We start from the raw sequence: 65,570 nt of genomic DNA on the forward strand, positions 1-65,570 counted from the left end.
CCGCTCCCAGGATGCCCTGGGAGGGACACTGATCTGCCCTCAGCCCTGTGCTCTGCATCGTCCGTGGATCTGCGTGAAGAAACTCTTTGTCAGGCACGCCGGCCCCCCGGGCACAGTGGGCTGGTGTGTGGCACTCCCCACGGCCCCTCAGTGCCCCCAGAGGCCCCTTCTGCCGGGAGCCGCTTGCCTCAGAACTGCGTCTACATCTGGGCTTTCTCTTTCCTCTCCCGTTTCCTTCTCTGTCCCGGGAAAGATGCAAAGGCTTTACACCCAGTCGGGAGCAACTCCAGCTCCTCCCGTGAATGTCCTACTCATTCCACGGAGCACCTGTGTTCATTGAGCACCTACTATGTAAGAACTGGGCTGCTCTGTGCACGGAGAAGGGAGCCTGATTCTGGGGGGCGGAGGGCTGGGTGTGGTGAGTGGTGTGAGCTGGGGTGGGGAGCAGCCAGGGTACGATGAGAAAACCTAGGGGTGTCGCTCCACACAACCCAGGGCCTCCCAGAGGAGACGGCTGCTGGCTGTGCCTGAGGACAAGCAGGAGAAGCAGCAGATGGGACAGGGTGGGGTGAGGCGGGTCCCGCCCACTGAGCAAAGACTATCTGAACAAGCAGGAAGCAATCCGGGCAACCGAGTGCAGACGCCGAGGGCAGAGCAGGTGGTGCTGGGAGGTGCAGCCGGGGGAGGGGAGGCCGAGGTGCGCTGGCAAGTGCTGAACAGCCGGCTCTGCGCAGAGGGAAGCATGTCGCTACATCCGGACGTCAGTGCACCCTCCAGGTTATTGCTACAAAGGGAAAAGAGCGTGCAGTTTACAAATAATAATAAAACAGACCGTTCTTTTTGTGGTGAATCCCATACATCCCTGTTGATTTGCGCAGAACGCTTTCTGTACGGTTTTTGCCGAACTCTTATTTGTAGCCAGCCGATCGTTGCAGTTTCGACTATGATTTGACCATTTTTTGTGCTGGTCGCCATATAATAGTTACAAGCATGACAGACTTTCCGGTTAATCTGCATTGTTATTTTCTCCATTACTTTAAGTGTAAATAATCGACAAAAATCAAAATAAGCCCCGATTTGTAGTGTTTGCTTGTTGCCATGGTGTAAATACTCTCATCGTGGCCAGTTTCAGGCTGCCGCCATGATGTCACTGAACCCAGATTTCGAAAGAGATGTGAGGTGTTGGAATCTCCACCATTCAGCCCTGGCTGGGGTGGCTCAGTGGGTTGAGCACCAGCCTCCTGACTAAAGGGTCACCGGTTTGATTCCCAGTCAGGGCACATGCCAGGGTTGTGGGCCAGGTCCCCAGTAGGGGGCACTCAAGAGGCAACCACACACGGATGTTTCTCTCCCTCTCTTTCTTCCTCTTTTCCCCCTCTCTAAAAATAAATAAATAAAATCTTAAAAAAAAAATCTCTGCCACTGAGATGTAATAGCGGAAAATAACTGCACGAGTGTAGGGGACGGTAACTGGTAGTAAAATAATTAGGAATGAATTGGGACATTTGTTACCTTTGGTTCACTACCATTCATTCATCTGTGTGTTTATGTCACTTTTTACTAACAGCTATTTAATTCTTGGCCCCCCAAAGCCTGGAGAAGCCAGCCCCAGCGCACCCCACAGGTAGAGGCTGGACCAGGGAGGGGCGCCCAGCCAGCAGTGCAGAGCGAGAGGGGGCCTTGGTGGGGGCACAGGTCTGGAGTCACCCCGGCTAAGACCCTGCCCAGGCCCTCATCCTGGAACCCGTGAACACATTCGCTTACAGGTCACAGGGATTAAGGTGGCAGATGGAGCTGCAGCGGTTTATCCGCTGGCCCGACACCGGGGAGATTAACCTGGTCCTCCAGGCAGACCCAGAGCCGTCGCCAGGATCCTTAGACGTGAGAGGTGGAGGCAGAGACCTCCGGTGCTGTGAAGGGAAGAGAGACCCGGCTAGCAGCCCTCTACCTGGGAAGGTGGTGGAGCGGCCCTGAGCCCGGAAACAAGGGTGCCTCTGGGAGCCAGAACCACCGGAAAGGAAGCCTTCCCAGAACCCCCAGGCAGAACCCGCCCTGCCCACTCCCCAATGTTAGCCCGGTGAAACACTCGGCAGACTGCTGACCTCCAGCAAGCAGTGTGGGTAATGCCATTGCATTGTGTTAAACTGCTAAGTCCACGCTACCGTTTACAGCAGCCGCTGGTCCATGCCTAGCCCTGGGAGGCAACAGCCAGGGCCTTGGGGGCCCAACCAGACAGTCCCTTAGCTTCACTGAAGAGGAGAAAGGCCCTCCATCTCCTCGGGCGGCCACGGGGACTTGATGAGACTATGGGTGCAGGCTGGCGCCCTGCGGGCCGTCTTTGCCGCTGCAGGACCGCGGTGGGCCCAGCGGCAGGAAGGGCCGAGAACTCAGGCAGCCCCTTCTCTGGGAAGACTGGGCTCTCTTTCTGCAGAAACGACGGCTCTGGGAAGCCAGCCCAGCCCTCAGGACAAGGGCTGCTGGGCATTGTCTCACAGCAGATGTGGCCGCGGCATCCAATTCCCGACCGTGGCGTGGCCCCAGGCCAGCGAGCGTGGGGCTGATTTGCCTTTGTCCTCCGGTGGTTTGGGAGAAAGCCATCTTTGGGCGCTCAGTCCTTCAGACGGATCAGCAAAGTCGAAAACGCCCCTTCTCTCCGCACGGCTGGGCTGGGGCTGCCAGCCTTCGAGCCCACATCCGGGTTTCCAGCTGAGCACTCATGCGGGGGTGCCCGCCTGCAGCCTCTCCACGTTCTCACCAGAGACGAGGTGCGGGGAGGCGGGCCAGGTGTTCAGTGCCACTGGGGACTGGGGCACGGACCGGAGGATCGTTTTCACCCACGCACCCGCTCCGAGAAGGAGGGGTAGAGATCACACAGCAAGACCGTTTCACGGTTTCGAGGTTCCCCCACACCCCACCTCGACAGACTTCACCCTTCACTGTCCGGTCCCTCCATGTCAGAGGTGGTCCTCTCTGCACAATGGCCGTGGGAGTCCCCACTCTGGCAAAGCCGTGTGGTTCTCTCTCCCAGGGCCACGGGAGTCTCCACTCAGCCAAAACTGCACAGTTCCCCCTCCTCAATGGCTGCCACTTCTCAGTTTAAATCCCCGCGCCAATCCTCCTCTGCAGCCCCACTTCCGACTCCTCCCACCATCAGCTACACCTGCCAGCACTCTCAAATCCTTCCAGCTTCACTGGGCTGCCATCCTGAGTCTGGGCAGGGGTGGCCCCATGTCCTGTAGCCAATCTTGTCCAAGCTCCCATGCAGGCACTGTAACTCGGGGGACCTGCCCCCCAGTTACATCTGGGTGGGGAAGTTACTCCCATCTCCCTGGCTCAGAGCAAGGCCACAGCTGTTTAACATATCTATGCAACCAGTTAAAGGTTATAGACATGTTAAATGACCATGCCAGAGATTAGCTGCAAGGCTGTTGCTATGCAAAACAGCTCTCAGTGGCCCTGCTCCATTTGTCTCTTCCCTCAACCCACGCCTGTGGTGGGGTGGGGGGGGAGGGGGGGCTGGTGAGGACATCCTAATATTTCCTGAACACCTTGAGTTCTGGACCCCATTACAAATCCCTATTTGGGGTCCCCCTCTTGCCTGCACCCTGTAACAACAGGAGACGAAGTCCCAGCAGAGGTGGCCTCTGACAGCCACCAAGAGACACCAAGGGTTGCTGCTGGGAGGGTTCCATCCCAGCCCCTGAGGGGTCAGGCCAGGTGCTGACCACCACCCCCTCCACCCTGGGGCGCAGGGCTGGGGAGAGGGCAGCAAGAGGCTCCATGGGGGTGGCCGAGTACCACGCTCACCCTGTGTCACATTGTTATTGTTCCCCACCGTCACCCCAAGTCATGGAAACTTCTGTTCCCAGAGATGGAAAGTACAGGTCAAGCCCGCTCCATGGCCAGGCCGGTGGTGGGGGCCAGGCCACCGCCCGGGGAAGTGGTGGGGAGGTCCCGTGACAGCCCCTCTGCATGCCCTGTTTAGCTGCCATTCTCGAGTTTGTTCAGACATAAACCCCCTTCTTGCTGCACGCCCATCAACTCCCGGGGGACTGGCGTTCTGCAGTCCACACTTTGGGGAACGGTGAGGAAGCCCCGGGCTCACAGGTCCAGCGCCTGCCCTTCCTGCATCATGGAAGGACGTTCCCAATGTCTCAGGGCCTCTGCGCCCTTCCTACAGCCGTGCCCCCCAAGACGGTGGCACCGAGAAGTGGGCGACGTGCGTCCAGCCCCCGGCCCTGGGGGCTCACGGTGAGCATTGTACAAGCACCTTTATCGCCCGGCTCAGAGGACGAGCCTCAGAGCCCCGACCGGAAAGGGTGGGTGACTTCCTCGGTTTGGCTGTCAAAATCGGATCTCAAAGGGGAACTCTTGGAGCCGGCCCAGACTCCCCCAGAGAGAGCCCCTCACACACACCCCGCAGCCACAGCCGGGGCCCCCCTCATCCCTGCAAACGGCTGCTGAGTGGCATCGAAGCACAACCAGTCCAGTGAGAAGAGACCTCACTCGCCCACCAAAAACGTTCTCCAGGGGTCATCTGACGAGGCCATATTATCCTCCCCAGCTCCCAGGGAAAATCCGGGGGGCATGGAGCCCACGGGGCCCGGAACCTGGCCCCTCCCCAGAGGGAGGCAGAGAGGGGGACATCGATGCAAACTCGTTCAGATTCGCCTCCAGTCCTGTCCTCTTTGCTCAGGCGCCAGCCCGGGCGGTGTGAGTCGGAAACGTGGAGCCTTATCTCTCCTGAGCGTGTTCATTTCCTGTGGCCTCCAAGCGGCTGGAACCAACGGGCATGGTACCTTCTCTCCCCCACCCCACCCCCACCCCAACCATGGACGAGGCTCCAGGCCAGGTTTCGGCCCGGATCCCAGCAATCAGCCAGCACGGGACACCCTCCTGGCCCCAGTGATGGGCTCAGATCTGGGGACGTGACCCAGGACGCTGCAGTCAGGAGACAATCTCATTCCTTTTGATCAGGAGTCGGGGGAGACATCATCTTTCTCCTTCTAGACATGAATGGAGCATTTAGTCCAGGTGAGTGCTCACAGGTATTTGGGGGCTGTGAGGGACCTTTTGGTTGAAGCTGAAACCATAGGAGAGCAAAAGACGGACACAACCAGGGCCCCCGAGAGCGGCAGGACTGAACCTCGCCGAAAGCCCACCCTGTTTGGGGCTTTTCGTTTACCAGAGGCCCAAACCTTTCTTCACAGTGCATCACAGCCTGCAGGAGCCAATGTTGCCATTACTTGCAGCCCAAGGTCCCCCAGTCCATGCAAGCACCAGTTCTACTTCGTGGGCAGGGAAACTGAGGCTCAGGGACATTGGTGTCCCACGTGCAAGAGCCGGTGCCTTTAATCTCCACACCACCCTGCCTCCCACAATCACATGCTACATTGTGGGGTACGAACTCCAAATAGTCTCTAGTTTAAGGAACCCCCAAGCGAAGTCCTTAATGTCCATCTCTTGCCATCACAATTCCTTTGGCATCCGGGGCCTCCCAAGTGAGATCCATAGTCCCTGGTGATGAGAATGGCCTCTCCCACTGAACCAAGTCCCCACGTCCTGAGTGGGGGGGGGGGGCACCCGGCAGGCGGTGGCTCCCCTCCACGCCCCGCAACCTCCCACCCTGCGCGACCCTGACTCCCAGCCCTCGCTCCCCCAGCCGTGTCGACGTTGAGGCCCAGCCTGAAGCACCTCCGCTCTGACACAGACACGGACCCCAGGTCCTGAGGACCCCCTGCAGGCAGCCATCGCTGTCCCCTCCCGGGGTCCTCGCTCAGGGGAGCTGCCACGCCCACTCAGTCTTAGGGGTTCCACTGCACTCAGACCCTGTTTCCTGGTGAGGCTGCCCTTTTCCTCCCAGGCACGGAGAGGGAGGGGAAGGAGGCAACTCCCTGCCCCCCTCCCCCCCTCCCCTGCCTCTGTGGGAAGTCGGGGTGGGAAAGCAGAGCCCACGCGGGTTTTGTGGGCGGCTGGTCGCACTGGCCAGAGCATCCAGTAATGCCTTGTTCTGAAGATGCCGGGTCTGTCTGTCTTGAACGACCAGCATCAATTTCTGAGCTGCTTCCAGGGTGTCCAGGGCCCCACCCTAGCAGAGAGGTGCCCCGGGCCCCCTCTGGAATGACTGTGGAATGACTTCAGATTCCCCTTCGTTTGCCGGCAAGAGGTCAAATTGAGCAAAAGAAAACAAAAACGAGAGAAACAGGTCTGTGGAGGGTATGGAAACAGAGGGACCTCCTGCCCTGGTCTGCCCCGCCATCTAGTGGTCAGAAGGGGGTGGTGCAGCCTGGGTTCCTGGGCAGAGAGGAACTTGGGACGGCGGTGGGGTGTCTGAATGTGACAACGACTCTGGAGGCCATCTGCCTGGGGGAGCCCCGGACTATCTCTCCAAGTCTCAGAGGTATCCTGAGCTCTAAGGTGCTCCAAGGCCCTCCCTCCCATTCCCTGGAGGAGCAAGAAGAGCCCAAACCAGGAGGGAGGAGTTCTGAATTTCCATTCTGAGCTGCTTGGACCAGAAATATCAACCTCTGGCCTCAGTTTGCTTGCCTGTAAAATGGGATCGGCAACTTCTCACTGCCAAGGTGGTTGTAACAATTAGATGTGTGAGAGGGGAACATCCTTGGCCACGTTCATTGTCCTGCCACGACCTGTGGCAGGTGGCCGAGCGGGACCACGGGCTTCGAGGCCAGACAGGCTCCTCCACGCACTAGCACTGGGAAAGCTGCATGGCTCCGTTCAACCGTGCAGTGAGAGCCAGCACCCATGAGGGCTTGTAATGAGGGGTGAGTAAGGTCGTAGCTGCAAAGTATGTGCATAGCTCCTACAAAACCCCCTCCCCTGCACGGGCAGGATGGCCCAGAGCCCCCTCGGCCTGTGAAGGGGTCTTCCAAGACCCCCAGCGCAGCCTTGCAGCGGTGCCCTGCACAGCGCTAGGGGGACAGCCGCGCTGAAGAGCAGGAGCGGTGCACAGCCTCTGCCCATGTCCGGGCCACCCTGGATGCCTCCCTTCCTTCCTCCTCCTCCTCCTCCTCTGTCAGTAGGCTTTGCACTTGGGTTCTCGAGCCAGCCGGACGAGTCTAGGGTCAGAGCACTGCACCTGCGGGCAATGTGCAGACTGAGCGTGTTCCCACACGGCAGCACCCCGGGGCCCTCCCGGAGGAGAAGCAGCACGAGCACGGGTGTGCGTGCGCCCTACGCCGTGTCTCTCCCGCCCCCAGCCTCCCAGGACAGCGGTACCCGTGCCTGTCCCGCTCAGCACTCATCATGGCTGTCGTCATCCACCCCTCTGAGTGTCTCTTCCCCCAACAGAACTGTGTGCTGAGGGCAGGACTCAGCCTGCTCCCTCAGATCTCACCAGCAGCTCTGAGTCTGAGGCCTGGAGCAGAGTGTGGTGTGTGCTCAGGGAATGGCTGTGAAAGAAGGGACTGCAGCCGGCGGGTGAGGGAAGGAGAGGGGAGACCAAATTTTCATTATTATGCAAACCACACGTAAATAAAGGTAGTGTACTTCTGGAGATGGCAGGAAAGCTGCAGATGAAGTGTTAAAGACGGAGTTTTAAAATGCACATCGGCTGTGGAATCTGAATCCACACAGCCATGGGCACATGCCTGGGTTCGTGCATGTTTATCGTCTCTTCGTCTTCGGGAAAGGGGAGTCATAGCTCCCGGGGGGAGTAGAGTCAGAACAAATGGACGCAGCTTGGGAAGAGCCGGAGACGCAGGCGGTCTCCCCAGACCGGACGGCCCCGCACCACACCGGGCCCTCGGCGGGAGCTTCCTGAGCCCCTGAACGCAACAGAGCCACCAGCACAGCCACGCCTCAGTGCCGCATGCAGTTTATTCTACTCGTTCGAAGTCAATTATCCGCAAGCTCACACATTCAAATTCTGTACTGACTGTTCTGAGAACATCCAGTAATCAAAAACTGCGCTTTTCCCAAACGTGTGTGTTCATGGTAGTCCAGGATATTCAACATAACTAACCTCACACATTAAAAACTAGAGATCATGCTATAATCCTAAGGCCATCGAGGGAAAACATTCTACATTCAGGTGTTAACTATCGAATGCAATCACATTTGTTTTCAATGCAGTGAAAAGCATCACCTGTCAGCCGGTCTCATGGACAAAACGCTGAACTAACATACTCAGGTTCTAGGCCCATTTCCTCAGTAGTTCATTTCGTGACCCCGAGGACACAGCTCCCCCACTCCTCCTTGTGTGTGGTTCCATGGCCCCTCCCCGTGTGGCGGGGGACGTTTAAGATGGCTGTGAAATGTCTGGAGAAAGATAGCATAATGATACATGTTACGTTGTATCTACGCATGAAGATTTTCATGTTAAGAGAGTACCTTCTGAGTCACCACCGTGGGAATAAAAATAACATCCCGGAGAAAAGCAGGGGAAAGTTACAGAGTGTATACATCGACCAAACAGGACATCAATACTATGCTTATTATTGACATAGTGTTAAAAGAACTTTAAGGGCACTGTGAAATATCTTTGAAAACGAAGAATATTATGTATTTGACAAAGCATGCTGAATGGTGGGCTGGCTGGACATGGACGATGGATGGATGGATGGATGGATGGATGGACGGACAGACGGACGGCAATGGTGAGCAAAGCCAGGAAGGGCCACTTGGACCAAACTCGGTGGTAAGGGGCCTGGGAGCTCTGGGGCCGTGGAGGGGACCTGGGTGACGGCAGAGCTGTGTCCACGCCTGGATTGAGGATCCCTGTGTCCGAGGCCCCAGGCGCCCCCCACACCCTGCCCACTTCTCCGGCAGCTCCTGCTTGTGCGGACCTCCAGAGTCGCCGGGCGCCTGGGGGCAGGTGGAGCCATGTTTTCGTCGTCCCTGGGGCTCCCCGAGGACCGGATGTGGGGCAGAGCAGGCTTCTGTCGACGCTTGATGAATGAGGAACTGAGCTCGAGTCAGGGCTACCTGCGCAGGAAAGGGGGTCACTGGGTCGGTTTGCACACAGGAAAGGAGAGGCGCATACAGGAAACCCCTGGAGTGCGGGCCGCGGAGGCTGTGGCCGGCCTGAGGACGCAACTTCTGTGCTGGCTGCATAGACAGAGGCAGCGCTCCAGTCACAGGGCGGTGACTCCCAGGCGGAGGCAGAGAAAGCAGAACTGCGGGGCCTGGGGTCTGGCCTCTGGGGAGCGATGCGCCCCGCCCCATGACCCATGCCCCCTGTCAGCTGGCAGGTGTGCCTGGCGCACACACCTGAGCCAGACACACACATCCTCGGGGACTCTGTGTCTGTATGTCATCTGTGGAGACCCCCCACCCCGCCCTGCGGACCCAGAGCTCCTGTGCCCAGCACCAACCTGGCGAGGGAGGGAGGGAGGGATGGTTGTTTGTTTAACGTGCTGCCAAGAGCAGAGTTTTTTGCAGGAACCTGAAAACTAGTTCCAGACGTTTCTGCTGGGGGAGACAGGAGCTCCAGAGAACAACGGAAGAAGGGGGGCCGATGGCCCTCCGGTGTTTCCATCCCAAGGACAGCAGCGTGGCCTTGAAGATGCGACACGCCAGATGGCCTTGGACAGCTGGGACAAGCATGGGCCCCGTTGCTGGGATTCCCGATTCAAATATTAGATAAAATCCACGGAAATTCCTGTCGGTCTCTGCGGGGAAGTGACTGGCCTGGGGCGCTGGCCCTGGCCTGGCCCTCCCGTCTGGACAGCGAGGGTTTCCGAGACCCCAGATGGGGGGTCCCTCGCTGCCAGGCGCCCTCCCAGCAAAGGGCCAGGACAAAGCAGAGGTGTGGTCTCTCCCGGGTCTGCAGCACCAGCTCCCTGAACAGCTCCTCTGCCTCCAGGTGAGAGGACGCGACCCGGGCAAGGGCGTGGTGTGCTGTGTGGCCCGCCCCTGCTGTGTGACCTTGGGGGAGGCACTGGAACCCTCCGGGACTGGTTTCCTCACGTGGAGGGTGCGACCAGTGTCTGTCGCACTTTGCTGAGCTGTCGTGAAGATCTGCTACCTCCAGAGAATAAGGAGCCAAACACACAGGCCAGGTGTCCTTGGCCGGGGAAGCTGCAGCCCCCCCTGAGGAAGTGGGGAGCAGTGGCCAGTCACTGTGGGGCCTGTGCGCACACAGCACCCCGACGGGGACAGGACAGAGCAGGGTCGGTAAGTAGAAGGGTGGTGGGCCCCCCGGCAGAGACTAACACCCCACAGAGAGGCAGGCCCGATGTTACGACTGGAGTGTCAAGGTGGACTGGACCGTGCCGCTCCCTACAGTCCCCTTCTTGGGGACACTCAGGGGAGGACAGAGGACCCCAACTAGCAGAAGGCTTCAGGGACCCCAGGAAAGCTCTTTCTTCCTGCCCCTGACGCCTGGTGCTCCACCTTGTGGACATCTTGGAGAACTGCTCCCGGAACCCGTCATGCTGGTTTTTTATGGAGGCTACAGCGCTTGTTTGAGTCAATCATCGGCCCTTGGTGATTGATTGGACTTCCAGGCCCTCCTCGCCCCTCTCCAGAGGTCAGCGGGTGGGACCGACCTGGCCAACCCTCCAATCGCATGGTCGGTTCTCCTAGCAACCAGCCCCATCCTTGGGTGCCTTCTAAAGGTTGCCTCGTAAGGTAACAGAAGACACCTTTCCAGTTCCCATCTCTCAGGAAACCCCAGCGATTCAGGAGCTCCGTGCAGGAACGGTGAACAAAGACCGAATATAGTGTACTATACTATACTATACTATACTAATTTATATTTCTTACTATAAATCACAGGCACCAAACGCTGGCAGCCACAAATCTACCTTTTGCCAAAGCCACCGAGACACACTAGGCGTCCCCATCAGAGGCAGAGGTAGGACGCGCACATTGGACGCACCTCGTGCCTTGCCCCTCACCCACCTGCCGGGCGGCCGGGGCCGCCTAGTCGTGGAACACCTGGTAGCTGAAGTTGTCTGGCCGGGTTTTGAAGGTGTACTTTCCGGTCGTTCTCTGGTAGCGCACGATGAGAAGGGCCACTGTCCCCGTCACCACGGCGAAGACGGCCACCACGATGAGGACGATGTAGCTGGGCCTCAGGCCTGGCTGCACACCTGGAGACTCGCCTGCAGGGGGCGGGGCAGGCATGGGTAAGAGGTCTGCCCGAGGCAGGAGCGCAGCACAGCAGTGGTTGCTGGCAGGACTGAGTCTGGGTAGAGCACGCTCCCCACAGGGGTCGGCTGTTATGTGGCACTCTCCTTGGGAAGTGTCTCATCGGAAGCACTGTGGCAGTGAGGTGTGAGTGTCCCTGTGAGTCCCCAGAGGTGACGAGGACGGTGTCCCAAGGCAGGGAGCGCACAGTAGCCAGGACAGGTCGGCCTGCCCAGCGCTCAGGATAAGCACTGGCCCAGGAGGGAGCCACAGGCCCTCTGGGTGGAGGCGGACAGCTGGGCAGGACCACCCACACGGAGACACATGGGGCGCACACACTCTACAGCACAGGGGCGCACAGGCCGCCACGGACCCAGGGAGGGGCCAAAAAGACACACAGGAGAGTGTGGCCCCCAGAGGCTGACAACAGGGACTCACAGAAACACTCATAAACCCGTGTCCATAGCAGCACTATTCACAGCAGCCAAAGGTGGGAAGAACCCAAGTGTCCATCAGAGGATGGATGGGTAAAAACGAAGTACATCGTAGCGCACCTGTGTGCTAAAAAAAACCCCAGCAGTGCCTGCTTTTCCCTTACGGAAATAATGACTCAGTGGGAGGGGGTGGGCGGGTGGATGAACAGATGGACAGGTGGATGAGTGGACGTAAGAAGAAGGATGGATAGATGGACGGACGGAAGGGTGAACGGATGAGTAGGTGAGGGGGTGAATGGAAGGACAGTGGATGGATGAGTGGATGGGTACAATTAAGAAGATTCGGGAAGTTGCCTAAGACCACGCAGCTCGTAAGTAGGAGAACCTATACGCAGGCCCAGGTGTCCCAACCCCGAGCCCAGTGCCTTCCCCACGCCGGTTTCCACGCCGTCTGCCACGTCTGTGAATGAGGAGAAGGGGTGCGTCTAGACGCAGACATCCGACCACCTCTGTTCTGTTTCCTGTCAGGACCTCGGTTCTCTTCGGCAGTTTAAGAGGGTGCACAGGGCGAGAAAAGCATGCTATCCAAGGGCGCAGGCCTACAGCTGCCCGAGGTCCAGTGCGCACTGGGCGGGGGCGTGGCCTGGGGCCCGTGAAGGGTCACGTTTCCCAAACGCTCTGGACGAGGACCAGCCGCCGAGGATCCCTGGCCGAGAAGCCCTCCCTGACCCGAGTCCCGATTAGCATTCCCATCCTGGCTCAGACCCGGCCTCCCAGACACAGGCGTTCTTGTGCCAGGAAACACGGGGAGGAAGCCGGGCCGTCCGAGCGAGGAAGGAACACGGCAGGAAAGGAAAAGCAAGGAGGATGAGGTGCCGCTGCAAAGGAAGAGGAAACCCCAGAATAGCAGCGACGAGGAAGATGGAAATCTCTTTCTTTCTCACATAAAAACTGGCTACGTCAGAACCCAGGCCAGCCTCGGCAGCTCCGCTCTGCGGTGTCCTGGGGGAACCCGGCTCCCCCAGCTCCTGCCCCTGTGGCCCTCCTGGCCCGGGGTGGCGGCTGGGGCAGTGGTCTCGGGGGTGTGTCAGGCAGCAGGATGGGGAGATGGGAACGGAGATGGGGGGGGGCGGAGCGTGGGCGCGGGTTGTTCCTACAGAGTCGGAAGTTGTCACTGACATTCCCGCCCGCTTTTCTTTGGCCAGAACTCACTCAGAGGGCCGCGCCTGGCTGCCAGGTTGGGTATATACGTAAAAAAAAATTGTAGTTCTTTATTCCCAGCTAAAAACTGGGGGTTCATTACTATGCCAGGAGAGGGGAACAGATACTGGGTTGGAGGGATGGCTGGCAGCTTTGGTCTTACTGACCCAAAGCACACAATTTCCCCAAACCACTTTTTAAAAATAGGATAGATCACAAGGAAAAGAAAATGTTTTCTGGGAAAAACTAAGGGCGAGTTTCTTTTTTTAAAAAAAGATTTTATTTATTTATTTTTAGAGAGGGAGGGGAGGGAGAAAGAGAGAGAGAGAGAGAAACATCAATGTGTAGTTGCTGGGGGCTGTGGCCTGCAAACCAGGCATGTGCCCTGACTGGGAATCGAACCTGCGATGCTTTGGTTCGCAGCCTGCGCTCAATCCACCGAGCTACGCCAGCCAGGGCTTAGGGTGAGTTTCAAAACTACGGGAAACGTCCTTGGCTGAGGGGAGGTGTCCACTGGGAGAGGACAGCAGTGCCACGTTTTCGCTTTGCCGCCTGTGACCTAGCCACGCCTGAAATGCAACAGAATCCCCATTCACAGGTGTGTGCACAGGATCCGACCTGCCTGGAGCCTGCACTCCTTCCTGACACAACCCACTGCACGCTCATCCAGGGCCAGGACACTGTACCGCCTCAGATACGCCTCATCTAAACCCATGGACTCCCAGGAGCCGAGGTCTCTTCACCTGCCCGGAGGAGATCCGACCTCATAGAAGTACATGCGGCACCTACAGAAGGTGACGCAGTGACTCAGCGCGGGGAAGCCGCTCGGGGCTCTCCGGGGGTGTGCGCTGCGCTGCCATTGTTACTGCGCTGGTGAGTCTTTTGGGAAACCCCCAGGAGCTCCACATTCCAAGGAATCGCTTCTCGGTTCACACGCTGGTGAAACGGCACTGGCCACACCTTTTCTCTAACTGTCTAAACCAAGTCACCGACTCACCGTTAGAGCGAATGAGGGGTCCCCAGGACATCTGGTGAGTTTCGGAGGGGTCACCACTCCTCAGCGACCGGAAGTCATTGCAGTTCTGTGTGTTGTTTTTTTTTAAGGAGAGAAGTTTCACATTAGTTGAGCCATGTTCATGAGGGATTTACCCACTCTCAGGGATGCTACTCTGAGTCGTGGATGTTTTTTCCTGCTGGAGACAGGAAAACATGCAATCACGGCAGACGAGCTCAGATGGGGAGAAGGGGGGCTGCGGAGGCCTGGACCCCTTACCTGGACTGTGGGCCCTCTGCCCACTGTGAGGCGGGGCTGGCTACAAAGGGACACGCAAGAGCGGCGAGAGGCGGCAGCGCCCTGAGCTGCCTCCAGCTCCCAGCAAGGGTCCCTTTGCTCCTCGGGTGGCAGGGGCAGCTTTTCTCAGAGTCGCCTCTGCATTCCCCACAGGCTGCTGCGGCCCCTTGCTCCTTGCAAGGCCTTCGCCTCACAGAAAGGTTCAGTGGCGGGATGGCATCTGCTTCCTGTACACCCGCTACCGGTTGCCTGTGTCCCCCAAACGACGTCGAAGCCCTAGCCCCCGAGGTGGTGCCCGGGGCCTCTCTGGGAGACAGGGCCTTTGCGTATGTTCCAGGTGAGAAGTGACTGTCAGGTGGGACACGCCAGGGTGGGCCCTGATCCAACACGACCGTGGTCTCGGACAAAGGGGACAGTTGAACACAGACACAGACACGCAGAGAGACGAGACTTGGGAAGACCCAGGGAGAAGAGGGGCATCTGTCGGCCCAGGAGACCGACCCGGAACAGACTCCCCCTCGCAGCCTCAGGAGGACCCACCACGGCCCACACACCCCGGTCTCGGACTCCCGGCCCCCAGACTGTGAGACCACAAGTGTCTACAGCAGAAGCCAGCTCCTTCCAGGGTACGGTGTCCCAGCAGCCCCGGGAAAGCCCCGGGACAACACCCCTCCCAAGGGGACTTGGAAAGAAATGGGTGGCGCTCCTATCGTGAAGAATTTGGGAACTGGCGCCCCCTGCAGAGGCGAAGGGTCCCTGTGGCTATCCATGCCCTCGGCATCTCCGAGGGGCCCGTGGAACCAGGTGAGGCTCCCAGGTGCCCTTGGCTGGCAGTCACCGGGGTCTGTGTCCCTTTCCCCCAGAAGACCGACTGTTTGAGCCAAAGCGACATCAGCAAAACCGACTGTAATTGGGTTTCCCTCTTCCGTGACCCACTGATGCTCAGAGGGGGATCGCCCAGGAAAGCCTCAGGAGTTCAGAAGGAGCAGAGGGACAGACGTATACCCCCAAGGACAGAGAGACACACAGGGGCCGAACCAACGGCCAGCAGGGCCCTCTACACTGTCCTTGGCCACAGAAAACACCTGACAGTCACTTCTCGTACTCGTCACTGGTACGAAGAAGAGCTTTCCAACCTCCGGACCACGAAGCGCACTTTGCATTCACAGGTGTAAGGAAATGAGAATGTAAAGTTATTCATGATCTCAGCCGGAATGCCGCACGCAGGGAAAGAAAAAAAAACCTGACTAAATGTCACAGGGGCTGTGACTCAGGGGTGTTCCACCAACGGAGCTGAAAACAGTATTAAAAACTAAAACAGATCTTTCAGCCCTAAATATGCAGTCGGTCGCCTCGGGGAGGAGGACCATGGCATCAGGACAACAAGGTCGCTGTGACGTGACGGCCAGCGGAGGGTGTGGCCTCAAGAAGGACTTTGGGGACCTCCCGGCTGTAGGGGGCCACGCCTGCAGCACCCAGCACCTCTCCCCGGAAGTCAGGCCCCAGAGCCACCCACAACCTGGGCGTCCTTATCATGACGAGCGGGGGCGGGGGGGGGGGAGGCCCAGGCAGAAGCTTAGAACACCCAACACCTACGATTTTGCAGGTGGTCCCGGGGGTCTCCATGCAGATGCGCAGCTTGCAGTGCAGGTAGACGATGGAGTTGTTGATAAAGGAGAAGATTTTCAGCTTAAACTGGGCCCTGCTGGAGTCCCCGTTCTCAATCACGCTGGTGTGGGTGTTGGGGATGGGGCAGCTGGGGGGAGAGCGGAGGTGGCTCGTTAGTTGTGAGCCAGCCCTCCTGTCCTCGCCCCCGGAGGACCAAGGCACAGCACACCTGACTGCCCATGGAGCGTCCCCACCAGGCTTCGTGGGAGGTGAGGCCGGCCAGCCCGCCAGTTCCCTAGGTGGAGAGGGTCTCCTCTGGGGTGTTACCTGCAATGCAGGTAGGTCCAGACCTGTACGGGTCTGGAAACTCCGAGGGCCCCCCCCCCCCCCGAGCAGGGCCCAAGCGGGGCAGGGGGTGGGGGCGGGGCGTGCAGAGGCACCCAGGGCCCACCCACGCCCCTACCTGTTGTTGATGAAACCGAACGTGACGGGGTCGCGGGCGTTGCTGGACGGCGTGGCCCAGCACTCGGTCAGGACCACCTTGAGGTTGCTCTTCTGCCTGTAAAGGCCCACTTCGATCTTGACGTCGTCGCTGGCGGACACGCTGTAGTTCTGCGGTATGGGAGAGTCTCCGATGAACAGCTGCATTTCCGTGACAAAGTTCCCAGCGCCGTGGAGGTCCTCGATGATGGTGTAAACCCTGCAAGACGGAGCAGTTCTCAGGAGGCTCCCTCCTAGGGCCCCCCTGGTTCCCGTTCCCCAACCCGGGCCCCCCCGCAAGGAAGTGTGGGAATAAGGACAGAATACCCCAGGGAGCACAAGCAAAGAAAGTCTGTTTGTTCCCAGCTGGCGGCGGCAGGGGCTCAGCTGCTGTCCCCTGCACTGTGGGACACGTAAAGGCAGGTGGAGGAGAGGGGCCGCTTCCTAGCGGAAAAGGGAGTCTCGGGTGTGCCCTGATGGGGGTGTCTTCCTGGGGAAGCTGGGGGTGGGCTCGCTGGAAGGGGGGTGTCCTGTGTGGTTGACTAGGGAAGCAGACGTATGACTTTCTGTGGTCGGTCCTGAGTCAGAAGGGGGAGCAAAAATGAGGGGAGCTATCAGTCATGAGTCGAGTCCCGGCCACCGTACGTTTGTGTATACTCAGCCTCTTGGATGGATCCTCGGGGCAGGGCGGGGGTGGGGGGGGACACGAGCTGGGGAGATGGGGGAGGGGGCTCTCCACTCACCCCCACTCCGGAGTGTAGCCCGACGAGGTGAGGAGGTCGTTCTGGAAGGCGCAGTGGATGGGGCTCAGGACCTTCGGGTGGTGGATGATGCCCTCGGGCGACAGGTCATTCCGCAGCGTGGTCCTCACCACGGTGTTCGTCACGTTCTGCACACGGGCCAAACGGGGCGTGAGCGAGCGCCTGGCCCCCCGCAGGACCCCCGCACGGCTGCGGACCACGGCTCGGGGTGCTGGGACGGGGACTTTTTTTTGCAAGATTTCCCCACCAAAACACAAAAACCCTAATGATTTTTTTCTATCATAAGTAGTCAAAAAGGGGGTGAGGTCCGGATGCCGCTGGAGTCTGTTTTCTGGGCCAGTTTCTTCCCTGGGAGAGAGCCAGAGACAGCCCAGGCTGGGGTGCCCATGTGTGTTTCTGGACATGAGGGTGCGAGCCCCTCACTGGAGGGAGTGGCAGAGCCGCGGGCGAGGCGGGCCAGCATTCCTCCCCGATCCTCTGGCCTGGGGAAGGGACAAGGACGCAAGGGCTGGAAAGGCAGCCCAGAGGGAGCGCTCGGGCGTGGGAGCGGACCGCGGCTCACGCTGCGTGCCTGAGTCTTCGGGGAATCGGGAGAAGCCCATAAACCAAGGTGCGGAGCAAACCGGTTTCGAGTGTAAATACAAACATTCCAACGTCGGCTGGTATATCACGGTCTGGCTGCTGGGACTGTGGAAGTCCAGCAGAAAGGAGAGAAGGTTCCAGACAGCAGAACGAGGCCGAGAAGATGGGCTTGCCTCGGAGAAGGCCCCAGCGGGCAGAAACGGAGACCCCGAGGGGGGCCGTTCCCCGGTGGGCTTCAGTGGGAAGGGCTCCAGGAGCAGACAGACCCTTCTGTGAAGATCCCCATCCTGACACTGAATGAAGGCTTTTGTTCAACAAAACGCCCGAAGGGCCAACTCTTCGTGCGCAGCACTCGGCTGGTCGGCGGCTTGGAGTCTGCCCACCGTGGTGGTGGACTTCCCAAGGCCCCTTTACTGCCACTGCCTGAGTGGTCGCCAGAACCGAGCACTGGGCCCCATGAGGGCAGCTTGGGTTCCCTGCGGCGGGGCGCCCAGCGAGGACGGTTAGCCGTGGGTGCTGCTGGGCGCTCACCTGGCCAGCCTCACCCCTTCAGAACCCCAGAAGGGAGTCATTTCTTGGGGAGACAGTACCCAGAACCAGAGATGAGGAGGAAGCGGGGGGCAGGGTTGCACATGATGGCAGTGGAGAAGGCGGAGCAGAGGTGCCGGAAGTGCAAGTCCAGAGCGCGGGAGGAGCTGCTTGCTGGACTCCTCCGGGGACAAGAGCTCACGGCAGACAGATGGTGGATGGATGGCAGATGGAAGAGAAAAGGCCTGAGCCTGATACGGTCACCAGTCCGTTCAGCGTTTGCTGCCAATGAAAATTCCGTGGCTACCTTTGCCAAGGGGACCCACGAATCCGACAGACAAGGAATCCGGGGGCCCAGCAGGCTCCAACAGGAGAGGGTTTGGGAACAAAACTCGGGGTGTAGATGGGGCCTCCAGGAGTGCAAGGGGCGGGGCTGCATTGGGGGTTCCGCAGTCTCTTTCCCCTTCCGCTGCTCTGCTTGCTACTTTGTATGAAATTGCAGGAGGAATGCATCCTCCTCGTGTATTAAACAGGCCTGGACAAACTTTGGTAAAGCTGGTTGCATCGGCGCCGTGAGACCATCTTTAGAAGCTATTAGATATTATTGGCCTGGGCTTTTATATACATAGTGACACTTCAATTATTGAAAACCATGTTCATTTTTATGTTCTTTAATTGACGTTCAGACAGAGGAAGGGGGAGAGAGAGAAACACCAACGTGAGAGACAAACGCTGATGCGCTGCCTCTGGCACACGCCCCGACTGGGGCTTGAACCTGAAACCTACATGTGAGCCCTGACCAGGAATCAAACCTGCAACCTTCGGGTACACGGGACAATGCTCCAGCCAACTGGGCCACCGACCAGGGCCCCACTCACGTTCATGTTTGGAATTCGTTGTCCTTTGTAGAGACCGGTGATACATTAGCTTCTGCGAGCAAACTGGTGTAATTCTTTACCAATTTGTCCCCACAGAAGCCAGTACACACTTCCGAATTCCTGCCTCTCTTTGTGTTCGCGTCTTTTAAGAAGTGGCTTGTGCCCTGGCTGGTGTAGCTCAGTAGATTGAGTGCCGGCTGCGATCCAAAGCATCGTAGGTTCGATTCCCAGTCAGAGCACATGCCTGGGTTGCAGGCCACGGCCCCCAGCAACCACACATTGATGTTTCTCGCTCTCTTTCTCCCTCCCTTCCCTCTCTAAAAATAAATAAATAAAATCTTTAAAAAAATTTTTTTAAAAAAAGAAGTGGCTTATATTTGTGTCTCTGTGCTCTGGAGTCACCGTCGGCCTGAGCTGTCTGGGCCCTGGGGTTTCTCAGCCAAGGCGCAGACCCACGCTCCGCCAGTTAGCATTCTAACGGTCCCGCAGCCGCGTCTGCAGTGGGCCGTGCCCGGCACACCAGGTCCGGAATGTGTCTTCCCAGCGGTGCAGGGGGTGCCTTGAATGATTGTGGCCAGTGTCTCAGGAGGACTGAAGAGTCCCTTTCTGTCTTCAGAAGGATTTTGCAGGGACTTAATGAACGTGATTCTGTGCTCTAGCGAGACTTTGGGGGCAGGGACGGATTTCTGTCTCTTCCTACCATGATCCGTTTATAGTCATCGAACGTAGAGATGCGTCTGCGACTGTAAATTTAACTTGTGTTTTAAACCTGGAGGCCGGTAAAATTTAAACTGCTTTGCCACGAAAAAAGGGAGGTGGAACCTGCTGTTGGCAACCCATTGTGTTTGTGCAAATCAGTCTTCAAGGGGAAATGGGGTGTTGACAAATGTCAAAGAAAACCAAGACCTTGTGCGGATTCCAGGGCTGGCACAACTCAGGCGGGACAGAGTTCCGTTTGCGCTACCAGTTGCTGGACCGACCGGATGTAACTGTGCTGCATCAGGCGTTTGTCCAGCTCCGAGGAACAAAGGCAGCGAGCCGCCGCCTGCAGCCTTGACCTTGGCCCTCCCGGCCATGGTGGCACTCGCCCTCAGGAGCCACCCTGGGGAACATCCCAGGCAGGAGCTGGACTGCTCTGCCCCAGCCTGCACTCACACACCCCCCCCCCACACACACACATCCATGTTCTCACACCTGCACACACAGACAGCCACGTTCGCACACAGGCTCCGGGGTTCCTGCGTCTCCTCCTCCCCCAGCGGCCCTGCCTGTGTGTCAGACCCACTGAGAGGACACTTAGAACCCTGACTCTCAGGCCTTCCCCCGGGCCCTTTGCTCTGGGACCCCTGCAGGGCCGGGCCCTCAGCCCCCCACCCCCCTGGTTCTAGGGTGCTGCCCACTCTCCAGTGAGGACGTGGCCTTATCCCGACTCCTTGGCTGGGCCCCTCACCCGGAGTCAGAGACCTCAGGGTGCAGAGTCTTCCCTGGGCCCCGGGTCCCTCCGCACACGGAGGTCCAGCCAGCCTGGACACCCCCCCCCCGGCACCCCGGACTCACGCTCTGCACGAGGGTCCCGCACTCGCTCCATCCGGCCACCAGGAACACGTGTGTGCCGTTGCTGTCACTCACGTTGCAGGACGGGTGCCCCAGGTACAGGGAGGACTCGGGGATGGACTCCTGCTGCAGGAAGCGCCTCTCGACGGCGATGGCCACCTTCTCGATCTCGCAGAGCACCCTGACCGCACCGGTCAGGGTCAGCCGCGGGGGCGGGCCCTGGGCGGCCGGGCGGTTGCCTTGCTCGGGGGCAGCCCTAGTTTCCGCTGCGGTGGGGGGCTGCTCTAGGCTGGGGGCCGGAGAAGAATCGGGGGCCCGGGTCGTGTTGAGAGAAGAGTCACCTGCGTGCGAGACACGAGGAGATGAAAGCAAAGTGCGGCTCTGGGTGTGGGGCTGTGGCGTGAGCCGGGACAGCGAGGCCGGCCCAGGGGCAACAGGGTGGGGGAGAGCAGACCGGGAACCGCCTGCGCTCTGCAGGAGCACACCTGGGCACCGCACAGCCCAGCCACGGCCACCCACACGCACGTGCGGCACGCTTCCGCCAGCCCAGGCGGCCGGGCTTGGCTCCCTTCCCCATGGGCCCCTGCGGGCCAGGAAACCTAGGGACCCTCTGCCCTCCCGGCCCCTCCCAGGCCGATGCTGGGCCTCTGCCAAGCCTGTGGACTTGGGACAAGCCCTCTACCCTCAGGAGTTCCCGAGTCCTATCCCTAAGATGAGTTGATCCAGTTTACTCTCAGGATCCTTGAGCTCCTCGCTCCTGCCCCAGCTTCCTGTGTCCCCCGGGGCACATCCGGTTTCACCCTCCAGGAGGACGAAGAGGGTCCTCAAAGGTGCCCACCGTTCTCCCTGGGCTCCCTCCTCCAAGGAGACGCACCTTGGCCCCCCTCGGGGCTCTCCTTTACGGGCTGGGTCCACTGCCTGCCACCCTGGCACATGCCTCCTCTCCTCTCCACGTGGAGGACTCACCCATCACTCTGCCGCCTCACCGAGCGGCCCCAGCCTGCAGGATGCGTCCAAATCACTGCTCCTGTGGCTTGCGGCCTTCTCAACTGCTCTCACCCACCGCCCTCGGCGGTCTGCTCGCCCCTCTCCCACCCATATCCTGCAGGCACCCACGCTGCAGCCGGCCTGGCTGTGCGCCTGGATCACACTCACCCTCACAGCTCTGTCCTCACCACTGCCCCCGCCTGCCACGGCCTGCCCCACCACAGCCCTCTCTGCCCAGTGCTGTCTTAGCCATCCTTTAAGACCAGCTCTAGGACACCTCTTCCAGGAAGCCCTCCCTGACTACACACATGGGGCTGAAACAACTTAGTCTCCTCTGGGCTTCCTGCTTCTACCTCAGACGGTGCCCGCTCTATATCCCTTGTGACAACTGTTTACTTGTATAAACGTCTGTCTCCCTTCAGGTGACCCCCGACCCCTGGGTGGCAGGCATCATCTGAGTCAGTGCCGAACCCACTAAGGGCCCATGGAACGGGGACAGCGCTGGGTGGGAAGAGGGGCTGAGTGGACATGTTTCCTGCGTGCTGCCGTCCCACGGGCTGCACGTCTCGCAGGATCTTTTACATCTGAGAGAACACACCTCAGGCCGTGGGTGTGCGTTTTCACCTCGGTCATGGGAAAAAGCACCTGGGGGTGTGGGGCACGACCCAGGAGGCTGGAGCTAAATGGGAGAACGTGAAGGGACAGCGTGTACACACCCACGTGCACACACACACATGCATGCACACATACCCCCTCACACGCGTACACACACGTGCACACACACCCCATGTAAGGAAGCTCAGCCAGGACGTAAAAATAGGCTGACCTCGTTTGGAAAAGCAGCACGTTGCTGCTTTTCAAAGAATGGGTTGTCCAACAGTGTTCCAGAAAGGGGGCGATGAGGCCATTACCTTCACAGGGCCTTCCAGAAAATTCCACGGGGAGGTCGGGGGCACCGCCCGCACAGCTGCAGGCGAAGGACCCGAGGGTGTTGCGGCAGGACGTGCCAGGCTCGCAGTCGTCCTCCCTCCTCTCACACTCGTCGTAGTCTGCGCGGCGTTTGGGGAACAGAGAGGGGGCCCTCTCAGTGGGCTGGAGGGTTGTGGGCGAGGGTGGCCCGGCCAGCCGTTTACAGACCGCCTTCCGAAGCACGCATCTCGGAGAAGGTTGGAGATTATCCAACAACAACAAAGATAACCACTTCGGGGGAGCTCTGGAGACAGGTGTGGGGTGCGGGCAGGGGGCAGGAAGGCTGCAGGGGCTGTTCTGGAAGGAGGGTGCCTGGTCCGGGGACTGGGAGGGGACACTGGGCAGGGTCACATCAGAGCACCCCACCCAACTCCTGGTCTCGGGTGGGGGGGCACCCAGAGGGCGAGGCAGTCCTGGGCGGAGGCCCTCAGCACCCCTGCCTTCCGTCTCCACACTCACTCGCGCACTGGAGACAGTGACGCAGACCCACGGGAGAAAACGGGAATGAGGCGGCACGGCTTCACCAAGAACAAACCCACTCTGGAGAGTCCCTCCCTCCCAGGAGTGGCCGTGTTCACGCAGCTGCGTATTCCGTCCCTCGAATACGGCACAGACGACGACACGGCAAGAGCGTGTGCTGTCTGCACACGCGAGTCCTGCTCTCCCCGATCGTCGCTTCGTCATGAACACTTGTGTCTGGCCAACCCCGCGGTTAATCACGGCGTAACGGCCGTGGCACGGACGGACGTGCCACCGTTTCCTTAACCTGGTCCCTATCCGGGGACCGTGGGAGATTTCCAAACTTTACCTTTTAAGGAAACACTGAAGGTGAACATCTTCGGGGGTGAACCATGGTCTCACCTGTGACCTGTTTCCTTGGGACAGGGTCCTAGAGGTGGCCTGACAAAGTCGGAGTGGAGGGACATTCTTTCAGCTCTGGATGGACACGGCCAAACTGGTTTCCGGGGAGGGCAAGCTTGTTCGGACCCCCCCTTCACCACCCATTCACTGGTATTATCGTTTGTGAAACGCGCTCTTGGACGGGAAAGAGGAGACGCTTGTCCTAGTGGGGAGCCTTCGGTTATCACGTCTCTGTGCGTCATCTGCGTCTCTTCCTCCGTGTGGCGTCCGTTTGAGACGTTTCTGCATTCCTCTGCCAGGTTCTTAGCATTTCATTACCAATGCATGTGATCTCTCTTTGTATTTAGAGTATAATTCTTCGTCAAATTATTGAAAGTACATTTTGGTTCATTACTTGCTTTATCATGGTGCCTTTACGTTAACATAAAAAAAGTACAGTTTTATGGAGTCGAATATTCCAGCTTGTTCTTCGGTGGGCTTTGATTTCCTTCTGCTTTTAAACTTGGAAGGCACTTCTCATTTCAAAAACTCAGAAAAATACTCATCTGTGTTGTCTTTGATTTTTTATGCACGTGACTAGAAGCTTTGTGTCAGCTATTTTCGGCAGGACACGTGCTGTGGACTGAACTGTGCCCCCTCCAAGGCCATCTCTGGAAGCCCAGAGCACCAGTGTGACAGTGTTCTGAGGTGGGACCTTGTAGAGCTAATTAAGGTCAGAAGAGGTCATGAGGGCGGGGCTCAGATGTGCTGGGAGCTATGTCCTTATAAGGAGAGACACTAAGGAAGCTCTCCTTCTGAGGACACACGTCAGAAAGAGGACCCTCATCAGAAACCAGACCAGCCCCCCGGTCTGGGAGATAAACGTCTGTGGGTTAAGCCACCCATTCGTGGTATTTTGATACGGCAGCTTGAGCTAAGACATGAGAAAAGAATCTACGTTGTTGTTTCTCCCTGCTTTTCTTTTCAATGACTGTCACTAGGATCTCCTTGGCAACTGTGCTCGGCAGGAAGTCTGGCTGCAGAGAGGGATGCATCTGCCCTCAGCCCACGGAAACGGGCAGTGGGGTGGGGGGGGGGGGGGCGCAGCCTAGGACAAGGGAGCGGCACCCTGGGAATCTCTGCAAGTTCACCGGAAGGTGTTCTCAACCCTTAAACCTTCAAACAAACCAATAAAAAACAAAAAATAGCCCTGCCTGCTCAGCTCAGTGGATTGAGCTGAGCACGGGCTGCGAACCAAAGTATCACAAGTTCGATTCCCAGTCAGGGCACATGCCTGGGTTGCAGGCCACGGCCCCCAGCAACTGCACATTGATGTTTCTCTCTCTCTTTCTCCCTCCCTTCCCTCTCTAAAAACAAATAAATAAAATATAAAAAAAAAACAAAAACAAAAACACACACACGCAAAAGCAAGATAGTGGCAGCAAGTGAGACGAGGGTCTCATCTGTTCCCGTCTTCATCTCAGGCCGGGAAGCCCCGAAGAGGAGGTGCGTGAGCGACACCTTCCAGAAACAAAGGCAGTGGCTGGGCTCCCACGGCCTCTCACCCCAGCCCCAGTGACCCGCCCCAGGCCCGACCTGCACGTACCCCACAGGGCGGCGTCCCCCCCGACCACCTCCAGCAGAGAGGCATTCTGAAGGGCAGCGAGGAACGCGGCAGACACGTCCCGGACCTCCAGGTCCTTGAGGATCAGCAGGTCGAACTCCACCACCACGCTGCCGTTGGAGATGCGGGTCACTTCCACCTGCACCCCGCCGGCGTCCAGGTGCTGGCGCATGGTGGGCGCCAGGGAATCCCGCACCTGCAGAGACACAGGGCTGGCGAGACGAGCTGCCTGAGAGCAAACAGCGTCCTTGTCCCCAAGGGGCTCCTCCTGGGCCAGCAGGGCTGGCCTTGGCTGAAAGGTCAAAGCCACAGGGCAGTCTGGGCCCAGCCCCCGTGCCTGTGGGGTCTGAGGTACCAGCCAGTCAGTGTGGGACTGGGCACAAAACCCCTGCCCTGGGGGCTTGTCACTCACAGGGGGTCCACAGCCACTCAGGATCTGCCCCCATCAGCTCAGAGCCACGGTGGGGCCAGGGGCTGAAGGAGCCGTCATAGGGAGGGACACCCCCTCCCTCGCTTGTCTTTTCCAGAACAATCTAGAACATGTCCCCTCTGTTCTTCTTCTCCGGCTTTCTAAAAACTGCTCCCTCACAAGCACCCCTGTTGTGCCTGCCTCTTAGAGGCTTGCTTTTTGCTCTATCGCTTTGGTCAGTGCCTTACACCAACCATGACACCACACCAGCGTGGCCCATCATGGCCGACGTGTCCATGGAGACACACGATACAGCGATGCCCAGTAAGGAGTCCGTGCGACGGAAATCTTCTGTGGCAAAGTGCACCTCCAGGCTCTGCCCCCACAGAGAAAACTCGGCCGCCTCTGCACTGTAGGAGGTACTTGAGGCACAGCCTTGGGGCAGTCAAACGGAGCAAGTCCCCTGTCACCCAGCAGAGGCTGCAGAGGCCCAGAGACACCAGGAGCTGCCTGCAGGCAGGTGGCTGGCATGATTATCGTTCGATCAGTCAGCTCTTACCTACCACCTATGTCTGTCTGTCTGTCTGTCTGTCTGGTCTATGTATGTATGTATGTATGTATCTATCTCTCCCTCCCTCTCTGTGTCTCTTTTGCTCTTCTGGGACTTCCTAAGAGTGACCTGTCACAGTCTTGGACTAATGTCACTGTCACCTTTAGCTGATTTTCAAACCAGTCTCAAGCCAAGTTCCAAGCTCCTTGCTAGAAACTTACAAAGAACAAGATGCTGAATTAAACCAACTTCTCAATCTGTCTTAAAATCCTCCATATAAGTGGCACAATTATTTGCTATTCTGAAATTCTACACAAACAAACCAAAAAAAAGAAACAAAAACCTGTTCCCGAAAAATAGGCAGAAGAGGAAAAGGCTCAAAGAGGAAAGATTAATCGAGAAACTCAGTGCAGAAACGGAGCTCCCCCACGTGACCACTGAGCCCAGTGGACGGACTTCAGCGTTTGCTGAGCATTGTGGGTAATGATCGTTCACCCCAAAGGAGACGGATGCACGAATGCATCCAACCATCCCCAACGCTGGGATCCACACACGCGAGGGGCCAGGATAAACACAGCAGAATCCCAGGTCCCAGGCGCCTCGGCTGCACAGTTCCTGGAGAGGGCGTGACTGTTTTCATCACTTAGTGACACTGGCAGGGGTGACCAGAGACAAGGTGGGGACACTTGCACCGGTCAGGTGCCACATGGCATGACACGCCACCACTAGACAGTGCCGCCAAGCTCTCGCCCCTGTGTCGTAAACTCCCAGGATAAGGAGGAGCTAAAACACGTGAGGTTTCTCCCTGTGCAGATAAGACCGCTGGGCCATGGCCAGTGTGTCCCCTGGGCATCCAAGGGTGAGCTAGCCTCCAATAAGGAGAACACTGAGAACGCCGCCTGACGAAACTGTAGCAATGCAGCATCCCGCAGAAGGCTACAGGGGGTGGCAGAGGACAGTGCAAGGAAGAGCAGGAAAAGTAATATTTTAAAGCCAGCGGTTCTGGCAGCACTAGTCACAACAGCCCAACATTGAAAACACCCCGGATGCCCATCACTGAGCGAATGGACAAACAAACTGTGGTCCATCCACAGGAGGGAATATTATTCAGCCACTAACAGGAACGACGTTCGGATGTCGCTGCGGGGTGCATACACCCCGGAGACGTGATGCTCGGTGAAAAGAATCCAGACACAAAACATCACATGCTGCATGACTCAATTTCTGTGAAATGTCCCGGACAGGCAGATTTGGAGACAGACAGAACACTGGCGGCTGCCGGGGGGCAGAGAGAAGGGGGAATGGAAAGTGACTGCCAGTGGGTCGGGGGTTTGGGGGGAGGTGGGTGATGAAATGTTCTAGAATTAGAAAGTGGTGACAGCGGCACAATTTTGCAAATACCAAACTGAGTTTTGTGGTTTCTGAAAGGAATCTCAATTAAAAAAAAAAAAGTGTTCTTGTAAGGCAGGGGAGGGGCTGTCTGCTCCAAGGGGTCCCACCTCGGGAAAGGTTCCCCGAACAGGGAGCCATGCGAGCAAGGGTGCAGCAGAGGAGAGGAGCGTGCCCCTGCCCACCCCCACCCCCCCGCTGACGTGTCTGTCTGGCAGCAGCCCCCGGGACCCCCAGGCGCCACGCCGGAGCTGGGAGGCCCAGCGTCCTTCGAAAGATGGGCGCCCTCTGCACCCTCGGGTCGCAGTCCCGCTCGGCTGCAGGTAGGAGGCCACCTGCCTCCCTCCTTCGCATCCCACAAGGAAACAAGGGCAATTTCACCAACTCACCATCCTGAAGAAGAGCGCCAGGAAATCCCGGGACTCCTTGCTGCTGGCATTGCGGAAGGATTCCGAGTACCGGACGTTCGCTATTCTGACCTTCCCGCTGAGCTTCTGGGCGGCTGCAGGAGGAAGCACACACGCGTTTGGGACAGGAATGCGTTGGGGAACAGACCATCACGTCTATCGGAATGGCAGTGTTTTCCTGTGGGCCTGGAAGGTCATCACACCGAGGCCGGCTTGGGCTCTACGAGAAGGAACAGTGCCTAACACGCGCGGACACAGCCCCCAGACTGGAGGACCCCAGGACAGAGCCTGGGGACAGGAGAACCTTCCGGAGGCTATGGAATCAGCTCGGCCCCTACAGCTCGCTCCTCCCTGCCTGTGTCATCACCTGTGCAGAGCGTGTCCGGGGAACTTACCAGCGAGCGGGGACAACCTGGAGAGTGAAAGGAGGCACTAGCAGCCCATTGTGCCAGGGCCTCGGTGCGCACCGGCTGTGCCCGGCAAGCCCAGACATCAGGTGGCCTTGCCCTGCCTGGCTCAGGGCCCACGGCCCACGACAGAGGGCCCAGGGTCCTGACACTCTCCCCTCTTCTTCCTCCCCTCTGGCCCTGCCTCTCTGCGGCATCAGGGCAGCTGCTGCTCTGGCACCGGCCCGTTCCACCTGCATCTTTCCCTCCGCACAGGACTTCCAGGGGTGCCTGTTGCAGAACTGACCCAGGAACGCAGTCCGGCTGCCTATTCTCCGGCACAGAAGCCGTTTCAGTTTTCAATCAGCTCTTCACCAGGTACCTGGGAAGCCCCTGCTCACCCATCAGGAACTGAGAGTCCCTCCCCCAGGAGCCTGTGGCCCCTGGTGTAAGACAAACCACGACACTGTTTCACTACATGTTCCAGGACCAGCCCGAACGCCATGTCCTCGGGATCACTGCCACCGCTGAGTCTGAGGGCCACCAGCCCAGACTCTGGACAACGGAGTGTGTGGCCTGGTCGTAAAGCCACCTGGAGCAGGACAGGTGCACAGGTGTGAACAGACATGGACCCACCTCGGGCTCCCAATGGGAGCTCCTCCCTCCAGCCGGTGAGACCTTCGGAGGCCAGACTGATGCTGACTCTGGGCTGCCCTGCCTGACCGTCCAGCCGACAGTGGCCTCCCCTTGTCCAGTTCCCACGAACTCACACAACAGCACGTCGGACACCTTCTATTTCCCAACCGTGGCCAATTAGAACGTAAAAAAGCACATAAACAAAAATTCTAAACTTTTCTCAGTGCACTCCTGCCGGCGTGCACCCCACCTCGGAGACAACCGCCATCCCCTCTCGGGCAGCCGCCCAGAGTTGAGGACTGACCGGCAGCATCGGGCCTGCCCTTGGCTGTGCGGGGGAGTTAGACATTCAAGAAACGCTCCGGGTGACCGATGCTCGTGTGGAGAGAAGGGGAACTTTATCTGGATGTACAGCCGTGGTCGGCCATCAGCCGTGCCTTATCAGAGCCTACGTGTGATCTGTCTGGTTCTGTTCCCACCCCTTTCACTCTGCAGCCCCCGGCTCTGGGGGCGCCATTCAAGATCCGCTGCGGGCCCGGCTGTCTCCTGCCACTCTTCCTGGAAAGCAGGTCCCCATGCACTGAGAGTGACAGCGGTCAGAAGGAACAGGAGACACACGGCAGATCTGCACCGCCCACGTCTTCCTCCGCGCAGGACACAGCAGGTGTCTGCAACCTCCGGGGCAGAGTGGGGAGCCCCTGGCAACCCCGCCTCTTTGCCCACCATCCCCCAACACCTTTTCCTGAACTGAGCCGCCTGCTGTCTGACCATCCCACGCCAGCGGAGTGTGACTCGTGAGCCAGCCGTGTCTACGTTGGGAAGCCAATGGACACCCAGCAGCCCGCAAGGAAATCCAGCCCCCTCAAACCCTAATTAACGAAAACCTTTCCCGTGCATTTTCCCTCCCTTTAAGAGCCGATGGCGATTAGCGTTTCCGAAAGCCGTTACCTGTCCTCACTTTCAGGCGTGCCGTGGCACTCTCTCTCCCACACGCTTTGGCCACAATCTCGACCAGGTGCAGGACGCCGGGCTCCAGGCCCCGCAGCTGCAGACCCGCATTCCGGGTCTCCAGGTGCACAGGGGGGCTCCTCGGGGACATCAGTGTGAGCTGGAAAGCGGGGCACAGGGCGAGATCTGCCACCCATGCCAGGTGAAAGCCGGTGCTGGTCACGTTGGAGACCGTGACCCTTCTGACGGGGGCGGGAACTGGGAAGTGGACATAAACACCAAGAATGAAAACACACACTCTGAGGAGAAAGGACAGAAGGAGCTCCGCCCAGCGCGAAAATCAAGGGCACCACCCGGGACCTAAGGCGTCCTCAGAGGACAGCAGCCCAGAGTGGTCCCATGCGGTCTCCTCGCCGCAAGCTGAGCACGCGGGTGCAGGGCCGCTGGAGAGCACCCCTAACGTTTCAGTTTGGAGTCTGTCTCGGAGGTCCCCGGACTAGCCGAAACAGGCCTCTTGAGCAGGTTGTGGGCAGCTCCCCCAGAGGTGCTGTCCCCCTCAAGCCTGGGCGGACACTGAGGAGTCGGCAGGCTGGCCGCTACTGGCTCTAGAGCCATCCTCACGGGGCCCGGGGGCACTCAACAGCACGGGTCTACGCGGGTTTCACAGCTCAGTCCTGGAAGCTGCACAGCTCAGGGGAGGAAACGGGCTTGACAGCTGCATTCGTGGGGAGGCCAGCCAGAGTCGGGCCAGCGAGGCGGCCAGGCCCTCTCCCGCACAGAGCTGTCGCCTGTCTCCTGCGCTGTCGCCCAGGGGCCTTGGGGATGCCCCGAGCCTGTACGTGTAATGTGTAATGTGTAACGTGTAACATGGAACAGCTCGGGTCAGCACGGCTGGGGCTGCACAGCGGGAGTCAGCACAGTGCGGGGGCCTGCAGAGCTGAGGTCAGCGCGTCTGGGGAGGAGCAGGAATGTCGGAGGGGTCCAACACGGCTGCAGGCTGTGCCCTGGTGCTCGTGGTGACACGCACCCCGGCATCCCCTCCAGATGCCTGAATTCCTGCCCCAGCTGTTGGCAGCTGCGAGGCTTCAGAAAGGGCGGGGGCAGGGGGGAGGGCTAGAGAGAACGGAGACAGAGTCTCGTCCTAACTAGACCAGAAGGCGGCCCCCCGGGGACAGGGCTGCTCTGTGCCCCGGGGCGCCGAGCCCCGACACCACAAGCCCGCCTGAGTGTCCCTGAAGGGGCTTTGACTCGACAAGTGCAGGCGTCTGTGCCCCTGGAGCTCACGCCGACCACGTGGTCCCATGTGTCCCCAGGGTTCCAGGCACTCACCACAGGCCGGGGGCTTCAGAGACGCGGGGGTGGAGGCCGAGGGTAGGTCTGAGGAGCCGGAGCGTCCAGGGTCTGTGTTCTGTGGCCACGTGGGGTCCGGGGGTGCCGGCAGTGCGCCCCACGTGGGGAGGCTGGCGTGCCAGACATGGCCCTCGGGGCCCTCGGCAGGGGTGGGCCCGGCGTGCGGCTCTGTGGTGGAGTTCCTCAGCATCCATCCGGGGGTGTCCACCAGGCCGTCCGTGGCCCCCAGAACAGGGCTGCCAGTTGGCTTAGGGGCCCTGCTGGCCGTCCACTGGCCCACCCCCAGACCCGGGGCCTCGCCGGGCTCACTCTCCTCCACGCCTCGGCCTGTGTTGTTTCTGTGCCACTCAACCACGGTGCTGTCCTCTCTCTGGGGTGGAGTCCCTGGGGCCTGGGCCTGGCCCACCGCAGGGGTGTCCCACGGGTGCCCGGGGCTGGGTGACGAGGCAGGGGTCTCCAGGCCACGGGCTGCTGTTTCTGTGCTGAGAGCGGGGGCTGTTACCCCTGTCACCAGGGCCAGTGCGCCTTCCGTGGGGCTCACCATGTCACCTGCTGGAAGACATCCACTCTCACGGGGGTGTCTTGTCCAGACACATCTGAGCAAAGCCCACCAGACACCGCCCGCGAGCCAGAGCCTCCCGGGCGGGCCCCACGGGGGAACACACGTCGTCTCAGTTGGTGACTGTCAATGTCTAGTGTGGGTGTCACCCAAGCGACTCCCGTGGAGCACCAGGAGGAGCCTCCCCACTTCACAAATGACGACGCTGAGACCCCAAGAGTGGGGGTCCACGGGGAGGGGGCCCGCAGAGCCAGGACAGGGCTGCAGGCCTTGGCTCCCGCAGGCCGCCGGTGGATCCGACCAGCCTTTGGGACATGGAGCAACGTCCCCAAATGTGTGCTCGGGGTGGGGCGTGTGCTGGCCACGGCCATCCGCCCGCTGGACATCACATGACTAAGGAGAAGGTGGGAGAAGAGAAGCCTCCTGGGTGTGAGGGGGCGGGACCACGTGCACGGCGGGTGAGGAGCAGAGTTCCTTTCTGGGGGCAAGTCTCGGCTGCAGCTTCCAGCTGGAGGCCCTCACTGGGCTGGCAAAGGGGGCCGGGTGCCTGTACCGCCACCCCTCCACGGCCAGGGCAGAGGTGGCTGGTCCCGCCAGCCCTGCGCATCTGCACGGGCCTCCTCCTGCCCCTCAACTCAGCCCTCCCGGCAGCCCCACCAAGCAGTTGGAACTGGCGCCCCAAAACACTCAGGGCAGAGCTTTTTGGTCCCACATCAGGGCCTTCTCCTCACCTGCCTGGGCTTCTACAGCCTCTCGGGCGCCAGACACCCTGGGGAGGGATCCCCTCCTTGGGGGCTGCATTATGAGTTTCATGAATACATTTGTCCATAAAAGAATGAAAAATTATGTCTTAATACTGCACTGGTCTAAAGATTGGATTCATGACTGATAATCACTATGATGTTAGTGTCTCTCCTTTGATTTTAAAAGGAATTAAAATGAAAACATTTCCATGGGTTCCTAACAGTGTGGTGGGCCCTGGGCCCCGTGCCCCTCGTGCCTGATGGAGAAGCGGGCCCCACCCCACACCCAGGTCCCTGGGGGAGCCAGCCCAGAGCTGGGGGAAGGGAAGGGAAGGGAAGGGGAAGGAAGGGGAGAGGAGGGGAGGGGAGGGGAGGGGAGGGGAGGGGTGCAGGGCGCACCTGCACAGGCCCGGCCCGCATGCGAGGGGTTGGCGTCCCTGGCCGTCAGGCAGCGGCAGGTGTAGGAGCCCTCGAGGTTGATGCACTGGGCGGCCGGCGAGCAGTCGTGCTCCAGGCTGTCCGCACACTCATCCCAGTCTGCGGGGAGGACAGAGAAGCACGGGAGCTGGTGAGAAAAGGGCCCGAGGCTGCCCGGAAAACGGATGGGAACGGAGCCGAGTCCCTCCTGACTGTCTTTGCAGCAGACGGCCCAGAGGAGGATGAGGCCAGGACTGAGGGACATGCCCGCAGTGTCCAAGACCTGTGGGAGGAGACCTTGCACAGACCCTTCCCCAGGAGCCTGAACTTGAACCAAGGCCACAAGCTAAGCACCTGCCTGCGCTGACCCTCGCCGTTGGCTGGCTGATTGGAGAGCAAAACTTAGGGGTTGCTGGCTGCTTTGGAGGCATTAGCACCCACAGCGGAACATATTTCTTCCTTGTTTATTCTCTGTCCTAAGACACAGTCTCTCTGGTGTGTCAACATCCCCTGACAGTTAGCGTTTCGAGGAAGAAATAGGAAAACGACTGGGCAGATGTCCAGTTGCGTGTGACCCGAGCCTTCCCCGACACGGACGGGAACGGCCCTTGAGCGCCCGCTCTGGGAAATGACCGTGAAGGCCCACAGACTCCGTGTCACCAGGAAGCCCTGACCCTTCTGACCTGGGCGAGGAAGAACGTGAGATGAGTCCCCTTCCCTGCAAATCGCCGCAGGGCCCCCAGCCCTGGCTCAGCCACCCACACCCGGTCCAGCCCTGCCTCTTCCGGTCAGTGGGCAGCCAGGGCTTGCCTTAGGCCCAACTGAGAAACAAAACTCGTCAGGAACACCACTCCCTTCTCCCTCTCTCTCTCGACCTGTCCTCTCCCCCCTTCTGGACCCCTGGGACCGCCACCCCCACCCTCGCACCGGGGTTAAGAAGAATCTGATGGGCTTGTGCATTTTCACTCACGTCTCAGCAATGACGTGCTCCGTGCAATAAGGATGCTAGACCTAACGGCCTATCTCCAACCGACTTTCAGGCTGGGGGGAGCCAGGGTGGGGGCAGTTTTCCCACAGCCCTAGGATTCCATCCTTCAGCCCAGTGCCGCCAGCTCTTTGGGTCACTCCCTGGCCCACCTCCCCTACCCCCCAAGCGAACAGGTGGCCCTGAACAGAGTCACCTCTGCTAGCAGGGCAAGCTGGGGCCCCGGGAGGGGACTGCATTCACCGGGTCCGGGTGGGCTGCGAGACCCTTCTGCACACGCCCCGCTGGAGCCTGGGGCTGAGCGCCCGATCCACGCCCAGGGCGCGCGAGGAGTCAGGCTTGGCTGGGATTCAAGTCAAGATAAGGGGCGAGTTCGGTTCTGCGGCGCATAGAAAACTGCAGCCAAGGGCTCCGAGGCCCCTTCCGTGGTTTGCAGATTTGCTTCATGTGGTCTTCATGGAAGCAGCTCCCCGGACACCAGCGGGCTCACTCATCAGCTGATGCAACACTTACACACGCACGCACGCACACACACACGCACGCCCCTGACCTGGGCTCTTTCTCAGACAGGGCCCTGCTGCCCCGGCCCCGAGATGTTCCTGGAGCCCTGCCTGACCTCCAGTCTGCAGGCAGCTCCAGGGTGCTGGGGAGCTGGAAGCCGGGGACAGGGACCAGGCTTGCCCAGCAGCAGGGCCCCAAGGACAGCGAGGTCCCAGTCGTGTCCTGGGCTCCAACCGGCTGAGCCCCTGGTGGCTATTTTTAGTGCTGGTGACCCCCGTAGCCTCTGCTCCCCCGGCACACAGCTCAGGAGCGAGCCCAAGCAAGGCGACCCCACTTCGTCTGGCCTTGCATCAAAGCCCAAGGCCAGGCGGTTCTCTGGGTCAGAGGGAGGAGGCTGGTCTGCGAGCAGAGCTGCCAGGTGGCCCTGCACCTCCTGGACCGGCCAGAGGAGGACACGGGCAGGAGACCCATGGAGGAAGCTGTGCTCTGCTCCTGCTGGCCGGGAAGCTGGGACAGGGGTGTGGCTCACCTCCCACAAGAGGGGGACAGCCACATCAAACACAGCTTTGACTCCTGGTACACGTGCCCCCACCCCCAGGAAGGGGTCAGGGAGGCCTAAAACCAGGCCCCGGATCCTGGAAGGGGCAGGCTCCTCACAGGGGTTCACGCTGGGGCCCATGCGCCCCTTTGGAGGTGAAGTGGGGGCCAGAACCCTTGTTTCCCCGGGGACCAGCATCAGATCCACATTTGAGGGGAAATGCAGGCACAGAAAACTGGCTCTGACAGCACCACACCCCAAAGCTGCACAAAAGGCAGCGCCATTGACTGTAGAGAGAGAAAGCCCCCAGCAGCAGATGGGGGGATTGGTGGCAGTCTCAGGGCCGCCCCCCTCTGCTCATGCACCCCCGCCCCCACCGCCTGTGTAACAGCCGGGGATTGCAACCCAGCTCACTGTCGCTCTGACGTTCTTTCTGTACGTGCTGACTCTACTGTGTAGCTCGAGGATAAATAGCATGTTTGTGCAAGGATCCTAGGAACTAACTGCGAAAGATAACCGCTTCTGACCTTCTGGCATCCCAGCTCCGGGAGGTCTGCTGACCTTTGACCATAACCCCAGGACGACAGGGAGCCAGGATGACGTACACCAGGAGGATGCACACCACATGATCGCTTTGTCCAGTTCCGAGGTCTTTATCCGAGTGGACTGTGCTCCTCTGCACGTAGAGAAATTTCACCCCCTCCCTCGATCTCCCTGCTCTCCCTCCTTACAAGAACCTCTGCCCGCCCTGAGATGCTAAGATGGGCTCTGAGACAAGAGTCCCCCGTGTCCCCAGGTTGCCGACATCTGCATGAATAACTTCCCTCCTCTCACCAGCACCTGGCTCACGAGTTTGGCTTTCACTGTGGCAGGTAGCGGGACCTGCGTTTGGGTACAATTTTTGGCAAGCCTTCCGCACAGAAGCCTGAGGCACAGGGGTCCACGTGGAGGCCTCGTGGATGAGAGCAGAGGCCAGTTGGTCATTGTCCCTTGAGAGCAAAGGAGTAGCACGGTCCTTCCCGGGGGCAGGCCTTAAAGGACAGGGGAGGCAGGGGCAGGAGGAAGGGGGAGGATGGGAGGCAGCGGGTAGGAGCCCCTTGAGGAGGAGGACCAGCGGGGGCCGAGGGGGCACGGGAGGACCTCCCAGGCCTGAGGACTCACCCGTGACGTGGATGCTGGCCCTAGAGAAGAGCCCACCTGGGACGCGGCCGTCTACTGCAGGCCAGGCCCTGTGCTGAGCCCCGCCCCCACACCATGCCTTCGCTGACACTGCAGCGCGAAGTGGCGGGGTGCGTGGCACTCTCCCCACTTCCCAGGCGAGCGCACAGAGGCCCAGGAAGGTGGGGTCTCCAGGGCAGGCCCCACAGCGAAGCAGTGTCAGGGATGGGATTCCCACCTTCCCGCCTCAAGCCAGAGCCACGAACTACCTGCCATGCCACGCCGCCTCCTGCGGGGCACACCGAGCAGGACCCGGGGGTGCTCAGCATCCGGGCCCCAGCACAGGGCTCACCCCTCCTGACACGAGGCCCCCACCAGTGACCCCAGGAGGGAGGGGCCTCAGGGACACGACGAGGTCAGGACAACGTGACCCCCTCACTGTGGGGACATACTGACTCACGGGCAGCGAGTGCTCCCGAACGATCCAAGAATGCTCCGGTGATGCCAACAGCATCACTTCTGTGCGAGCTGCAGAGGACAGGCGCCCTTTCTGCACCGGTTTTCTGCAGAGCAGCAGTCAGCGTGCTTCCCCTCCTGTTCCCGGCCTGCGGGGCAGGGGCCTCTGGGGAGGGGACAGTGCCTTCCGCGCACGCACGTACGTGGGCTCAGGCCTGTGCTGCCACCGCTGCGGGGACTGTGGCCCGGGGACAGTCCCGCGGGCTCTGGTGTCAGAAGCCAGTGGTAACTGGGTCAGAAAACTCTGCACAGGCAGGGCACCTCCCCCGCCAATAAACAGCCGAGGCCTCCGGGTCCAGGGCCAAGGGCAATCGCCTGCACAGGCAAGCCTTCCCCCAGCCCCCGCTCGGCTCCAGCATGTTCCGCAAGCAGCGCATGGTTAGTCAGGAATGCTGCAGGGCGCGGGTCTTCTCTGGGCCCTTCCCGTCTGGGGAGCCCCTGCAACTCCGTGCGGGGAAGGGGGGGACTTCAAAACGGTCTGCTGAGAACGCTAGAAAGTCAGCCATGCAAGGTGCCTCTTCTTCCTCTGCAGGAGTTGTCTGAGGCTGCATAACACATTACCACAAGCTTTTACCCTGGCTTACAACAACACAATTCAGCCCTGACCACTGTGGCTCAGTGGGTTGGGCATAGTTCCGTGAACTAAAAGGTCACGGGTTCGATTCCCGGTCAGGGCACATGCCTGGGTTTCGGGTTTGGTCATGGTTGGGGTGCCTGGAAGCAGCAGCCAATCGATGTTTCTCTCTCATGTCAGTGTGTCCCTCCCTCTGTGTCTCCCTCTTTCTCCCTCTCTCTAAACAGCACCAGCCTCTCTCCCAGTGCTGGTGTCCGCAGGGCCAGGTTCCCGATGGAGGCTCCTGGGGAGGCTCCTTCCCTCCTGCTCTGGGAGTTCAGGGGTTCCTCTGCTTGTGAGCACGCCACCCCATCTTCACGTGGCTCCTCCCTGTGTCCGTGTCCTTCTATCCCTGTGTCTTCTGGCCCTTCTAAGGACACTTGTCCCTGGATTTAGGGCCCACCCAGATGCAGAATGATCTCAGAGACCCTTCTTCCGAATAAGGTCCCATTCTGAAGTTCTATGTGGACATCTCTTTTGGAGGCCACCACTCAACACGCTGCATCATTGGACAAAGATCCGAGTAACCCAAGCCCTGGGGTGGGGCACAAGGCCATCTCTGGGGAGTGGCGGATGGCTCTTGTTTGGTCGCAGGTGGGCCCCAGGGGCACAGGCCAAGGGCCCCCCCACAGCACACCCAGAGCCCGCCAAGTGCAAAGAGCCACCGCCATCCCTGTCCCCGAGGGGCTGAGGGACAGAGCAAGCCCGAGGCTCAGCAGGCAGGTGCGGCTTCCAGTGTAACACAGGGTCAGCCTTCCCTGCATTCTTGGGGGTGGGGGGACAGCAAGCCAGCCCAGGGCAGTGCTCCAAGGAGATGACACAGCTCATCCTTGGATCCAGCTCCACTGGGAGCCAGCGGACGCCCCTTCCACAGACTGGGCCCCAGGCAGTCAGTGTCCTTAGAAGGGTCAGGAGACACAGGGACACAGGGACGCAGGGAGGAGGCCACGTGAACATGGCGTGGTGTGGCTCACTGACACAGAGACTGCAGGTGTCCTCGCTGTGCAAGGGAACCGCATCTCTGGTTTGACAGGCAGAGCCTCCCTCACTCTGCAGTTCTCTCTCTCTCTCTCTCTCTGCGTCTGTCTCTCTCCCTCCCACCCTCCCTGGGCCCCTCTTCCCCCATCTCTCTCCGTCTCTTGGTGCCTCTCTCCTACCTCCCCCTCCCCCTCATCTCTGTCTCCTCCTATGTCTCTGCATCTCTCTCTCTCGGTCTCTCCTCCTCATCTCTGACCTGTGACGGCCTGCCCCGAGGCAACACCAAGTGCAATTGCACAACAACGTTTGGCCTGATGGAACCGACCCCCGTGTCGGTGAGTCACACGGGGCGAGGCGGGGCCTGGGCGCTGACACAGACACAGTGAGCTCTCGGCCTCTTCCCCTCATGGGCCCTGCAGCCCGGCTGCACCCCCGGAGCAGCGACCCAGTGGCACCTCCGAGGGCATAAGCTCCCGGGGCCCTTCTGGGACAACAGGCGTGCAAGGCCGGTGGGCTTTCGCTGTCTTGCTGCTGTGACCCTGCACCCCGGGTTCTGCGGCGTACTACAGACTAAAGACTAGAATCTCACTTGCCCGATCTTTCTTTTGGAATAAAGTCAACGCTGGCCCGAAATACTGCAGCACAGACATTAGAGCGCACCTGGGCGGCACGCTCGGGGCGTGGGGAGGGGACCTACCTTGCACCAGCGTCCCCGTCCGGTCAATCTGGAACACCGTGCTCGCCCACAGCCGCGGGAGCATGGGGGCCAGCGTGGAGACACCCACCGGGATCTCGGGGTCCCGCACCGTCACTCGCAGCTTCACGACCAAGCTCCCGGCCTGCAGCGACACCACCTGCAGCCGCAGCTGCCCCCTCTGGTGCAGGTCGGACACAGCTGGTGGGAAGGCACTCTCGACCTGGCCAGGGAGGGGCGGTGGCCACTGGTCAGAACCGATCTCCCAGCGACATCTTTCATGTGGCTGACAGATGGGGCACAGAACCCACGTGTCCCCTTCATGACCATGAACAGGCACCGGGCAACCAACCTCTTAGGGCAAACACCCCAACCGGGCTTCCCCCGGGACAGCGGACCGGGCGCTGGTGAGGACTCACGGGACCGCGGCAGCCGGCCTCCCTGACATGGACCCTGGGACAGATTTACACACGGCACCCTGGGCGCCCCGCAAATCGGTGTGAAGGTCATTGGTGTGACAGAGAGGCAGGGGGGCTGTCGGGTTGACTGATGGAGGGGGCAGGGGACCACCAGGGGCCACTGAGGAACCATCTCATGGCTATTTGGTGCTGCCCCCACTTACAGGGCTGTACCCACCCACCCCAGGGAACAACTGGGCCGAGCCAGGGACTCAGGGTCCGCCCTGCTGGAGCGAGGGAGACACCCGCCTTGTCCCACGTCCCCATCACACCATCCCTGCACGCTTGCAAGTGCCACCGAAGGGAAGAGGGGCCTCTCCAAGGAAGCGGAGAAGCCAAGGTTCCCAGCAAGTGCATGCTGGGAGACAGCCCTCCTCCTGGCTCCTGCATCTCTACACAATTTGCCAGAAGCAGCATGAACTGCTCTTTCGTTTCAGAGCATCTTTCCAAGATGTCTGTGTGGCGAGCGGCCTGCGGGGAGAGAGACTCCAGCCCCTCCTGAATGAAGGGCGGGTCTGTTCACCATCTGATACACTAACAGTAATGACTCTTTACGGACAGGGTTGAGGCAGGTTTGCTCGCTGCCCGTTACAAAGGTGCGGGTTCCCTAGGACTGGGGATCCTCTGCTGAGACTGATGCAGACCGGCAGGAACCGCTCCGGCGGCTGGGCAAAGGGGAGCTGGGGCCATGGGGAGCGTGTGCCTCACCTACCCCGGCCCCTGTGGGCCTCGGGGGCCAGAAGGGGACCGGGCACCAACGCTCACGCCGCCTGCTCTGCTGGAATGAAGTCCTTTGCCTCTGACCCGGGCTTTGCGTGTCTCCCACCAGCATCCAGGCCCCAGGAACAGGCTAACTTATTAGCTCGCAAGAAGGGTCAAATCTTAGACCCTTCACGGTTCCCGACAGTTCATCAAGTCACTTTTTTCTCCAACTCATCCTCCGAGGGTAGAGTGTCAGCCACTGGGCTGGCTCTCCCAGGATGTGTGCCGTGGCCGCCTCTAGCCACAGGGAGGCATGGGTGCCTGGCCGCTGGTAGGCGCTACCTCCATAATGCTGCCCCAAAGCGGGCAGACAGGCCCCCAGGCCCCCTGGAGGGAAGCGCGACAGAAAGCCCCGGCTGCAGGACCACGTGCCGTCGACCCCTCGAATCAAAGCCATGTGCCCCAAATGGCTCGGCCCCATGTCTGGACTGATTCCCCCATACATGGAGAGGGGGAGGCGCTGCGGCTGCCCTCGGCTTTACCTCCTGGAGCAGCTGCCGGGCGAAGTCCTGGTACTCGGGGCTGCCGCGGGTCAGCAGCGACGCGGTCAGGGTGCGGTTCAGGATCCTCACGGTGACCCCAAACACACGGGCAGCTGAGACAGACGATCACGCAGATTAGCTGAAATCCAGTGATCCGACATCCCCCAGGTGTCTGTCAATGTGTCTCCTAAAGCCTACTCGTCGAGGGGAGATTTTTAAGAAACAGCTTGAGCCCTGCGTAACCCAGGCGCCACCGCAGCCGAGCAAGGGGGTGCTGGAACCGCTCTGGCGGCCAGGCAAAGGGGAGCCAGGGCCTCGGGGCGGGGCAGAAGCCAGCTGCCCGGCACAGAGCCCCACGGGCCATGCCAGCTGCCTTCTGCACACCCGGATCCCCCGCTCATTCCTACATGGTGTTTGATCCCGGGGCGGGGTGGGGGGCGGTTCTTTCATAGCACCGACATGGTGGGCACGGCGTTAGCGTGTCCTTGGAATGAGACGTGCTTTATGCAGATGCTACATGGTGCTCAGGTCTTGGCTTGGGGAAGTTATGCACACTCAGCCCTGTGGAGGTGAGTGTGACAGAAGTGTTTCGATGCGTGCAAATCACCACCAGCCTCTACTTCACCACTCTCGCTGCCTTGAGCTATCTGACTGCTTTACGAGAGCTCCAGACCGCAGCACGGCGGGGGCCCCTGGGAGCCCTCAGCAGCGCAGGTGTCCGACGCGGTGGAGGGGATCGAGGGAGCCTCTGACCGTCCAGACACTGCTCAGAGGACACGCAGCGCCCACGGCCCCATCAGAACGGGGGGTGGGGGGCAGGCCCATGGCTGCCCCTGCCCGGTAATAAAAGAGGTGCAACACTTTGAGCGTCTGGGGCCAGCGGCAGAACCAGGATAGAAAGACCAGCTCACAGGTGGCATTCAGCATTCAGACGAGTGCCTTACCGGTTCTGACGGTCAGCGTGGCGGTGACATTGGTCCCGCACGCCTGGTAGCTCGTCCTCACTGCGTACAGCACTCCGGCCTCCAGCCCAGCCACCTCCAGGGCAGTCGCCGGCGTCCAGACACTCCTAAGCAGCTGCCCGCCCTGGTACACCTGCACGTGGAAGGTGCAGTTCTGGGTGCCGTTCAGGCGCCAGGACACGTGGAAGCTGCTGCTGGTGACGCTGAGGACCATGTAGTCTCTGATGGGAGGAGGGCTGTCTGCGGACACACAGGAAGAGAAGATTCAGGGGGCGTCAGAGGGGGGCAACAGAAGCGGAAATCAACAGGGGGGCTCCACAGATAAAACAACTGCGCTGTGTCTGCACAACGAAGGAAGCCACCAACGAGGGGAAAGCCAACCTACGGGGTGGGAGCAGGTATTTGCGGATCATGCATCCGCTCAGAGGCTAGTATCCAAAATACGTACGGAACTCCTACAACCCAACAGCAAAACCCGAATAATCCAGTAGACATTTCCCCAAAGATGCACCGACGGCCAACAAGCACGAAAAAGAGGCTCAACGCCACTGTTCATCAGGGAAACGCAGATCAGAACCGCACTGAGACACCACCGTGACCCTGTGAGAACGGCCGTCATCAGTAAGACTGGTAAGGGCTGGCGCAGCGTGGAGGAGAGGGAACCCTTGTGCACCGTGGGTATGGCCCCCGTGGAAAACAGCACGGAAGGTCCTCAAAAGATTAAAACTAGAGCTGCCGTAGGATCAGCCATTCCACTTCTGGGAATGCGTCCACAGGAAACGGAACGACGATCGCAAAGCATTCTCTGAGCTCCGGCGTTCCCTGAGCGTCGTTCACGGGAGCCAAGACGTGGGAACCCCTATGTTTGCAGCTGGGTTGCTACGGCGAGTCATGGGCCCAACCGCATTTCCCAACACTCGGAGGTGGCAGGCTGAGCTCCCAGCCTGTCACAATGGGACAGTATTTGGAGATGGGGTCTTGAAAGAGATAGCTGAGTCAAAGCTAGGTGACAGGCTGAGGCTTCTCACATTTTTATATTGAAATCCATGTTTTGGGGGAACACCATTCCTATGTAGCACTCTGGTACATGCTACTCTAGTACAACAATGAGTATGTATTTTAACGCTCGAATATAATCAAATCTCTTTTTTGGAAGGGAAGTTCTGGCCTACAAGAGGTGCCTGGGTTGTATGAATTATGTAAAAAGTAGGCTGGCCCTCAGTCCAGACACAATAATTTTTACATCAGAATTCGAGTTCTATAAAAAGCTAGCCACAAGGATGTTTTTAAAAAATCTCTTGCAAAACCACTGTAAGAAGGAAGCAGTTAAAAAGCATCTGACATTTTCCAAAAGTCTTTATGTAAGGATTCATAAAACATGTTTTCTAATAGCATGAAAAAAATCTCTTTCCAGACAAATGTATATGTTTCCTTTCAGTAAAAAAACAAACAAACAAACAAAAAACAGTATAATTCAACCTTTTCCCCTTTTTGCCTTGGCTGTCCAGAGGCTCAGAACAGGTTTAGTGCCTCGCCCTAGTCCTTCGACTCAGCCCTTGGTCCTCCTCCAATGGAGCCCTGAGCTGCCTTTTATAAACAGGGGCACCCTCTGTACACAGGCTCCCCTACAGTGCAAACCCCGGTGGGTCCCCCACAAAGCAGGTGGAGATGAATCACTGGAGGCTTATGAGAACAGCCCGCCCAGCCCTCCCTGCCCTGCCGCACGAGGACAGCGTTGGGGACCGCCGTGTACGTTCACACCGCTCCCTGGTAACTCTCCCAGGATGGGGAGGCCGAGTGTGTTTGAAGAAGACACGGCCGACCTTTATAGACTTCTGCCCTCCAGAACTGTGAGGGAACACAGACAACTCTGCTGTTTGATTCTTTTTTTTAAATAATAAATTTGATCATTTTCTGTTCCTTTTCTTTTTACCTTTTTTCTGCCGTTTCACACCACCAGTGGTGTGGCGCTTTGAAACAGCAGCCATGGGATACGAATCTACTCCCTCCCCCACACACACACCCCGTTCCCTTTCCCTAGTTTCCAAGGCAGCCGTGGGCTGGACAGCAACTTGGAAAGTCCTTTGTGTTGGGGCAAAATCAGCCAGCTTCCGACATATGAAGTCTAATCCCTCGTTTGTAGGACAGAGCTGGAGCCCTGTTAAGCTGGAAAGAGTCCTTCTGCCCCTTATACTTGAACTTGGATTTTAATCCTTCGTTAGCCGGGAAACGCTGCTCTCGTGGCCCCTTTAGCTTTTTCACGACCTTCTTAAAATGTGATCCTAGGAAATAACGCCCAATTCTGGATTCTCTGTGATCCGAGGACAGTGCTGCCAGGTGGCCCTCCCCATCCTTCCCTTGGGAACTTGACCTTTGTCTCGGTGAAGCACATGGGGGTCCCTGCATCCGCCCGTGGGTCGGGGCTTTGTTTCTTCTGGGCGGCCCTGTCCTGTCTCTGGTGAAGCAGGGAGGGACCTGCTGGAGACGCTGCCTTTCCTAGGATATCCTTGTCGGGCTGTTCCTCTTTTCCCTTGGGCCTGTCCCCCTGACCCCTGACCCTTGTAAAGGTAGAAATACAGAGGGTTTGAGCCAGGAGTCTGAGCATTCTGCTAGGGATGGGGAGTCTTGGCTCCGGTGGGCTTGGGAGGCTACTTCCTGCCAGCCGGCTGCCTCTCGAGCCGGCGGCCCTGCCCTGGCCAAGTGCAAGTTCAGAAAACCTTTCTTTCCAGGGCCAAGTGGCCGCTCGGCCCAGCCAAGGAAGGGAACCGTGTCCGAGGGAGCTAGGGTAACCCTGAAGACAGTTCCACTCTGTCCTAAAAGCAGAACGTGTTCCTGGAATGTTCCGTGCCAACAGGGCAATATTTCTTCTGGTTTCTGTTTTGGGCAAGAATCGCGCTGCCCCGTGTGTCATTCATCGAATGACTAATTTCACAAGAAAAGCATGTGAAATTTGTGCTGGATTTTCCACGGGCTTGTACCTCTAAACCATTCCAGCAGATTGCTCATTTATATGAGCTTCTAAATTTAAAACATGTGCTGCCTCCCTTAGCAATATGCGATTGGAATTCACTCCTAAGTCTCTGAGCTGGCAATGTGGGGTTCGCCTTTTCTGCCCTCAGAGGGGTGAAGTCGGGGGAGGGAGGGGCAGCTTCCCCTGCCTGTGCTCACCTGCAGAACGGCCCTTTCTCTGGAAGGAACCTCCCGACTCAGCATCTGAGCAGCGTGTTTTCAACAGCTGTATCCTGATCTTCTGTCCTCCCCGAGCGACCGGACTCCGCCCCCAGGGGCACCGTGCGGGCGTTCTAAGGATGGTCTGGCGGGGGGTCTGGGCAAAGCCTGTGGGCACAGTGCTCCACAGACCCTCAAAGCCGTGAGCTGCACAGCGGAGTGTCTTGTTGCTGGAGGTGGGCTGGTAGGTGCTGCCACCCGACTCTCCCTTTCCCTCCACTAATATAAAATATGCGTCGAGTGTCTACTATTCACCAAGTACAGGGACTCCCTGGCGGGGACCCGGTGACCTGCCCTGTGGAGCTCTGTCCTGGGCGAGGCAGAGCATTCCAGCGGATGAAGGCTGACCCCGGGCCCCTCCGGGTCTCCGAAGGGTGCTGGGAGCCAGCTCCTCCCCAGCATCGCCTGCAGCCTCCACCCTCCCCCGTCCCTCCCCAAAAGCAGAGCAAGAAGGGCCGGTAAGGTCCTTGCACTGAGCATCCTGCTGAGTTCTGGATCACCAAAGCAGAAAGTCCATGGCTCCAGACCTCCGGTCCGCCCCTGACCCTTCTCACCGATGGGGGAGGAGAGGGCACCACGCCGTGACGAGGGGCAGCCCCTGGGGGACGCGCTGTGGGGCAGTTGCCTGGTGGGGTCGTTCTAAGGGTTAAATAGATGACATGGCACAAGGGCTTATTACAGAGCCCGGTGACTTAAGTGCTAAGCTGCTCTTGGCCGTATTGTTATGAACAAAGGGAGGGTCCTCACGATTATGTTCCTTTAAAGGGGATACAGGACACGCGCATTAAAATAAGTGATTCAAACGTGATTATAACAATACTCTCCGTAACCACTTCATGATGTTCGGGAAAGTTCTAGTTTTTGTGGCAAAATGTTGTCAGCCACCTTAATGCCCCCCATGAGGCAAATAGCTAAGACGTTATATCACTGCTACACAACATCGCTATTACTCAACCATCGAAAATGAGGATTATGAAGACCAGGTTGTTTCTTGGAAGCCCTTACATGACATCATGGTGAGTGAGGAGCATACAGAACTGCATGCAGAGTAGGATTAAACAGGGTAGACACCCTGGAAGGGAACGGGGGCGGGGGGGAATAAAACAGTTTGCCAGCGTGCTGAGCCTGGTGCGACTTATCTTTCCACTGTCGTTAGAATGGTGCTAAAGTGATAAAGCAGCAGTGACCGGAGACACATTTAGTGGCCAGATTGATGAGGCGGTGTCTGCTGTAGGTACCAGAGTCCCATCCCGCAGCCCCCTCTCCCACCAACCCCCCACCTGGGGTCTGTGCCCGGGTGTCCTCGGAAGGCCTGGTGTTTGTCTAGCAGACACGCCCTCCCCCACCGCGCCTGCTGTGCCCCCACCAGCCCCCAGTCCCAGGGCCCAGCCCGAGCGGTGCCTTCCTGCTCCCTGCCGTGCCCCAAGTCACTTGGCTTGGGAGCGGCTGCTCCATGTCACAGGAAGCCCCTTGCACAGGGAACGTCTATGGTACGTCAGACCTAGGCCCCTTCACTGTCTTCGCTCCCCCATCACCAGTGTCTGAGCCCTATCCTGCCCAGCCTCAGTCTCAGCAGGGCCTGCAACCAATAAGCAGTCCTTCTGATGCTCCTGACAACTTCTGCTACATCTCATTGGCTAAGGCAAGTCACATGACCATCCTACCTGCAAAGGAGGTAGGGAAATGTAGTCTTTTCAATGGACACGTTTCCACACAAAATTCAATGTAAGTTCTGTAACTAAGGAAGGAAAGAGTCGATTTGGGGTCTGCCCAAGTGACCCCTCTACTCTATTCTCTTTTTTTTAAAGATTTTATTTATTTATTTTTAGAGAGAGGGGAAGGGAAGGAGAAAGAGAAGGCAAAAGGAAGATCGACGTGGGAAAGAAACATTGACTGGTTGCCTTCCACGTGGGCCCCAGCCAGGGACAGAACCTGCAACCCAGGCATGTGCCCTGACTGGGAATCAAACTGGCAACCTTCCGTTGTGTGGAACGATGCCCAACCAGCTGAACCACACTGGTCAGAACACAGTCTATTCTTCACCCAGCATGGTAGGAACAGTACCTGGCGCATAGTAGGCACCCATTAAAATATGTCCTGTAAGTGACTGAATGAATGCATGCTAACCCGATGCTCCCCGCCCACCCATGCTAGCTGGAAGATTCCATCCGAGCATCTTCTGCTCACCACCCCAGCTGCGCCTGCAGCCTTGCTCGCCTGCAGACAGCCCTGCAGTCCATGAGCACTGAGCTTCCCCTGACCACATGCTGGCCACTGGAGCAGCTGCAGGTGACTGTCACCCCCCAGCTGGGGAAGTCCTGGGGTTAGGGGAGAAGACCAAGAGCAGCTTTCCGAAAGAGAGAAGGCTTGACCAGACCCCAGAGCTCCAGGAATCAGCCAGGGTCTCTCCCGACAGTACCTAAGCCTGCTTTGGCATCACTCCTGTTCCCAAAGACCCTCCTGGGAGTCCGTCTCTCCTCCAGACTCTGCTTGATCTCGGCTCCTCCTCTTTGTACACAGACTCCTGAGGCTGTCTCTCCTGCTGTTCTTCCTCCTCCCTTGCCTCTGTGCAAGACCCTCCTCCTGTACCGACTTCTAAAGAGTGGGGTTCTTCAGCCACAGTCCCCACTGCCGTCCACCAGCCATGCCCACAGTGAAATGCCACCTGGACGCCGATGAGCTCAGACTGCAGCCCGGCCCCCCTTGGAACCCCAGCTCCCGATATCCAGCTCAGCCAGCATCCTGGCCTCCCCCCGGAATGCCATCCCTTCTCCACTTAAAGTGTTATTGTCAAAAGTCAGAATAGCAACCCTAGTCTTCCCCCAACTCGTTCAGGAATTACCATCTACTCCAGAGCTCGGCCAAGACTTCTGCACGCTGGCTCATTTCCCTCCTCCTCTTTGCATCTGATTAACCGGTCATCTCAGGTCATGCCGTGAGCACCTTACATGCGTCCTGCCTAACAAGCATTGATCGGTGTGTTCTCTACTGAGTTTCCTGAGCGCGGTGATGGCGATCTCTTCACACGGGTCTCTACCGCCAGCATCTCACCCAGCGGGCGGCGCATCAACAAACAATGGTTCCATGAAAGAACGGAGGCGAGAAGAGCCTGGTGTGAGATTAAGAACCATCTACAGAGCCGGGTGACGGTTCTCTGCCCAGGAGCCAGCCCTTCCCTCCTTGCGAGCAGAGAGGGCCTCTGTGGCCTGTGGGCCGTCCAGCCTGAACAGGCTCCTCATTGCTGCCTTACCTTCTTCGCACGTGCAGTTGGGCTCCTGGGGAGACGAGGCCGGCGACGCGGGGTGGCGGGCGCACTGGTGTGAGCCCTCCACGTTCAAACACAGTTCCCTCTCGGAGCAGGCGTTGAGTTCCTCATGGAAACACTCATCTACGTCTGTGGAAAAGAGCGGGTAAGTTGTAACCAGCGGGTCATTCTCATTAGCCTCCAAGGGGGTGTCCTATGAGCCGAGGAAGTGGGCCGGCAGCAGCCCCCAGGTGCCTCTGGAAGTCCGGTCTCAGAGAGCCTGCGGGCCCCTGGCCACCTCCCAGCCCATGGTTCAGGGCCCACGTCTCCTGGCCCACGACCCACGGCCCATGCCTCCAAGCCAACGTCTCCTGGCCCACGCCTCCGGGCCCACGGCGCGCTGGCCTGCAGCCGTCACATGCACTTGGGTGGCTGCTGTTGCCTGAGCCAGTCGCCCTGGGGTCGCATTGAGTCTGACGGGTCACAAAACGAGGGAGTCCAGACACCCTCCCTGAGGACTAATCTGGTGGATGGGCACCTCTCCGGGCCGAAAAGGAGAGCAGAGCAGCCCCGACATTAAGTGGCCTGTCACTCACAGCGGGGCCTTGTCACTCTCCTAGCAACAGGAACAGTCTCAGGGAACGCACAAGGTGATGCCCGGACCAGGGTCACGTGAGACAGAGCCACGCCACCGCACGGTTCAGCAAAGCCGGATAGAAAAAGACCCCTGGGTCACCCACAAGGTATCGCCACCCACCTTGGGCAATGAGTGGCTCAGTTTTATACTCATTAGAGCTTATCTCCAGGTGAGCTTGCCTCTCTCTGTAAATAAACGTACTGAGATACCCAGTCGGAGACCCTCACTCTCTAATAATGTCCAATCTAGAGCAAAGCTTTGGGCCAGAGCTCCCCAGCCCCCAAACTGCCCAGCCAAAGCCCACATTCTGTAACAGACTCTCTCCAACCGCCCACATCCTGGGCTCCTCCCATGTCACCTGGCAGCTGAGCACTTGAGACAGAGGCCATGTGGCCCACAGCCCAATGTATTTCTCATAAGTTTAAATATTTTTTTTTATTTTTTAAGTTTAGAGAGTGAGGAGAGAAAAACATCGATTTCTTGTTGCACTTATTTATGCATTCACTGATTGTTTCTTGTACGTGCCCTGACCAGGGATCAAACCCACAACCTTGGGGTAGGGGGACAGTGCTCTAACCAACTGAACTATGTGGCCAGGGCCCACAGCCCAAAGTATTCACTGTCTGAAATTTCAGAAAAAGTGTCATTGACCCCTGCCATAGAGAAGAAAGACAGGAAGAGGGGGAGAGAGAGAAGGAAGACAGGAAGACAGGAAGGGAGGAGGAAGAAAAAAAAAGAGAAGGGAAGGGAAGGAGGGAGGGGAGGGGAGGGGAGGGCGGAGAGGAGAGGAGAGGCAAGGCAAGGCAAGGCAAGGCAAGGCAAGGCAAGGCAAGGCGGACCAGGTAATTTCTTCCAGAAACAAGGCCACATCTGTGTGCTTTACCAAATTCACCTTTGCACAGATTCTGCGACAAAGCCTTCTAGGTACCAGGATGTCCCCGGTGAGGGTGGGAAAGGGGCAAGAGGAAAATGGAGGATCCGAGAGCTGAAGACAGAAATTTGCGTGTTGCTCTGGGGCCTGTCCCCCAGCGCCCACCGGGACGGAAGGAGAAACCCCGGTGTGGAGGGTGTGGAGGAGACTCGGGGTGTAAACTTGGGGATCAAACTTGGTTTGGGCCAGAAGGGGCTAAGACGGGTCAGCCACCCCACACCTGCCGGATCGTTTTCCCATTCCCGCCCGCGCCCCCCAACCCCCGCAAGGAGGGGACCTCGGGAAAGCACCACCTTGCACCTGGATGTGGATCACTTCGTAGACACGCTTCACGATGCCGTCCAGCACGGCGGAGACGTTGGCCACGGGCACAGGCTGCGGGAGGCCCAGCAGCAGCCTGGACACTGTGGTCGAAGTGTCCCCACAGGCCGAGTGCAGGTGGTGGACAGCGGCGGCCATCGGCTGCAGGGCACTGGTGACCTGTGAAGCCAGAGGGAGAGCATCACCCGGGGAAGGCGCCCCATCAGACAGACGGGGAGACTGAGGCCTGGCCGGGTGAGTTCGTGGCTCACGCGCCAGTCTGGTCCGCAGCCGGGAACCTCCGCGATAGTGTACTTCTGTCATCACCGCAGTAAAAGTCCTGCAAACTGGAGTATAGTATAGATACTTCTGCAGCACCGGTCGCCATGAGCTAAAGAGTGTCCACCCCCCCACCCCCAAACCCTTATGTTGAAGTCCTACCCCCAGGACATCGGCACGGGTCCTTATTTGGAAAGAGGGTCGTCGCAGATGTAATTAAAGATGAAGTGGGTGACGCTCTGAAGCGTCAGAAGGGGTGAGCTGTGTCTACAGCGGGGCTCTCCAGCTGGAACAGGGGCCCTGTGGCCACATCCAGAGACAGCTCTGGTTGTCACCGCTAGGCATGTCTCCAGGTTCTTGTGCAATGAGGCCAGTGAAATGCTGTGAAATCCTGTGACGACAGGCAGCCCCGAGACTAAGAGCCACCCTGCCCCGGACGTCCACAGTGCCGGCGGAAGGCCCCTCACCCCAGGGCTTTCCAGGATGCAGGGGGTCTGCGTGAGGCCAGGGAGGGCACGGCTCTGGGTCCAGGCCATGTACACTGGGGCACCCTTGCTTTAAGCAACAGGCTGTTAAAAGATGAGGGTCCCATGGCCTGTATCGTGATGGGGTGGGGCTCACAGCGCTGTGTGTGTCGAACTTCAAGCTGCACACTGGTGTGCATGCATCTTATTTGCATGTAAATGATACCTCTTTGGAGCTTTGCTTTTTACAATAAGAAATCACATTTCCTTCAGAGTTAGGCATTCTAAGGTCAGTGGGGTTCCCGCCGTGTTCCTGCCCCCGCTCCCCCCGCCCCCTGCACCAGCAGGGCGGCCTGCGGCTCACTCTCCCCTCGCCTACCATGGAGTGCAGAAGCCGCATGTGGTTCAGGAGCCTGGGGTCCACCTGCTGGAGCTCCCGGAAGTCCATTTTCACCAGGACGGTCACGTTGTACCAGGAACTGGTCACGGTCCTCTCTACAGCTGCAAGAGGGCAGACGAGCTACAGGCCCGGGACCCGGTGGCGCCACCAGAGGCCCTGGGGTGAGAAGGCGGACAGGAGGCCTGGGAGGCAGGAGGCTGGCCCTTCTGCATTTATTCTGCTATGCGAGAGGGGCTGCCGCCTGGCTGGTGTGAGACACTCCCCCCACTTCCCGTCCCGCACTTCTGTCACATAATAATATATGCAATCCTATACATGAGGGGGACCCAAAAAACTGGAATTATCTTCTGGAGGACAGGCCCCTTGTACCACAGGCTTCCCCCACCAGGTGAGTGTTCTAGGAACCCATCTGCATCAGTGCACCAGCTGGCACTGTTGTGAGAGGTTGAGTTTGGCTGCAGTGAATTTTTTTTTTTGAAGATTCTTTCAACACGTTTGCCCATTTCATGATGGGTGATTGACAAGTGCACCTGCCCACACCGTGCTGAGTGTTCAGCAGTTTTTGACCCAAAACGGCATGAGCCCTGGGCCCTACCCTCCCAATTCACCCAATCTCGCCCCAAGTGACGTTTTTTTTCCCCTATGAAACAAAGTCCTCAAAGGGAAACGTTTTGCCAGTGTGGAAGACGTGACACAAAAAAATGGCGGAAGCACTAAAAGGCATCAAAATCAACAAGTTCAAAAACTGTTTTGAGCAGTGGAAAAAACATCTCAGTAGGTGTATTGCATCAAATGGAGAGCACTTGGAAGGCAACTGAAGTTTAAACATGTAAGAATGAGCACACAGCTTTCTATAAATAAATCCCGGTTTGGGGGGTTCCCCCTCATGTACTATATGTTACTGTAGATAACACATACTAGATAATGTTGTATGTCATATAGATCTTTTAGAATATGTATGCTGTGATGTTTACAGTAAAATAGCATAATTAATATATGTGATATGTAATACTTCACATTATTTATAGTAATACTAGAATATATTGTAATATCTGTATGTTTTTTTTCCCCTAGCTCTGAACCTTGACCAACCAGTTCTCCTGCAGGCAGCCACGGTCAAGACCAGAGCCTTCCAGGCCCGCCGACCAGACGCTATAAGCAGGATTCCAGGACCCTGTGGTGTTGCATGAGCGGCTGAACACCTTCCTACTACGACACAGGTCAGCTTCCAACAGGGGCCGCCCGGAGCTCTAGGGCCCCCCAGGTGACTTGGGAAGATTGGGACACTGCTCTGTCAGGAACGTGTCCCCACTCAGGGCACCTGTGAGCACCCCTCCCCCCCCCACGACACGTCAGTGGCCAGATTTCGGCAGAGACGTTGCACTGAGCGGGATGTGCTTTGCACACAGCTGTGGGCTCCCCAGGAAGTCAGCTGAGTTTCCCGGAAATCGCTCCATCCCCCCCAACCTTCACCAGGCCAGCGTGGGACCCCAGCCCACAGGTGGCTGCCTGACTGGACACCTCCTTCGCTGCAGGTCTCAGTCTTACCTTGGGGTGCGGGAGCCACGCAGCGGTGGCCCCACGACAAGGGGCAGCATTTCTGAAGTCCCGGGCAGTCGGCGTCCAGGACGCAGGGCGAGGTGGCCGCTTCCTGCCCCACCTTCGGGCAAGCCCCGGGTCTTGATGCAAACTCCTCAGACCGATTCAGGGCTGGGGGGAAGTTGTGAGCAGTTAACAACGTTGGCAGTAAAAACCTGGGTGAGCTGCTCGGGTACCCCATCTGGGTGCCTCCCGAGGCTGACACCCCTGTGGTTCTTGGGGGCACACGGTGCAGCCGCTCACGGGCCACGCCCAGGCCTGGGCAGCACCGTTCCGATGTCTAATGTCCTAGAGAAACTGCCCCTCAGGGGCTGGCTTTGGGGACCTAAAAAATGGGTGAGCGGTGCTGCCCACCGAGCCACTGGGACGAAAGTGCCAGCATCCCCGTGGTGCCACCAAGCAAGGATCCAAAGGTCTTTGCTTCCTCCCCTCTTGTAGAACCAACGGCCTCAAGGCTAAGGAGACACAGAGTAAAAGTGAGGCAGCTCCTGGGACAGAAAACTGACCTTAGAGGAAAAGCGAAGTCTGGACAGAGTGTCCGGCTGCACCAACAGCAGTGCACCAACCTCGGTTCCTCATCAGGGACACGTGCACCGTGGTGACACAAGACACTACCAGGGGACCCCGTTGAAGGGTGTGAGGCAACTCCCTTTACATCTCTGCAACCTGTCTGTCCAGTTGAGTTTAGAATCTAAACAATTCTAAACCAAAAGGCTTATTTAAATGAAAGGGAAGTGCGGGCCACCAAGAAAAGCCAGCTTCCACAAATGGCTGTCAGTCACAACAGACGTGTTTTGAAGTTCAAGTTCGTCTTGATCTGACTACTGCTGGGAACCCCCTCCTTCCCACAGGGCTGGCACCCACCGAGAGCCCAAGAGAACAGTCAACAGTTCCAACTCGGTCGGAAGTCAGAAATGTGCTTCTCCTGCCTCTGCCTCAACACGAACAGTGAGACGGGACCGCCCGTGCCTGGCAGCCCAAGGTCAGGCCCCGTCCCGGGGGGACAGCCCATCAGCGAGCTCCGTGAGCAGCCACATAGAGGCCTCCTGGGCTTAAGAAAGTGGTCCTCCTGGAATATCATCCCCGCTCCTGCCTCCTTCCCCGGCGTCCTCCTTCCCCAAAGGGGCCCTGGTCTCAGCCCGGGAGGATGGGGATCTGGGTAGCATCCGGGCGCAGTGGGGCCCTTCTGCCATGGTAACCAGCCCGTGGTGAGGACGGGCTCGGTGGAAACCAGGGGTCACCGCAGTGGGTGGGCGTCGGCTGAGATGCTCTGTGAGTTCCACCCCCAGGGACTCCTCCCGAGAAAGTAACCCAGCTTGTGCACGGCGGCGTTGGCACCACAGGACGCTCACCGCAGCGTTTTGTTGAACAATGAAAACTTGGCGCTGACTAGATGCAGGGGATTGCTTCATGCCGACCCAACCACATGAGGTAATGCCATGTGGCCGCTAAATCCTGCCGCAGGACAATATTTCCTGACATGAAACATGGTCTGGGTACACGGCCAAATGGTAAAAAGCATGCTACAGAAAAACCCAGAACGGGACCACCACACTTTTGTGAGACGTCTGCCCCGAACGGAGCAGAAAAGGGTCACAACACCCATGCTTGCGGGGGCGGCATACGGGTGATGTTCCCGTGTTCACGTCCAGTTTCCAGATTTTCTGCACGGCTCGTATATGTTTTTGTAACGGTAGTACAGAGATGCATCTAAAGGAAATCATGTATGAGTTGCCGCGTTAAAAATGCCTGACTCTCAGAAAGTGAAAGTCATTCGAATGAAGGGCACGTCCTCATAACGCCCTTCCCTTTTTGGTTACTCGGCTGCCGAGTCGGAGGGGGAGGAGGAGCTAGTCTGAGGCCTCGCCGCTGCCTGGAGGTAGGACCCGAGAGCTGAGAGCACCAAGACACAAGTCACCCCATGCCCGGAGGCTCCCCCAATTCCCAGGCTGTGCCCGTAGCTACCACAACCAGGGGGCGGCCGTTGCCCCATTCTGTGCAAACCAACCAGACTTCTCTCTGCAGGTTCCCAAGAGCCAGCCTGAAACCAGGCTTCTCTGAAGCAGCTCTGATCCAACAGTCGAGCCCCGCAGACGGAGCCGCGCCAGCAAGGGGAAGGCTGTGCAGCCAATGAGCGGGGTGTAAACGTGTTTGCCACAGGCAGCTCCAGCTGCCGACGCACCGGCCCTGAGCTCAGGGGCGGGAAGAGGTGCTCAGCATGACCCCCATGTCCCCGTCCTCCCTACTCCAGCCACTGCCCTACTGTAGCTCCCCAGAGCTGCCCTGCCCAAGGGGCTCCTTAACTAGAACATTCCAGCCCTCCCCCCACCCGGTGAGTTCCTAATAAAAGGTGCCAACGCTTTAAAAGTGGGATCGATGTCCCACGAGAGGCATTTCTTGGAGGCTGGTCTGTTGACGGGAAGGAGGAGGAGCAGCAGGTGGCAGGGAAGGGACACCAGCCCTCCCTGCCTTCCCCCCTCTGGGACTTCACCTGTTGAGCTGGGCAGGCCGGCAGCCCTTACAGAAAGGTCACCCTTAGTGGGTGAGGCTGGTGGGGCTCAGCCAATCTCGGTCCTCCTCCGGGCTGCTGGGCCTGTGACATCACCAGCCCTAACCACGGCCAGCAGGTCTTCACCCGTGTGGCCTTCACAGGTGAAGACAAATGGAGCGGGGCCACGCCTGCCTTCTTTCACTGGATTCTGAGGCTCCAGACCAAGGTGCTGTGGTCTCCACAAACAATGGGACCCCCACACCCTCCGGGAAGAGAGTTGCCCCCAGCACAGGGGCAGCAGCTGAGCTGGCCGCCCCTTCGTGCGTGTGCGTGTGGCCCTTGAAGACAGAGAAAGCAGGAGGGGCTGCTACAGCACAGGGAGGGGGACTCCTTGCACCCCGCACCTGGGCAGCCCCTCTGGAGGCCAGCCCTTCCCTTCAAGCACCCCGTTAGAGAGCCAGCGGCATGTGCAACGGGCACCAAGCCGTGGCCCCGGGCTCAGCTGGCCCTGTCTGGTTTCATGGATGGTAGTGGTGTTCGTGCTAAAGGCATCATTTCAATAGGCGACCCTGAGTTGACCCACAGGACAGCTCGGTGCCGGGCCCTCCGAACGGGGTCTCTGGAGAGCGTCAGGGGTCCCTGTCTGCTGTGAGTCCGCTCTGTTTGCAGGCTTTCTGCACAGCCCATGTGTCCCTCTTTGTAATTACAGTAAAAAAGATGCATTGTCGAGCAACATAAAGTAGGAGTTACCATTGCATTCCCAAGGCTGAATTTTTTAAAAATCGAAAAAGTCATGTAGCATAAAACCACGATCACATGTGTCCTCATCATGCTTTTCCCATTTGGGGTCATCGGCTGCTGCAGTGTGTGGGGGAACTGGAGGAGGGCAGGCTCAGGGTGACTCAGCGTGCGGAGCCCACGCAGCCCTCCGCAGGGCCCGCGGGGCACAGGCTACATCCTGTCGCCCCCCCCCCACCCCTGTTCCTGAGGAGGTAGGCACCCCTGGTGGGCGGTGTCCACGCCAGGGCCTCAGGCCACGCCTGGGCGGGATCCCCCTCCTGGACGCCTGAGCTGGGGCTTTCTGCCCTCTGGACGCAGCAGCCCTCACAGCTCAGGGTGACCCCCGCAGACACTCCCTGCAGCCACACCCTGCCCACTTCCCCTCCAGGACCGAGTGGGGACAGGGGGGCCTTCTGACTGCTCAGAAACCCCATTTTGAGATCTGGTGTTGACTCAGATGTCACAGTCACCACTACCCACACACGCTCACGTAGGCACCCTTTCCCTGGAAGAGGTCTTCTGGAAAGTTCCCTCCACATCGAGAGGCTGAGCCCTGAACCCACACAGGGCACAGCCTCAGGCACTGCCCCGCACAGCCATACCAGTCACCCTGGCAACCGCCTCCAGCATCCTCCGAAGCACGCAAAGGAAATGAGAGGACTCGGGGGCCTCTGGGCAGTTAGAGGGGACTGAGGGGACCCCTTCCATCTCTTTCACGTGTTGGAGTTCAGTTAAAGAAAGCATCCACTGCAGCTTTTTTAAAGAAAAGGGGGACCCCCAACATAGAGGGGACTGCAACATTGGTTCTCCAACTCAGCTCCGGATCAGTGGTTTGGGAGCTTTAAAAGCCCCCCCCACACCCAGGCTATGCCCCAGGCGAGGTCCATTACGACACCTGAGGGCAGGACCCAGGCATCAGCGTTCTTAAAGCTGCCAGGAGATCCCATGGAGGGTTAGCAACAGGGCAGTGGGAGGAGGAGAGAGGGGGAAAGGTACGGAGAATAAGTAGCATAGACGGTAGGTAGAAAATAGACAGGGGGAGGGCAAGAATAGGATGGGAAATGTAGAAGCTAAAGAACTTACGACACGTGGACATGAACTAAAGGGGGGGATGTGGGTGGGAGAGGGTGTGCAGGGCAGAGGGGAGTGAAGGGGGGAAATGGGACAACTGTAATAGCATGATCAATAAACTGTATTTAAAAAAAACTGCCCGGGGCCCTTCTGTGTGCAGCCAGGTGTCCAGCTGGGGCCCTCCGGGTCAGCAGCATCGGACCACCTGGGAACTTGTACTTCAGCCCTGACCCACGGGGTCTGAGGTCTAGGGGTGGGGTCAGTGATCTGTGCTTGGACAAGCCCCCCAGGTGATCCAGGTGCTCAAGATTAAGAACTGCGTTCCAGAAGGATCTGGGAAGTTCAGAGCTAATGCATGTGAACAGTGACTCTCCTGACACTCAGCAGGCCTCCCAGGGAAAAGGAAATAGGGGGTGGCCCACAGTCCCCGCCCCCCACGCCACGCCCCCTGCAGCCCGGACTCACGCAGGACGCAGTAGAGGCCCAGCTGCTCGAAGCCCTCGCAGCAGTCGGTCACGTTCCGGGGCTCAGGCGCGTCCACTGCCAGGTACCGGGTCCTGTAGACCGTCTTGGGGCACCGCCTCCAGGGGATCCATCCGCCACAGGGGGCGTAGGTCACGTGGGACACTCGGACGGTCTCGACTTTCTGGACGCTTTGGGTCACGCTGTAGTTGCACAGCTGGTAGCTCAGCAAGGACAGGCCTTTCTCTAGGAGGGAGGAAGAGGATCGACGAACCAAAAACAGAACCAGCGCCAGGGTCCAATGGCTGCGAAGGTGGGTTCCCTTCGCTTCTGCGGAAGCGAGGGAACCAAGCCCCCCTGCACTCGGGCGGACCCTCGGAATCTGCCCACTAGCCTGCTGAGAGGTCAGTGCAGCAACGTAAACTCAAAGGGAAAAAGCGTCAACAGAGACTCTCCTGCCGAGAAACACTCCCGTACAGAACGTGGAGCTCCACCAGGCGGAGCCACGTTGCCCGCGGCCCCAGGGGTACGCAGAAGGGAGACGCGGAGGAGTCACACTTCTGGGGCTCCGGTCCCCATTTTCCGCTGCGAGCTCCGTGATTCTGCAGCCGGAGTGCACACCTCTTAATCTCCGTGGGGCCCAGCTTGTCACATGGGAAATGCACCAGTGACAATTCCCACGATGACTGTGTACTGGAGGCCCACTGTGTCCCAGGCGCTGGTGGCTGTGGCAGCGTTTTGTGGGGTGAATGGAAGATAAACAAACAGAAATCTCAGGCAAATAGGAGGGGTTGTAGATGAAGGGCAGTCCAACCGTTACCGTCACCATGGACAGAGAGGCTAGAGGATAGCACTGTAGGTTCCTGTGACACCCACCACCACCACCAGCCCTGTGTCTCTTTGTCGGGGACCCCGTGTCCCTGGGACACCGCATCTGCCCAGGGAGCTTCTGTTGTCTCACATGGCAAGGACTGTTACGCACGCGCTGAACTGTGTCCTCCACCCACCCAAAATTCATGTGTCGAAGTCCTCACTCCCAGTACCTTAGCGTGTGACCTTATTTATAAACAGGAATTTCACAGATGGAATCAGCTAAGATGCGGTTCTACTGGAGCGGGGCGACCCCCCTCCAACAGGACAGGTGTTCTTACAAGAGGAGAAAGTTGGGCACAGGGACAGGGATGTACTCGGGGGAAAGGCCATGCAAAGATGAAGGCAGAGGTCGAGGTGATACTCCCACAAGCTGAGGAACCCTGAGACTGGCAGCAAACCAGCAGGAGCTGGGGGAGAGGACGGGACAGAGTCTCTCACAGCCATCAGGAGGAACCAGTCCTGCAGGCACCTTGACCTCGGACTGCTGGCCTCTAGAGCTTGAAGGGGTTAAATCTCCACTGTGTGAGCGCCCAGCTTGCTGTACTTGTCCAGACGGGCCCAGGGACTCACGCAGCCAGCATGGGGCGCTCCGTGCAGGATGAAGGAGTGCGCGGCCTGAATACACTTCGCACCCTCAGAGTCTCGTCCTCTGAGCTCCCAGCCTTAGGAGACTGTCCAGGCTGGCCCTCAGGCCCGGGCTGATGAGAGAGTCTGCAGCCTTCCCCTGGGCTGAACAGAGAGCAGAACCACCCCACCCCCGAGCAAGCCCACCCCGCAGCCACGCAGACCACGTGGCTGCCTCCCCGTCACCACCGTGGGTGTCCGGGTCTCTGGGAATGGAGACACCTGCTGCCAGTCTGCACCAAAGGGTGGGTGACAGCAAGCTTTGGGAAGGGAGGGGAGACCCCTTGCTATGTGGGTGGGGCAGGAGAAGTCAGCCTCTGAGACCAGAGTTACTTGGCCCGGAGCGTACAGGTGAGCTGGATGAGGGGCTAGGGACGATGGCCCCCGTGGAAGTGGTCAGTAACGGAATGAGCGACTAATAAGACAAAGCACAAGGACATCCCGCATGGGGAATCTGGCCAAGTGGGCCTAGATTTTGTTTTCCGTCTTAACCTAGGTCGAGATGCCAACCACTAATGAAGGTTACATGACTCCGTCTCTAGAGAGTCACCGGTCCCCATCTGATCAAGGTCCCAGCAGAGCGTTAGCACACACCCCGCACACGGCGCCTGTGAAACGGCACCTGGGAGCGGCTTGTTTTGTTTTCCACGTTCTCCCGGAGGCCACGGGGTTCTCTGCGTGCCTCACTTCCTGGCAGAGCCCCCAGTAGAGCCCTGTGAACAGACCCTGCCCTTCGAGGGCCGTCAGCGTGGGAGTCGGGGGTGGTGCACTCCCGGCTCAGAAGTGGGACATCCTCACACTCCAGAGCGAGCCGGGGTCCCGGGGTCAGGAGACCCAGGTTCACACCAGCTTCGCCAACACCAGCTGTGTGATTCCGAGCCCGTTTCACGCCCTCCCAGCGCCCCGGTCTCATCATTTGTACGTACTAGCTACGCCCTGGGTCGCAGGGTGTACATGAAACGGTGCCTGAAAAGGCAATACCCAGCCCATAGGACCAAGGAGGTGTGCGACCCCCAAGCATCCCCGAGCGTCTGTCCCCCGGGTCCTCCCGGGCACAACGAGGGCTCATGAAACACCTCCTGAGCTCTCTCCTCCAGCTTCGTGATAGCCCCGTCCGCTCTGCGGCTGAGCCGTGTGGCTTACCCATTACCCGTTCCAAAGGAAAAATCATGTAAAAACCATCCCAATTACACCAAGATCCCACTTACGGGTGAAAAAAACTTGAAGCTGGAACAACTCTGAAGCTGATTATAGGCACACATGGATCTGTTTGAGTTCCCAACTGAAGAGGACAGATTTCAGGGGGAAAATGGTTTAAAAGTTTTCCTATCGCAGTTCTGGGGATTCAGAAACCCAATGTTGTTTTTGTTTTTTTTTTTTAGCAGCTGACCATGTGCCCCGCAAAGGCCTTGGACAGGGGCCCTCGCTCAGCCCCTCGCTAGCCCCCCACACCCCCACCCCAGGCCACTTTCGTCCTCATTTACGGCTGAGCACTCAGGGGACTGGCAAAGCCCAAGTAGACGGGCAGCTGGACAGAGAGCTGCCCCGTCCGGGTGGCCCTGGTGGAAACTCTGCCCCACAGCCGGCTGTGTGGCCTTGGGCCACTTCCTGACCACCCGGGCCTCCGTCTCCTCCTCTCTAAGTTGAGAACACCAAGTTTCAGAGACGTCGGTTCTGTGTCAGCTCAGCCTGGCCTGTGGACCTGCATCACCCACACGTCCCCGCCGCAGAAACGCTTGTGGCTCCGGGTCCCCCAAGACCCTTAGACTCAGACTCTGCTGCCCTGTAGCCCTGCAGACACCCAGGTGACTCACAGGCGCACACGCCACCCCTTTGGTGGTTCCAAGGAAGTTTGGTGAGAAGGAACTGATGCTACTTCTCCTCATCTCTGCCTGCCCAGCTCTCCTCAAGGCTGCTCTCCCTACCCACTGAGGCTCCCTCCCAGTGAGCCCCTCCTCCAGCATCACCCACGTGGAGCCTGGACCCCTCACCTGTGAAGCCGCTGGCCTGGCTAGAGCTCACAGTGCTGAGCAGAGGCAGCAGGGCCAGCCCCAGGGTCCTGAGCATGGCTGGGCGGTGGTGTCGGCGGCTCTGGGCCTCTCCTGAGCAGAAGCACAAAGGGGCCTGGCCCGCCTGGGCCGGAGAAAGGGCCCTTCTGTTCCCTGTGCCGCCGACCGTGGCAATGGCTTCACAGGGTGCGCTCTCGGAGAGCAGTCCCTTTTGCCTGCTCGTTAATGCCTGCCACCGCCACGCCGTGTCCCCGGGGGGTCGCCTGCATGTCACAACCCATTCTCACTCCAGGCAGATGGCATCTCTGAGGAAAGGTGAGTACCCAACCGCCAGACCTCATCTCCGGGCCTCATCTCGTTGTTACGCAGAAAACACATTTCAGACCCGAATCTGACTCCCTCCAGCCCGTCCAAAGTATTCTCTGAACCTTATCGTTGTGAACTGGCAGGAGAAAACAGCGTCAAATCAAAGTGGTCCATCAGATTCAGAAAAAGCATCCTTCCCAAGAGTGGACAGGACAGATCAAAAGCCGTAAAAAATGTCCCGAAACCTTAACCCAGAGCAGGCAGGCTGCTGAGGCTCTGCCTGGGGGCGGGGGAGCTGCACTGCCAGAGATGCAGGATTCTGCATCGAGGGCAGGATTCGGCGCGGAAACCCAGTGAGCCCGCCGTCGCTGGAGGACAGGGCAGCCGAGCAGCTGTGCATGACATCCCACCGACGAGAACAGGCTCACCCGGAGACTTCCAGCCGCAGGAAAACACAGCGTCACGATGCAAGTCAGTGCAGAGCTCACGCAGGCCTGTCCCCAGAGAGACCGAGACTCTGTGTGGCCGGGCAGCGGTGGGCTGGATCCCCAAAGGCCGCGGGAATGAAGACCAGCACCAGGAGGGGTGACCGAATGACAGCCGATCTCTGCGTTATCGCAGTGGCCGTCATGGTGACTTTTGTGGAATGGACTTTAAAATTTTGTGTGAGGAGCTGCCCAGGGCAAGCTGTCTTCCCATCATCCCCCGCTGGGTCGTCCTTCGGGGCTCGGGACTGAAAACTGAGGCGTGACATTCAACATTAGGGGGACGTCTCATTAATTCTGCCGAGAAAACTTCCAAACAGGGCAACAAACACCCGTGCTGGCTGTTGGCTCAGAAGCCTGAGTCCCTGGTGTCAGGAATACTAAACAGCTCCCCCCCGCAGGGAGCTCCCAGCCCAGCACCCGCATCCACGTTGCCATGTCTTTTATCCCCAGCAGATTAGCCTCTGCGATGATTAATGGCTGCGTTCGCATGGTTGGTTAATGGCTAAATGGCACCTGCTAGGACAAGGTGACCAAAAAAAGCCAGAGCTGGAAATCAATAATTGTGCAGCTCAGGGGCTCAGCAGGAGTCTTCCGGAAAATGGCCCCTTTATGGAGATCCAGGAAAGCAGGCTCGACTCACCGAGTGTGCTGGAATGGAGGTTAAAAAAATGTTTCAGCCCTGGCTGGCGTAGCTCAGTGGATTGAGCTCAGGCTGCAAACCAAAGCATCTCGGGTTTGATTCCCAGCCAGGGCACAGGCCTGGGTTGCAGGCCATGACCCCCAGCGACTGCACATTGATGTTTCTCTCTTTCTCCCTCCCTTCCCTCTCTAAAAAAAATATAAATAAATAAATCTTTAAAAAAAGTTTCAGCAAGGGAAGAATGTAGTTCAAAGCTATAATATAATATTCAAGAAACCAAAATTTAGCACTAGCACAAAATATAATTTAGGTAAATCTGAATGTTTAAAAATGTAAGCTGAGTCTGTATTATGATATCCTGTTACATCACCTCTTAGAGCTTTTCCCTTCTATCACGTATGGCCGTTTCTATAAACTATGAAGATGACATCAAGGGTAATAATACATTTTAAACTGGAAATCGGTGCTGTGCCCCACTTTTCCTCCTCCTCAGGGCCACCCCGTGGAGGAGGTCTCTTGTCCCCATTGCACAGAAGAAGCAGCCGAGGCCCGGAGAGGCCACACAGCCAGGGAGCGGGAGATTCGGCCCCGAGCCCGAGTCCTGCATCCTCCACCCCACTCCCCGTCTGGTCACAGGGCCCGCCAGGCGAGCAGCCAGCCCCTGCCCCCGGGCGGGGAGCAATGCCAAGACATCTAGCCAGCCAGGCACTTCATGCTAATTTGGAATGGTCCCTAAAATGCCATCACACATATTTTCTCTTTATATTATAACCCATATGACCAAAAAAAAACCCCAAAAGGCCTCCCAGTTGGCAGTCTGGTTCCGGCGGGGTCCTGGCTCAGCCTCCCCTGCGTGCGGGCGTGGAAAGGACCTGTGAGCGAGTTTGCTCCGCGGTGAGGTCTCCTCCCCCAGCTGCCCCGGAGGCGTCTTTGTGTGCACGGCGACTGCAGTAGGGATTTTCCACGTCTGCCCTTTTCATGGAAACACCCTGGAGAGAAAATGACCGTGCGCTGCAACCCAGCGGGGAGAGGGGCGTCCCTCCAGGGCATCCTGTCTATCACCTCCAGGGTGTGCCCGGCCACAGGGGCACCCAGCGGAGGTCCCCGGTTCGCTCCGTGTCCAAGGCTGGAAACTAGGCACCGCCACCATGGTGCAGTGCTAGATTCAAGGATACACGTGCACTCACACTCACGCACACACACACATTTACACTCATACTCGCATGTAGAAATACATACAGGCTCATCACACATGCCCACACGCATGTGTATTCGCACTCATGTGCGCGCATTCACACACCTTCAGCCTCACATATACACATGTGTATCCACACTCTCTCACACTGATATGTGCATGTAGATGTGCAGGCACACACTTGCACATTCATGTGTAGGTGTGTACATGCAGACACACATGCTGCGCACACAGGCAGGCACATGCATACACACACCCTCACGTGTGCACGTGCAGGTGCACACTCCCCGGCACGCTCACATGCATGCACAAGTATAAGCACACAGGATGCACATGCTCCCTGTCCCTGGAACCAGGGTCCCCGTGGCCGTGAACCGAACTGTGCTTTCTGCCTCCAGTGCCGGTTCCCGAGCTGAGCTCTGCCTGCTCTCCCCACCTGTGGACGGAGGAGGCCTTCCTCACCTCAGCTTCTGAGTCCTGTGGGCCTATGAACAGAGAGTCAACAGACTGCACTATAACATCTCGTCGGTCATTACCCTCTGAGCCAAAATGCACATGCCCCCCGTGCTCCCCTGGGGTGTGGTGACAGTGTCCTGGGGGACAGATGTGCATGGCCATGGTGGGGCTCGAGACAGTCGTCTAGGGGAGACATGGCACATGTGACACTGCTCGTTGCTCACAGCCTCCTTCCTGGAAACCTGTGCAGCACCCAGCCCTGGCAACCGCCGTCTGCCGGGCGGAGCTGGCCGGGCGGGGCCGTGCGCTCGCCTGCTTCGCCTGACCTCTGGTTGGAGAAGATGAGCACAAGAAGAGGCATGAGTGGCAGAAGCACATGTCCAGGGGCTGTCCTCAGGCTGTGGCAGCCCACAGTGGGACCACCACCAGGTGTCCTGGCTTCGGGGGCATGTGGGAACGGGAGAGGGGCGGTTCTGGGCGGGGATAGTGTGAGGTCTGGTGACCGCTCTGTTTCTTGCCAACAGATGGTGATGATGCTGCAGATGGGCTGGGGAGGCGGCTTGACCTCAAAGGGGCCGCCCAGGCCCGGTGACTGCCAGGGGACCCTGGCCGTGATGGATGTCGTGACAAAGAACCTCAGAGGAGCTTCACAAAGTGTAAAAACTCTGGATTTGGGAGACACCGTAAGTACTCTTGTCCCCCTTCCCACGCAATCCAGGCTGCCCTCTGTACCTAAAACAGTGCCTCCTGGGGTGCGGCGAGGACCGCCCCCAGCGGCATCACGGTGAGGGGGCTTACCAGAAATGCACAGACCTTCCCAGGGCAACCCGAGCCTCTCTGCACCTCAGTTCCCCCATCTGCAGAATGGGGACAGTTGTGTCTTCTAACGTACCAGCGTGCTAATGCCCCCAACTTTGTGAGCACCATGTAAAACAACGTGTGCGCCAGCCTCCGCAACTACAGAGCACCTTCGAGGTGTCCACCTCCGAGGGTCAGTAACTGTAGGAACGGTGTTCTTGGGGAGATGTAACAACACACTCTGCCCCCCACTCAGAAGACTTCTCACAGGGGTGCAAGAGAAAGGAGGTACTTTTATCCCTGAATTAGGGTGTGTGTCAGACCGGAAGGCCATGGGCTCCGAGGCCATCTGCCAGGAGGGGACAGAGGCAGATGGAAGTCTCACCTTTTCTATAGCTGAGCAGACATGGCCCCTTACACCCGGGTTCTCCAGATAAGTGATAACCAGTCCCTACGTACGAGGACCTGCCAGCACCATTGGGCACACATGCTCACCCTAAGTTCACTCTGGAAATGGGGGTGACCCTCTGTTAGCTCAGTGGCTTTATCGAGAGGACAAATACACTTGTCACCTCTTTAGGAGGGAGGTCATTTTGCAAAATAAAGGAAGGGGCCACCCAAGCTAGGCTCCTGCCCTCCCACAGACACCCGAGGGTGGGGCCCATCGCCCTTGATTTTTGCACCAAGAAGAGACGCTCCCTGCCTGGAGAAAGACGATAAAATGCCCGTGAGTCTTCCAAAAGGTTTGTATACATTCAACGGGAGAAGCAAGTTCTTGGGTTACAAGTCTTCTAAAGTACGAATGTGCTCCAAGAGAAAGGAGGGAGAGGAAGTCTCTCCCCTTATTTTCCGCAGGGAGCACGGGGCCTCTTGTTTTCCCTGCACATTTGTCCTCGCGGAGGGAAGGGCAGGGCGCAGACTGCCGGGGCTCAGGACCACGCCCCCGACCAGTCCGGGCTGCATGCCTCGCCAGGCCCCTTCCACTCAGCTTCTGAGGATGATGGAGGAATTTTCGCATCTTTTAATA

At 58.6% G+C, this 65,570-nt stretch overlaps 1 protein-coding gene across 1 annotated transcript; it reads right to left on the bottom strand.

Moving 5' to 3' along the window:
• Positions 1–7,851: 7,851 nt before the first annotated feature.
• Positions 7,852–60,718, bottom strand: UMODL1 (uromodulin like 1). Its single transcript, XM_045852585.1, has 23 exons — positions 60,643–60,718; positions 57,158–57,400; positions 52,300–52,461; positions 50,731–50,852; positions 49,602–49,788; positions 47,758–47,890; positions 47,207–47,211; positions 41,251–41,508; positions 40,307–40,419; positions 38,608–38,827; positions 32,604–32,741; positions 30,882–31,451; positions 29,553–29,810; positions 27,565–27,677; positions 24,810–25,023; positions 22,306–22,443; positions 20,411–20,748; positions 16,848–16,993; positions 16,088–16,324; positions 15,613–15,772; positions 13,723–13,807; positions 10,864–11,066; positions 7,852–8,943 (listed from the first exon to the last, which is right to left on the bottom strand). Exons 1-22 carry the CDS (start codon positions 60,716–60,718, stop codon positions 10,885–10,887), a joined length of 4,098 nt encoding a protein of 1,365 aa, XP_045708541.1. The 3' UTR covers positions 7,852–8,943; positions 10,864–10,884.
• Between the last annotated feature and the right edge of the window lie 4,852 nt (positions 60,719–65,570).

The sequence above is a fragment of the Phyllostomus hastatus genome, unplaced genomic scaffold (assembly GCF_019186645.2).
Source record: "Phyllostomus hastatus isolate PE091 unplaced genomic scaffold, TTU_PhHast_1.1 phas_contig_948, whole genome shotgun sequence".
NCBI classification, from domain to species: domain Eukaryota; kingdom Metazoa; phylum Chordata; class Mammalia; order Chiroptera; family Phyllostomidae; genus Phyllostomus; species Phyllostomus hastatus.

What these genes read in the sequence shown, in the direction of transcription:
- UMODL1 (XM_045852585.1), bottom strand. Translation starts at nt 60,718, where the DNA reads ATGCTCAGGACCCTGGGGCTGGCCCTGCTGCCTCTGCTCAGCACTGTG. An exon ending in CGTGGCTCCCGCACCCCAAG is followed by an intron (nt 50,853 to 52,299) that starts GTAAGACTGAGA and finishes GCCCTCTTGCAG; the next exon opens with CTGTAGAGAGGACCGTGACC. An exon ending in GGGGGACGCCGCCCTGTGGG is followed by an intron (nt 22,444 to 24,809) that starts GTACGTGCAGGT and finishes AACGCCGCGCAG; the next exon opens with ACTACGACGAGTGTGAGAGG.